At 34.7% G+C, this 60,948-nt stretch overlaps 3 protein-coding genes and 1 long non-coding RNA gene across 4 annotated transcripts; 2 read left to right on the top strand and 2 right to left on the bottom strand.

The window, feature by feature from the left end:
- The first annotated feature begins 1,478 nt into the window (after positions 1-1,478).
- On the top strand, positions 1,479-3,271 carry LOC142633845 (tetrahydroberberine oxidase-like). The gene has a single exon (XM_075808095.1). The coding sequence runs from the start codon at positions 1,489-1,491 to the stop codon at positions 3,163-3,165; it is 1,677 nt and encodes a 558-aa protein (XP_075664210.1). The 5' UTR covers positions 1,479-1,488; the 3' UTR covers positions 3,166-3,271.
- Positions 3,272-18,772: 15,501 nt separating this feature from the next.
- Positions 18,773-19,300, bottom strand: LOC142635547 (uncharacterized). Its single transcript, XM_075809685.1, has one exon. The coding sequence runs from the start codon at positions 19,298-19,300 to the stop codon at positions 18,773-18,775; it is 528 nt and encodes a 175-aa protein (XP_075665800.1).
- Positions 19,301-23,572: 4,272 nt separating this feature from the next.
- Positions 23,573-29,053, bottom strand: LOC142634296 (uncharacterized). Its single transcript, XR_012844105.1, has 4 exons — positions 28,908-29,053; positions 28,597-28,679; positions 25,123-26,497; positions 23,573-23,638 (listed from the first exon to the last, which is right to left on the bottom strand). It is a non-coding gene; the product is annotated as an uncharacterized LOC142634296 (long non-coding RNA).
- A 22,200-nt stretch (positions 29,054-51,253) lies between these two features.
- LOC142635988 (berberine bridge enzyme-like 21) lies at positions 51,254-55,513 on the top strand. The gene is made up of 2 exons (XM_075810038.1): positions 51,254-52,967; positions 55,356-55,513. Exons 1-2 carry the CDS (start codon positions 51,347-51,349, stop codon positions 55,496-55,498), a joined length of 1,764 nt encoding a protein of 587 aa, XP_075666153.1. The 5' UTR covers positions 51,254-51,346; the 3' UTR covers positions 55,499-55,513.
- The last annotated feature ends 5,435 nt before the right edge of the window (positions 55,514-60,948 follow it).

The raw sequence follows: 60,948 nt of genomic DNA, 5'->3' as shown, positions 1-60,948 counted from the left end.
ACTAGCATTTTTTTTTAATAATTATTAGTAAACAAAAGTGTGATATTATAATAGTGAATCCATATTAGAACTACTAAGAATTTTCATCATCAATAATTTATAAAAATTTTGTAAAATAATTTATAACTATAACATTACTTTTGTTTTCCAAACAATCTTAATAAAATAAATAAAGTTATGTGTGTAAATATATGGCAATTTTGCATCGATAAGAGCATATCTAATAGGCTCTCTAAAGCCAATTATGGAGAGCAAACCCACAAAAGAAACCTCTCCAATAGCCTCTTCATCTCCAAATTTTTTTTTAGATTTGCTAGAGTAGCTCTCCAGGCATGGAGAGCACTGTAGCTCCTTTAAACAATATTCTCCCTTAAAATAATACCCGGTTGAATAAAAAAATAATTTTTTCTCTCTCGTTCCTTTTCTTTTTCGTTCTTCACTCTCTCTTCCTTCTCTATCTCAATAGTTAGAAACTAAAACATACCACAATCAAAACAAAAACACAAAACCCAATCGAAAGATTTGAAACACAAAAACAATCATTCTCATAAGTCTAATGAAATCTGAACAATAAAATAAAACTAATCAAACCAGAACAAAAAAGAAAATATGTAGAACGCCAATCTGTGTAGAACGCCGATCTCCACTTCTCTGTCGGTGATCTATGTGTGTATGAGAGAATTTGTTTGTGTGAGAGAGAGAAAGAAAAAGAGAGCTTCTTGAATGCTCTGGAGAAAACGAAGAGAAGAAAAGAAAAAAGAAAAAAGAAAAGTGAAGAGAGCTTTAATGGAGTAGACGAAGAGAAGAAAAGAAAAAAAGTAAAGTGAAGGGAGAAGTGCTAGAGAACAAAAGAAAAAAGAAAAGTGAAGATAGAGATAAAGGAAAGGTGTGGAGGAGAAAAAAAGAGAAAAAAAAAAAAAAGATAATTGAGAAATGTCACTACAATATTTTCACAATACTTTTACAATAAATCTTAAGTGATGGATTGTTACTAACTAATACTGATAAAAAAAAAATTAAGTAATATGTTCAAATTAAAATCAGTAATAACTTACCACGTATAATTTATTAAGAAAATATTATAAAATGTTAAGAGTCTAGCACTTCTCATTAAAATTAAATAAATGAAAGAAGATTGAAAAAGAAATATTAAAAAAAGAATGAATAAATAATATTTAAATAGAATGAAGAAAATAATAGGGAATTGGTTAAAAAATATATTTAAAAAAATATAAATAGATAAAAGATAAAATGAATTCATTTTAATAACCGTGCAGAGGCTGATGGAAATGCTCTGGAGAGAACTATTGGACACCGCTGACCTGGTCCACATGAATAATATAATGTTCCCCAAGTTGTGGTTACAAACTTTCTCAAAGCTCAGAAAGTGCATGTGCATCAGCGCTTTGATTGTCTGGCTTAAAGGCGTACGCTCTCTGCCTCCCTCTATTATTTATTGTATAGTGGCAATAAGAAAAAGTAAACGGGATGAAAACCAATAATTACAACACAGCTAAGCTTATGATCGTTCAGACACACACGAGCCCACAGGTAATGAGGACTCTAAGCTTAGCAATTCTTGTAGTTTTCGCAGTCCTTCTTCAGCTACATGTTTCAATGGCTGCTTCAGATCCAGCCCAAGAGAGCCTCCTCCAATGTCTTTCAGACCATTCTCAATCATCCCTACCAATCTCTTCAATCACCTACTTCCCCAACAACTCTTCGTACACAACTGTCTTGCAGTCCTACATAAGAAACCTCAGATTCATGTCACCCACAACCCCAAAACCAGTTTTCATAGTGACCCCCAGCCATGTATCTCACATCCAAGCATCAATAATCTGTTCTAAAATCCACGGCCTTGAAGTTAGAATCCGCAGTGGTGGTCACGACTATGATGGCCTTTCATATGTATCACACAACCCGTTCATAATCATTGACTTGTTCAAGTTAAGATCCATAAATATCAACATAGAAGATCAGAGCGCTTGGGTTGATTCTGGGGCAACAGTTGGTGAGCTTTATTATAGAATAGCAGAGAAGAGCAAAATCCATGGATTCCCAGCTGGGGTTTGTCCCACAGTAGGTGTTGGAGGCCATTTTAGCGGAGGTGGGTACGGTAACATGATGAGAAAATACGGCCTATCTGTGGATAATATCATTGATGCAGTAGTGGTTGATGTTAATGGAAGAGTTTTAGATAGAGAATCTATGGGGGAAGATCTTTTCTGGGCCATTAGAGGAGGAGGTGGAGCTAGCTTTGGAGTCATCGTTTCTTGGAAAATCAAGTTGGTTGTTGTCCCAGAAATTGTCACGGTTTTTAGAGTTGAAAAAACCATAGAAGATGGTGCCACCGACATTGTTTATCAATGGCAATATGTTGCTGATAACATACATGAAGATCTCTTTATAAGGTTGGTTGTGCTACCAGTGAATAAGAAGAGCTATCAGACCGTAAAAGCTAAATTTGTTGCTCTATTTCTTGGAAATGCAGAAAATCTCATTGCTTTAATGGATCAAAGTTTCCCTGAATTGGGCTTAAGTGGTAATGACTGCATTGAAATGAGCTGGATTGAATCGGTGCTCTATTGGTCTAATTATGCAAATGGAACATCCCTGGATGTTTTACTTGTCAGACAACCAGAATCAGAAAAGTTCTTGAAGAAGAAATCAGATTATGTCCAAGAACCGATTTCAAAGACGGGTCTTGAAGGTATATGGAAGAAAATGATGCAACTACGAAAGCCGGCACTAACATTCAATCCTTATGGTGGAAAAATGAGTGAGATTTCCGAGTCTGAAACTCCATTTCCACATAGATCAGGGAACATATACAAAATCCAATACTCAGTGAATTGGAAAGAGGAAGGTGTGGAGGCTGCGGATCAAAACTTGGATCGGATAAGAATGATTTATGATTATATGAAACCTCATGTCTCAAACTCACCAAGGGGTTCATATCTGAACTATAGAGATATTGATTTGGGTACCAATAGCGTTGGTAATGTTAGCTACTCAGAAGCTAGTTTATGGGCCACCAAGTATTTTAAGGGAAATTTTGACAGGTTAGTACAAGTGAAGACTATTGTGGATCCAGATAACTTCTTTAGATATGAACAGAGCATCCCATCTCTTGTATCCTGGACAAATGTAGTGGCAGAGTAAAGCCCAATTTAAACATGAAGGATCATAGTAGCTTGTTGATCTGTATATAAACAGAAATATGTGCTTGAAAGCCATGTTGAGAAAGATGCAAATTTTTTTGGGTTTTTTTTTTTTTTTTTTTTTTGTATCACGTATTCTCCCCCATTTTAAATTGAACACAGCATATTGGAGTCTTTTGGCTAAATATTGTAAAAAATGAAGTTTTTTGTTGTTATAGCCACTGTTCAAAGTTATTTAGCAAAGTGAGGAAAGAGAATGAATTTCGGCAACAGCGTTGCCGAAATTGCATAAAAAAGTATGAGAGAGAAATAAATTTGCAGGTGATGGCAGGATTTGAATTTCGGTAATCCCATTACCGAAATTTCTGCTGCCCAAACCATTACCCGAGTGAGTGCCCAAATAAAAACAATTGTGGCAATGCCATTGACGAAAATGGAAAAAAAAAAAAAAAAAAAAAAAAAAAAAAAAAAAAAAAAAACAAATTGAGGTGCCATTGCCGAAAATGAGAGAAAAGAAAAAAAAAAAAGAAAAAAAAAAAAAACCAATTGAAGTGCCATGGCCGAAAATGGGAGAAAAGTAAAAAAAAAAAAAAAAAAAAAAAAAAAAAAAAGTCAATTGTGGCAATGGCATTGCCGAAAATGGGGGAAAATATTTAAAAAAAAAAAAATCAATTGTGGCAATGGCATTGCCGAAAATGGGAAAAAAAAGTTTTAAAAAAAAAAATCAATTGTGGCAATGGCATTGCCGAAAATGGGTGAGAAAAAAAAATTGTGGCAACCAAGTCGCCGAAAATGGAGGGAAAAAAAATGCTTCATCCACAACATTTTTCACAACAAATTACAAGTGGTTAGTTGTTATTGGTTTAAATTTAAACTTAATACTAAGATAACTTTTGTGCCCCAATAATAACAATCAGTAACAACCTGCCAGTTAGGATTTGTTGTAAAAATATTGTGAAAATATTGTAGACGTATCATTTCTCAAAAAAATTGTGGTGCCGAAATAGAAGGAAAAAAAAAGTGGCAAATTGTTTTTTTTTTCCCTCTATTTCGGCAATGCAATTGCCACAAAACAATTTGCCACTTTTTTTTTTTTTTTCCTATTTTGACACTACGATTTTTTTTAGAAATGATACATCCACAACATTTTTACAACAAATCCTAACTGGCAGGTTGTTACTGATTGTTATTATTAGGGCACAAAAGTTATCTTAGTATTAAGTTTAAATTTAAACCAATAACAACTAACCACTTGTAATTTGTTGTGAAAAATGTTGTGGACGAAGCATTTTTTTTCCCTCCATTTTCGGCGACTTGGTTGCCACAATTTTTTTTTCTCACCCATTTTCGGCAATGCCATTGCCACAATTGAATTTTTTTTTTTAATATTTTCCCCCATTTTCGGCAATGTCATTGCCACAATTGACTTTTTTTTTTTTTTTTTTTTTTTTTTTTTTTTTTTCCATTTTCGTCAATGGCATTGCCACAATTGTTTTTATTTGGGCACTCACTCGGGTAATGGTTTGGGCAGCAGGAATTTCGGTAATGGGATTACCGAAATTCAAATCCTGCCATCACCTGCAAATTTATTTCTCTCTCATACTTTTTTATGCAATTTCGGCAACGCTGTTGCCGAAATTCATTCTCTTTCCTCATTTTGCTAAATAACTTTGAACAGTGGCTATAACAACAAAAAACTTCATTTTTTGCAATATTTAGCCAAAAGACTCCAGCATATTGTGTTTCTTATAATATTTCTTTTTTAGATTGGGAGGCTGAACCCAATTATCCTCTTTATTTCCGTAGCTAGTAAAGCACCTTTGGAAACAATTGAGTCCACAGTAAGTCAACGTTGGCAAACCATGAATAAATTTAGTGTCTTATAAGTGTCTTTGATATGCTGATGAACATTGCCGGCACAATAGATTTGGAGGCCTAAGGTAATACCTTCAAAATGAGTCTCTTTGTTATCGTTTAAATAATATTTAACTAATTCGTATTTTATATTATAATTTTTTTATTATAAAAAAATCTATTACTTTTACTTTTTAGTATGACTTTTTTTTTTTTTTTTTGTTGAGAAAAATGCTGAAATTAAAACAAATTTAAAATTTTATTACAAAAAACTTACAATATAATGCAATAATGAATGTAATTAGTGACACTTAGAAGATGATAAATAAGTATTTTGAATGAATAATGCTAGAGATATTATAAATTTTAAAATCTAAGAATTACAAAAATGTGTTGCTCCTATGAACAATAACTGATAAATAAGTAATATTCAAAATTATCATTTAAATATCACATATCACATAAATTAGAATTTACCATGAAATTAGAAAAAATTGAGAGATATTACCTTGATGATACTTCAAAATTGAACTCATAACATTAGAAGCAAATTACCTTCAATTCATATATGTTTATGATGCGGAATTGAGGCATAGATCAAGTCATTATCTTGAGACGATACACGAATTTATGAGATTTTTGATGTAGTAGACTAAACATTGTGCATGCCGCCCACGGGATACAACAACCCAATCACCTTCGCTAATTATATTTACAAGTCTACACCGCTTATAGAATTTGAAGCTCTCAGATAGTACTTTCTTTTACCTAGAAAATATAATATATGAAGTTAATATATTTTTTTAAAAGTAGGAAGAAGAAGTAGAGAAGATAAAAGCATCAGCTTTCTTTCTAAACTTTTTGCTCAATTCTTCCTTCAGTGGCCGAACACATCCATTCCTTGTTGCAATCCAAATCAGTCTGTCCTTAGCATGGGTGGAACTCAAGGGTGATCCGAGGATGGCAACAGCTTTATAAGGAACAAATTCACCCAGCACTTGGTGTTCAATCCATTTGCCATTTTCCTCATCAATAAGGGCACACACCCTTGTGTTGTTTGGCAGATTTTTTTTGAGGCGAAACCACACGGCTTAAGTGCAAATCCGGGAGCCATTTGTCACCACGTATCATGACTAACTTTCCATCCCCTATTCTCCATCTCGAACCCAACCTCACGACCCTACATGCTTTTAGAATGCTTTGCCAAGTATAGAATCCCTTCACATTCACGCCATCTTCAAAAATAGAGCAATTGGGGAAGTATTTTGATTTAAAGACCTTAAGAAAAGAGAGTCTTTGTTGTGGAGCAATCACCATACCTGTTTCCCCAACACTGCTAAATTGAAATTTTCAATATCCTTGAATCCTAGACCCCCTTGTCACTTCGGCATACAAAGTTTTTTCCAAGCAACCCAATGTATTTTCCTAACTTCCCCTTTATAACTCCACTAGAACTTTCGGATTAATGATTCAATATCCTTGCATAAACTCTTAGGGAGTTTGAAGCATGCCATGGTGAAAATGGGCATTACTTGAAGAACCGCTTTTATCAAGACTTCCTTTCCACCTTGCGATAGAAGTCATTCTTTCTAACCTTGCATTTTATGCCAAATTCATTCTCAAATGTAACTGAAACTCTGTTTTTTTGCTCTACCCACAAAGGATGGTAATCTGATGTATTTGTCATAATTGGTAGTGACCGCTACCCCAAGGAGAGTTCTTATTTCTTGCTGAATATGGTGGTCAGTGTTGGGGCTGAAAAAAGTTGGGTTTTGCCTTGGTTAATTTTCTATCCTAGCGCCTCTTCATATTTGTGTAGAATTTCGAGGATAGTGTTGCATTCTTGTGTAGTTACCCGACAAAAGAGCAAACTGTCATCTGTAAAGAACAAGTGAGAGACCTTTGGACCTGCACTACAAAGAGAGACTCCTTTGATTGAGCCTACAAGTTATGCTTGTTGTATGAGTGAGTGTAATCCTTCTGCACACAATAAAAATAAATAAGGTGATAGAGGATCCCCTTGTCAAAGGCCTCTATTAAGTGTGAAGTGACCATGTGGTTCGCCATTAACCAAAGCAGAGAAGGAAACTGATCGGATACAAGAACTAATAAGGGATATCCACTTGTTTGCAAAACCCAATTTCTCCATTAATTTTTCTAGGAAAATCCACTCCATTTTATCATATGCTTTGCTCATATCGAGCTTGATGGCCATGAACCCTGTTTTACCTTTCCTCTTATTTTTAAGATAATGAAGGGTTTCAAAGGCTACAATCTATCCGACATGAATGCACTTTGTGACTCCGAAACCAATTTGGGCAGAATTTTTTTGAGGCAATTGGCAAATTGACACAATTTTGTACAAGACGTTACAAAGACTTATGGGTTGGAAATCATTAGGTTTTTCTGGGTTTCTTGTTTTTGGTATAAGTGAGATGAAAGTATGATTTAGGCTTTCTGGCATGGAACCCAAATTGAGAATAGATAAAGAAGCTGCAATGACATCCTGGCCAATAAAATCCTAGCAAGACCTAAAAAAAAAATTGGGGACATACCATCTGGTCCCGGTGTTGTTAATGGCTTCATCTGATTCAAGGCCTGTTCAATCTCATGAGCAGTAAAATCATGAATTAAATCAACATTCATAGAGGGAGTTATCTTTATTTCAATACCTTGGAGGATCTAATCAAAGTTTGAAGGTGTGGTAGAAGTGAAAATATTTTTGAAATAATCCACAAAAGCTTCACTGATTTTCTTGTTTTCATCCACCACCAAACCATATTCCAATATCAATTTGGAAATAAAATTCCTCTTGTTGTGTTGAGTTGCTCGGCTATGAAAATAGCATGTATTCAAGTCCCCACTCTTCAACCAATTTACTTATGACCTTTGGTGCCACAAGCAATCCTCCTTGACCATGAGCTCATGCACCTTTCCCCTAAGAACTTGGACTTGTTCATGATTTGTCCTAGCCACTAACAATGCCTCGGCTTGTGCTAGCTCCTTTTTTTTTAGTCAACAATTGGTGAATATTGCTGAATGAAAATCTACTCCAAGTCTGCAATGTCTAACAGCAAGCATCAACCTTGCCAATTAACATGTCCACCAGATCTTCAAAATTCCTTCCATTCCATGCACTTTTAATGACGCCCTCACAACTTTCATCTCTCAACCATATAGCCTCAAATTGTAATGGCCTGGATTTATTGTAAAATCTATCATTTTCGTCATCCGAACATAAACATAGTGGACAATGATTAAATAACGTACCTTGAACATGATGCACTCGAAATGTGAGAAACATTTGTAGCCATGATGGGGTTCAACCCCTCAATCTAAACAAATCCAAGTCATCTTTCCATCAAATTGGTTGTTACAACACGTAAAAGGTGATCCCATAAACCCTAAATATCGGAATCCACAAAAGTCCAAGGCTTCCCTAAAATCCTTCATTTGCCTCTCCCGTCTAACCGCTCCATCCTTCTTCTCCTTTGCTTTGGTAATTTCATTGAAACCCCCCACCCACAGCCATGATATATCCATTTTCAGACCAAGATGTTTTAGTAGCGCCCAAGAATGTTCCCGGTTGGCCATTACAGGATTTCCATAGAAACCCATTAACCACCAAGCATCATCCATTCCTAGGTTAACTACCACGTCAATATATGTTGGTGAGGAGTCCAAGACTTTGAGATCAATCCCGTTTTTCCAATCGAGTGCCAAACCACCTCTTGTATTAACCCGTGGCTCAATGTATACATTCTCTAGGTGAAGCATCGAACAAAGTTTCTTCAAATAGTGGTCCTTCGATTTTGTCTCCATAAGAAAATTATTGAGGGAGAATTTGTTTACACCAACTTGGTGAGTTATAGCACTGCACGTGATTCCCCCAAACCAAGGCAGTTCCAACTTATGCAATTCATTGGGATTGGTGAGGCTAATCCATAGCGTCCACAACTTCAATAAAATTACCATTGTCACCTTGTAAGGTTTTTTGACATTTGGAAGGAAGCTTTGAGAGCCTTCCATCTGCCGTAGCCTCTCTTTTTTCCCAACAAGATGTTCAAAACAAAGGGTTGAATTTAGAACTTTAGCACGTGTTGTACGAGTCCAATTTGGGAGTACACGGCCTTGGGAGGCTGAGTTTGGAACCTTAGCAGTATTTTGATGGTCATGTGCTTCACTTAGATGATCTTTACTTGGTGGTAATATTGTTGCATGTGGATATTAGACTTAGTTGAGGTAGTAATTGAGTCTTCAATGCTGTCAAACTTTGCCAACTCAGCATTAATTGAGTCTATAGCCGCGTTTTCAAAGATGCAGTCATAGACCCCTCAGGCCTATAGACACGGGTTTTAGGCCACGGTTATAAACGCGGTTATAGGCCAAATCGTCCTATAGCCACGTTTTTATGAGCTATAGCCGCATTTTAAAAACGCGGCTATAGGACTTTTATTTTTTGTAGTGAACCCTTGTTTATTCGTATCCACAACGCACTTGGAGGAATCAATTGCACATAAATGCATATCAAACTCCTTATTGTGCGTATTAGTATCAACTTGAGGTGTTAAATTCGAATTAATCTCATTAACTTTCTCTAACATTAATTCTGGCTACACCTCATTACTGTGAGTAATTCCAGGGCTAACATTACACTTCATGCTATGATTGCCTCGTGATTGGTCACTGTTCCTCTCCTCGCTGCTCCAACCACTTTTTTGCACCATTTCACTGAGCTTCATCAGGGCTTGTCCTGAGTTATCAGCTTCCATGGCAGAGTTGGCAGAGCGAGAGACATTTTTTTTCCTTGCCTCGTAGCATCCCGGCATTGTCAACCCCGTCTTTCTTGTCATGACGAAAGCCTAAGCTCTCAATCCCAGTCTGAATTTTCTTTTCTCAGGCGTTAGAGTTCTCTCACTTTCAATCCACATCTTACAGTCTCTATCATCGTAAGTGAGGCGACTGCACCAATAACACAAATTCCGCAATCTTTCGTACTTGAAACCTACCTAAATTTGCTTTCCATTCTCTAGTGAGATTAGCCGTCCACGACACAACAGGAGTGACAAATCTATCTTCACCTTGAGGTGTAGAAAGTTTCCCCCATCAATTTCCTTAAAATCCTTCGGACGCGATACTTTCCAACCACATTGCTTATCTTCAAAGCTTCTTCCATAGTCATATATCGTGGGGGAATGCCATGAAGTTGGACCCAAAAACTTGTCCTGTGAAACTTGACTTCACTTACCAGGATCTTTTTGTCGTACTGCCACATAACCACCAAATGCTTATCGAAACTCCAAGGTTCGCTTGAGAAGATTCTCTCAACATCATTTTAATTGTTGAAAGTGAATAGAATTGTATGATCACTGAGGTTCTAGATCTTGAAACCATTGCACGACCTCCACAAAGGATTGAAAGTTCTTGCGATTACATCCATGTTTAGAGCTCTCTTAGTCAGAAACTTTTCTATTATGGAGTAATCAATAAACTGATCCTCATTGGTGAAACTGCAACTTGGTCCCACCCTGTCTGTCAGGGAGAGACGACTCCAACTTTGAGTTAGGTCTTCCATAAACTCTAGGAAATTGTCCCTTAAAACATTCTTTCCTATTTCCCAAATCTCTGGGGAAAAAAAATTCACTAGCCAGGAAGTAACCTAGTTGCTCCAAGGAACACACTCAACACCTTCTGTGAGAAGGGACAATTAAATTCTACTAAGCAAAGGATGTTGATTGCCAAGTTCAGTTGCTATAAAGAAACATATTTTCATCCAAAAAGCATTTATCGAAATTATTTTTGTGTCTTCTAAAGGTTATGTCTTTGAGTCTTCTTAAAAGTGAAGGAAAAAATGTAAAACTATATTCTTTTTATATCTACTAAAAAATTATTTTAAAAAATCAAAAAAATTTCCCCCAAATTTGGGGGCCTTTCAATAGTAGGGGCTCTAGGCTATGGCCAAAGTGGCCTAGGCCTAGGGCCAGCTATGGCCCTAGTACTCCAAAAGATTTTCAAGTTATGAAATCTCAATGCATAGTACTCTTCATGTTAACTTTCAAGAAGATCCATAAAGTGTTGTTGAAGGCTCCTTGTTCAAGATTAGAATGCACCTCTCATTTTTTTCTTTTTTCTTTTTTTTCTTTTTTTGATACAAGATAGAATTCTACTCTAGCCTAATCTAAGTGTATATGTATGTGAAGCTCCCTCTTGGAGACTTGAACCCCGGCTCTTGCCCCCCACACTCCATAAGCACTTATACTTGTGGAGTGACCATCGCACCAAGTAGAGGTGCATTCTAATCTTCTATTTCTAACATTCTATAATAGAAGATTAGAATGCACCTCTACTTTTGGACACTTGGGTCAAAAGTGGACCTTCATCCAATTTCCAATGCTGGGTAGGAAAAGGATTACCTACTTGGCTTATTTAGTCCAAATTAATATCACTTTATCGGTCACCAAGTTCAGGATTCCAAGTTGGGACGGTTTGGCTCCTGGGTTAATAGTGAGAAATTAGTGCTCTGTTTTATGGTCCTTTCTACTGGAAAAAAAAAAAAAAGAAAAAAAAGAAAAGACTTAAGGTATGCATGTTATGCTTGAAATCATGGGGATATTTTATATCTTTTATCTATTATAGTTAATATTTTGGTTAACACAATCTATTTGACAATTTTTGTAGGGACAAATTTGTATGTTTTGAGAATAGAATAACTGAAGTGTAGTTAAATAAAGTAACATTAACATAAACATAAACATAAATACAAACAAGAGAATAATTTTGGACTCATAAACTTTTTTTTTTTTAATGAATTCAATCATTAGAAAATATGGAATTTATTCTATCAATATTTGAATTTTTAGGATTTTTCACAAATCAATTTATGGATATATATATATATAAATAAAAAATAAAAACTTAAGTTCCAAAGCCTATAGATTCTGAGTAAGATTTAGCACTTACTTTATCACAATAGGATGCTAAAGATAGTATTTTTGTCAAAGTTTCTTTAATTTGTTGTATTGAAATAGTATTTAGAATCAAAAAGGTGATTTTCAAATACAAAAAAAATGCATTAACCTATATTTGAATGCCATTATTTGTTTCCCAATTCTTAATGCTTGAAATTTGGGGTGTTCTATTTAATATGCAACAAATATGGATGTTTGGGTCTAGCATAATCTCATCTATAGCTCTATTAATTTTAACTCTACAATTGATATAAACTTCATTTTAGAAACTTAGTAAATTTAAATGGAAAAAAAAAATAGTACTTAATTGGCTTGCATTCTTACCAATGAGTGCATTGGATACCACGAAAAATCAACATGTAGATTGAAAATACGACAAGAAAGTAAAGGTAGGAAATCATCCAACGGAAGGTTGCTTTAGGGAGGTACCATCTGATTTATCTAGATATGTACATATATGCTTACTTCAAGGAACTTGCTCCCTTACCTGAAGTTATCCCTAAATCTACATCGTATGGACAAATATGTATGGAAGGATGCTATATTTGATTCAAGTTCCTACATATGTTCAATATTTGATGTTTTTTCCACCCTCGAAGGAAAGCTCAGGATTTTAGGTCATTCAGTGAGAAAAGATATTAACCCCAAAGATTTTTGTCAAATCAACTCTTAAGTCTTTTTTTTTTTTTAGTGAATATGCCTTGCTTTAGGCTAGCTATCTTGTGCCTCAAGATCTCCCTTTACTGTGATAGTAATCTTATGGGCTGGAATTATATACGCTAGCTTTGGCTTCTAGACAATTTAGATTAATCCAAGCCATTCCAAGTCCTTCAGTGTGGATTCAATGACCAATGGCATGAGTGACCCACAATAATATCTAGTAACATGGTGGAGATCACAAGGGCTGATGGTAGAAAGTTTAATCCATTCCAATTAAACTCTTATAGGGTCCTTTGTGATGCCACAAATAATTTCGCATCCTGACACTTAATTTCATATCTGTATTCAATGATGTGGAAGAATTGAACAATACTCGAAATGCATGTTTACAAAATACATTCCTTTATTTGAAAAAAAAAAAGGATTACATTTAATGAAAAATATTTACTACCCTTTTTAGCAATGCATGCAAATATAACAAGTGATGAACTTATACTCATAGAATTTAAACTTTTACAAGTAACATCACACAACAAAAAATTATCAACTTTCATTTAATATTTGCAAAATTTTATTTAATTTAAGGAGAAAATTATGCTTTACCACCCTAATCTATGACTATTGTTACACTTTGCCCCCTGATATTAAGTTTATGATTAATTTGGATGGAAAAGTATGACATCATGTGAAAAACTCAATTGCACCTCTTCTTAATCTCTTAAAAACAAATGAGAAATTACATTTTATCACCTTAAACTATACTCTCAATTACACTTCGTGCCCTAAACTTTGGATTTCCATCCAAGTTTACAGCAAACTTAATGTTGAGATGCAAAGTATAATAAGGGTCATATTTTAGGATGCATAACGTGCATTTAAAAAGTTTAGGGTGCAACGTGTAACCTGGGGTATAGTTTAGGGTGGTAAAGTGTAATTTTTCCTAATTTAAAAAAGAAATTCCCTACAAATTTCCTTAAGAGTATTTCATTCTACCCAACAATCATGTCGATCTATCTTGATTTGCCTTTTCCATTGGTGCTCATCCTGCCTACATATTAAGGTCCTCTTTTGTTGGCCTTTTACTAATGAGTTGATCCTCCATTTTCCTTAGAACATTATACTGCACCCAGCCTACTAACATTAGGAAATTTTCCATTATAAATGGAGTGAACTAATTTCCATAAACACTTGGTACAAAATTTCTCCAAATAGGATGCTTGGGTCAATCACAAGCATGATAAGTATTTGGAAAAATTAGAAAAGTTTGGGATTCCGGAAACGATTTTGACTTCAAAGTTAGAAATTCATATTCATCCAATACTTCTTTCTGTGATATTGTTGTTTTGGTCTTCAGGAATCCCCTCTTGGTGAAGATGTATTTGCCCTCCTTGGACTTTCTCTTAATGGTAAAATATGTCATCCCAAGATAATTAAAGACAAAATTAAGAAGTTCAAGCATACATTTGTCAATTTCATCGAGTTTCTGTTTCATTACCATAGAAACAAAGGCACAATAGAGTTTGAGGAGGAATGTGCCTTCTAGCACTATTGGATTTGCAAGTTCTTAGCATCTTCAATATCCAAGAGAATTCTGAAACAATATGTTCCAAAGCTCTAAGCTCTAGCCTAACAACAGAAGGTTGCTTTAACCCTTTTCTTTTTGGATAAACTATATTGTGCATTATTCTCACATAATTAAAATTTTTTAAATGTAACATCACTGATCAAAAAATAAAAGTATCAGCTTGCATTTATTAATTTCAAAATTTTAATTAATTTAACAAAATTTTCTAAACATAAACATACTTTTGTAACATATATGTATATATATGTATGTATATATATTATGTTCATTCCATGTGCATATTTTATTTACAAAGGAAAAATAAGAAGATTGAAAAAATTAAATTAAACATCTAAATAGCATTGAATAGTTAAAAAGAATATGGCTTTCGTTCTAAATACATTCTATCAAAATGTAAAATTATATTGATAATTCACTAATCTAGAACCTCATATTTAAGTTTAAGAGTAGGTTTCAAGGTGGGAATGAGTTAGGCACCCATCCTGCTCAAAATATAAAAATTTGGAGGGCCAAAATAACAGTCTCTCACATTGGCAACTCCAATGTGGATATAGAGAACTAAGTTTCAAATTAGACTATGGTGGCCAATCGTATCTTTGTGTGTTTATAGCTTTCAATAACATCTCATCTTTTACAATTAAACTTTTATGTAGAAATTGAAATCTTTATTATGCAAACCTTGAAATACTTGGTAATATCATTAACTAGTTTGTCATATCGAATTTGTGCATACACCGACTCCTTTCCTTTTGGACCAATGCAACAAGTCTTAAATAACAAATCACTAGTATTGCCATTCTATTTGTGAGAATTTCTAACAAAATAACAGTCACCCATCAATACAAAGACCCATAGAGCCTAACCTAAGATAGGTCACATTGGAAAATGCATTGCAGGTAATATCATTAACTAGTTTGTCATATCGAATTTGTGCATACACCGACTCCTTTCCTTTTGGACCAATGCAGCAAGTCTTAAATAACAAATCACCAGTATTGCCATTCTATTTGTGAGTATTTCTAACAAAATAACAGTCACCCATCAATACAAAGATCCATAGAGCCTAACCTAAGATTGGTCACATTGGAAAATGCATTGCATCCTGTGTGTATTTGACTATTATATGAACCATAGTGAGCCCAAATTTCAAGAATGGATAGAGTAAACTTCATATTTTCTATTTTTTATACTTGTGAAAAATAATATTTATGAAGTACACAATTATTTTCTTGTTTGTGTCTATGTTTATGGTTATGTTACATTATTTTAATGTTAAGGGGGTTTTTTTTTTAATTATTAAATAGAGAACACTAATCATGGGAAAAGATTAATTTAGTGAGGTACGTTTAATACTAGTTATATGCAGTAAAATTGTTAACTAATATTCAATAATGTTAATTATATAAAACAAGTCTACATTTTTTTTAAATGCCAAATTATGAAGAATCAATGCTTAAAAACAGTGATACAGTCCGAAACAACATAATAAAGATGATTAGTTTTAGGAGCACCTAAGGAAATATGGATGCTACCACTAGGTTTTTAGCCCACAATAGGTTGGGGTCGTTGCTGAGATTTTGATTGTAGCACTCAATCAATAGTTGCATAGATTATATATTAGAAATATGATTTTGTTTAGTTAGTGTATACCCACTTGTGCAACACTTACTTTATATCTTGGAAAAGAGTATTAAACCTAATTAGCAAAATATGTTATATTAGAACTAGATTTATTTTCATTTATAATTAAAAAAAAAAGGAACTCTAAAAATGTCAAAGATTTATCACATTTAGAATTTGTTTTAAAGTCAAGAGCCTTGTAGTTCAACTGGTTGACATTTCTTGGTAAACTAGTACCGAACAATAAAAAAGAATTATTATTATAAATAACATAACATTAACATAAACATAAACATATCATAAATACAAACAAGAGAAAAAAAATATTTTATTCATAAACATTTTTTTGTTTCTTTTTTACAAACACAAACTTTAAAAAATATGAAATTTATTCTTTCAATATTTGAAGTTATTATACTTTTTACACATAAATTATTAGAATTCACACACACACACACACACACACACACACACTACTTATAACAGGATTCTACTCATTGGCTTGGACCTTTTATGTGCTCTAAAATATCATCACACAGACTAATTTTTTTTTTTTTTGAGATAATTAACATACACTTTATTTAAATTATTTTCATAAATAAATAAATAAAAAGTTAAAAGACTAATTTAGCATTCTTAAAAATTGTTGAAAATTTTTCCAAGAATAAAAAACACTCCAGCGAAAACCCATTCCCAATGAAAAAACTTAAGGGACCACTTCCTGAGAGGAATTACTCAAGCAAGATGCATGAGAATTTGAAGTATTTTCAAAGACCTTAAAAAATCCTTCTAGAATCTCCCCTGAGAGCCAAAGTGGACACAAGAATTCTTTCTTATGTGTGATGTCAAGAATTCTTCCTTATGAGTTTTATTTTATTTTAATATTATATAATTAGGATTTAGGGCTTAATTGATAAACTCCTTATTTAAATGTGGCCTAATAACAATAGTATAGGCCGGCTCACAAGCTGAGCTAGCTTGGGTGCTTATCACATTCCTAAACTCATACTTTAACTCCAAACTCATCATCTGGTGTATAGACCTTTGTAATGGGTCAAAATTGGTTCCTAGACCTAATCAGATTGGGACTTTTAAGCATTTTCCATTGATTCATTTGATTAAGACGTACTCTCTATGTAACAAACACGTGGCTAAGACAATAAGCCCAAATTAGGGCTACTAATGAGGGGGAATTACGTGATTGTGTTCTTGTCACAATACATAAACTTTCACCCAAAGCTCAGATAACTCTTGGCGACTGTAGGTTTCATCTCACTGTCCTATCTCTTAGGTGGTGATATTGTCACTTTGCTCCCTTCTTTTTGTAACAAAGGACTTGTAGGTTTTGTTTGGCCCTTCATTTGTTGTTGTCAAGTAGGCGAAATTCCAATTATATCTTTTGTTGTGTTGGTCTTTCAATGCTTCACTCCCTAAGAAGCCGTCTATTGTCATTTCAAGATGACTCTCCCATCTTGTGATCATTAGGAAACTACTTCCTATCCCTTCAACTGCTAAGTTCTAACAAAAGAAATTTTGACATTCTTCTCACTCATGTTTGTGCCCTTCCCGAGCCTCTGCATCATTAATTGGTCCCCAAAAACAACACCAATTTCAAGTCTAAACATGAATTAGTATGCAATATCACTTTCAAGAACCTTGGTCGAGGGCGATTACAAGTAGTTCAGGAAGGCATTTAAGCTAATTGCTATCCCAAACAACAAAAACCAATTCTATTTCTTAGCTTTTTGACCAATTAAAAAAGGGTTGAAATTAATTCCTTAAATAAAGTCTTTGCAATTGCAATTTATTTTTATAAAACGTAAGTGCGAGGTCTTTTAGGGAAAGACATACCCTTCTTCTTAAGGTTATAAGAGTATTTATAGGCTTTTAGGAGTGTTTGATGGCCGCTTCCCTACCTAGTGGGAAAATGTTATGATCCTAGTATCTCATATGGATTAGGTATTAAGCTTAACTATGTGTTTATAAGCTCTTATGCACATTCCCCTTGCAAGCCAGTTTTTAAGGATGAGTTTTACCCATGGGTTTGTAACATTTGATATCAGAGCCAATTATCACCCCGATTAATCGAGCATAACTCATTGAGTATGGGATCAAATGAGTTGTGGCTTTGTGGTCAAATCTCGAAAGAGGCGACCTAGAGACTAGATTAAAATTACTGATAGGTGAGTGGAGCCACTAAAAGAGAAAGGGCTACTATCGGGTCAGTGTCACTAAAGTTGCGTGGACATCAACTGCGAAGCGTAGTGGTATGTTATGATCCTAGTGTCCCAAATAGATTAACTATAAGTTTAATCATGTGTTTATAAGCTTTTGGCCACCCTCCTGTTGCAAGCCGGGTTTCAAGGGTGAGTTCTACCCATGAGTTTGTAACATTAAACCTGACACCAAATCATCCCTTCAAGCAACTGAAAGGACATGTTGACCCCACCATAAATTTAATAGGGGAAGGGAACGCATTTCCTGAAAACCCATTTAAAACGAGGATATGACTAAATTTGTGTGCTTGCTGAAGTGGGGAAGATTGGTCATGCAATTCTAAGATCTTCCAATATTGGTTTTGGTTGGTCACTTCAGTCGACCAAACACCAAGTATATTAGATAAACCTTTGCTAGAATTTCTTGATTAGTTTATTCTTTTGCAAAGATTACACAAGTAGTTCTTTTTTTTTTCTTTTTTCTTTTTTTTTATGAAAAGACTGAATGATTTTCATTAATTTGAAATTGAGATACAATAGTCAAAAACATGAAGCAAGGAAACATTATTGACAATCAAGGTAGAGAAGGTGTTTCACCATTGGTGCGGAGGGGGGTGGGGGCGGAGACACCTTTCCACACTTGGACAGATTCATTACATCTTGCATAGTGAGCGAGCTCATGCGTAATCTTGTTGTACTTCCTTTTCAGATGTCTGATTTTCTAGCTGCTGAAGGTGCACAGAAGAGAAGAGTTCCTTGGACAAGATAGTCGAATTCCCCACTATTTTCATTTGCAATAATGCTGTTGACTATTGTAAGGGCATCTGATTCAAAAATGACCTGTTTAAGGTCCATTTCCTGAGCTAGCAGGATTCTAGCCTCCAAAGCTAAGAACTCTGTTTCATGGGCAAAGTAGTGCCCAAGAAGGAGTTTACATAATGCAGCAGTGACTTTTCCATTAGAGTCTCTTATCATCACACCAACACTAGACTTTCTTCCATCTGCAGAGGTTGCTCCATCAATATTTACCTTGAAAACACTAGGAGGTGGTCTTACCCAGCCTATCTCACTGTTTGTTTGCATATAAGGAGAGAGCTTGAAGACTTCTTTATAAGCATTGAGTAGCCTTGAAGCAATACCCCAGATTTGGCTCAGGGATTGACATAATGACTCATTCACCATTTGGTTCCGATTATACCATATGGACCAAGCTACCACAAAGGAAATTTCCATGTCTCTAGACGTTCCTTTAATCAATAAACTCATAGCTATGTTAGAGACATCTAGTGATCCTTCAATTACTTCATTAGGGCATTCCTTCCAAAACTTCCACACATCCTTTGCTAAGTCACACTTGATAATGGAGTGGGTAATAGTTTCAATTTCTTGACCTCAAAGGGGGCAGCATCCACTAGTGTGAACTCTTTTTCTTAGATTGATCATAGTTGGTAAAGCATTGATGCAGGCCCTCCAAGCAAAAATTCTAATTTTTGGAGGAATTTTAAGGTGCCACATTTTCTTCTATAATGGAGTTCTAGCATCCCTAGTTCAGCATTCTCCATCCTCAGCTAATTCCACCATCTTAAGGGCAATATAATAAGTGCTTTTCATTGTATATTCACCCCTACTGTTTCCAACCCAGATCAGTTTATCTTCAGGCAAGTTGTAGCTTAAAGGAATATTGAGAATTATATCTGCTTCAAAAGGAAGAAACAAAGATCTGATAACATTAGCTTTCCATCTTCTTGTCTCTTCATCGATTAACGCTAGGACCATTGGAAAATCATCAAATGAGTGAGGAGGGGAGATAGTCTTATATGTTGTGGGGGTCAGGAGCCATTTATCATCCCAACTATCGATCATTCTACCATGGCCAACTCTCCACCTAGTGCCTTTTTTGACTACCTCCAGACCTTACTTCTCTAGGCATAGGATGGGTTACAGTCAAGCTTTGATGCAAGAAAATCCCTATAAGGGTAGTACTTAGCCTTGTAAATACGAGCCACTAGAGAGTTTGGGTTAGACAGGAGCCTCCATCCTTGTTTAGCTAGCATGGCAAGATTAAAAACCTGTAAATTGCAAAATCCCATTTCGCCCCTTAACTTGGACTTGCACAAATTTTTCCAACTTACCCATGCTATTTTGGATTCTTGCTAGCATTGTCCCCACGAAAATTTTCTCACTCCTTCAATCTCATCACATAGCCCTTTAGGAAGCTAGAAGCAGCTCATGGTATAAGTTGGTATTGCTTGGGCTATTGCTTTTATTATAATCTCCTGCCCACTAATAGATATCATTTTTTCCTTCCAACCAGCTAGTTTTTTCCCCACCCTTTCTTTTACTTCAGCAAAAACTTTAGTCTTTGATTTGTCGATAAGAGAGGGGAGGCCCAAATATTTTCTATGCCTTGAGTCCAAGGATACCCAGCATCTCGTTTCTTCTTTCAACAAGGGTATTGTGACTAAAGAAGACAAAGGACTTGTCAGTGTTGATCTTTTGGCTAGAAGCATCTTCATACAACTCCAGGATTTCAACATGCTTTTGACATTCCTGGCTAGTGGCTCTACAAAACAATAGGCTATCATCTGCGAAGAAAAGGTGAGTGATCGTAGGACATCCCCTACAAATGGAAACTTCATTGAGCTTTTGATTTTAGGTAGTGTCATTAATGAGGGAGGAAACGCCATCTGCACACAATTGAAATAAATAGGATGACAGAGCGTCGCCTTGGCGAAGACCTCTAGTGGGATATGCAATCATGAACAACACCATTAATTTTCACAGAGTAAGAGACAGTGGTTATACAATGCATGATTAGACTTATCCATTTTTCATGAAAGTCCATCCGTTCCATAAACCTTTCAAACCACCATAAAGATTTCTTTCCTATCCTTTATATGATCCAAATAGTGCATAAATTCAAAAGCAACTAAAACATTATCAGTTATTAGTTGCTCTGAGATAAAGGTACTTTGATTTTTGGAAATAATTTAGGGAAGGATGGCCTTGAGTCGATTGGCTAAAAATTTTGAGATGAGTTTATATATGACATTGCTCAACCATATAGGCCAAAACACAGCCATTTTAGAGGGGTTGTTGATTTTTGGAACAAGGGGTTATTTTGGTTTTATTAATATTAGCAATGAACATATTTGAGTTTAATACATTCAGAAACATGCATGTGACATCATTACGAATAACATCCCAGTATTTTTGAAAGAAAATAGCAGACATATCGTCAAGGCCTGGAGCTCTAGTTGGGTGCATTTGCTGAAGGGCAGTCACAACCTCATCCTTTGTGAATTCTTTGATTACATTCTGATTCATCTCATCTGTTATCCTTGTGGGAATTGTATTAGTAACTTCTGGGATGCGGCTGGGTTGTGAGGTGGTGTATAGCTTCTCAAAGTAGGATATGGCCACCGCTGCTATAGTTTCATTGGTTTGACACCAATTCCTTCATCATTCCAAATTTCAGTAATTGTATTTTTTTTTTTTCTTCTCTAGGATGCTTTTGAATGAAAGAATATAGTGTTGCGATCCCCTCGCTCCAGCCATTGGACCCTCAATCGTTGGTGCCACAAGATTTCTTCACTGTCTAGAAGGTCATTGATTTCCCTTCTCAACTTGTTGATTTCCTTACCATGGTTCCCATCTCTATCCTACATGACCAGAGTGTTCAGAGTTTTCCTCTCTTTTTTTTTTGGATTTGTTTCGGGACATGTCCAAAAACAGAGGACTTTCATCTCGACAAATCAGTTGCACAATTTTTTGGTCTAAGAGCGATGCCCTCTGGAGTGTTCAAACTCCCACATCCTTTCCAAGCCGATTTGATAATTTCTTTACATTCTTCTTTCTTACACAAGTAGTTCTTGACAACCAAACAAATTGTAAGTGGGCCTACAAGCTTGTTCCCCTTAGTTACCGAGCTCCTTACTACAAAGTTGGGCTCCAAAAAATGGAAATGTAGTCTAACCCTCCTCTATGCTTGTATGTGTCATATTTCTAAATTTATAACCATTTCCTATTTTAAGGGCCGAGAGCAAAAAGGGTTTTTTTTTTTCTCTTTATTTTTGCTTCTAATTTTTTTGAATTATGGTTTGATTACAAAAATGGAGATGAACCCAATGCACAATGCTCTTGTAATTACTCAAAGGTAGAGCATATGAAGCAGAATTGTAAAAGGTCATAATAAGTTAATAACATGATAGTCGACAATAGTCAACTTTTCCATTGACATAATACATAATTCTCACATAATATCGGGGAAAAAAATCTTCCATGCTTCAACAATCTTAAGCATTGCGACCCTGCTCAACTGCAAACAAGAAATCACATGTACTCAGGGACGGAGCTATTTGATGACCTTGGGGGGCAATGGCCCCCCCTGGAATTTATAAAACAAAAAAGAAGTATATAATATTTTATGAGTTTTTTGAATTTGGGCTTAAGTAAATTGTTCTTGCCCCCCCCCCCCCCCCTTCTACCCACTGAAAATATAACCTTGACCTCTTTAACCAAAAAAAATTAACCCAAACAACATTCAAGAAAAAGTAGCCCAAACAACATAAAAAGTAAAGCCCAAATAAACAAGAAAAAAGCCCTTAATAATTTTATTAGATCTAAATTAATCAGATCTTCAAATCAACAGTTCAATTTCAGCTCTATTAATTTTAAAGAAAAAATTTCCTAAAAAAGATAATACAAATACCAGTCGAACAAAGAGAGAGTGTGTGTGATTTTGCCCTCTTTGATCCACTCATGACATTGCCGTCGTTTCTACTTCATTAGTGAGACTGTGTGTCCAATCTCCTATCTGCTAAGTTGCTCTGACTCTAGTTTTTACCCTTTTTTTGGTTGTGTTACTCTGCTTCTTTTTGTGTCGTTTAATTTCTTATTGTCTAATATCTTTCTCTGAACGGCATTATTACTACTTCACTTTATTCGACTTTGAAATGAATTTTTTTTTTAATAGTTATAAAGTGGTGTATAATGCGTTTTGGGAGTTGCTCTGTTGCAATTGAACAATTAATTCAGTTGAGATGTTTTGTTTTTTTGTTTAGTGGAATGGTTACTGTTATGTCTAGCAATTAGTAGATAGTAAGATTAAAAATTCCACACCCAAGCGAGTCATGAGTCATGACACACTACACATTGTTCAATGGTTGATGCACACAGACACAATTACTAAAGTTCCTAATGAGATTTTTTATGTACAAGGAAGTGGTGTTTGATGCTTTGCTCAAGCTATTCCAAATTATAAATTTATGGTTGAAAATCGTCATGCTTGGTTTGAAATAATTATTTTAGTTATGATGATTTTTTAGATTTAAAATAATGCTATATTCCTTTTTGATATTTAATTGTTTCGTAATTTATTAAAAAAATAATTATTCGCATCTTCCATTTGTTATACTAAATGGATGCTAGTTTGAATTTTCAAGAAAAAAAAAATGTTTTTATATTTTGGCCCCCCTCAATAAAACTCCTGGCTCCGTCCTTGATCATGTACTTATTTAGTTCCACACTTGGTGTGTCTCTTGCTTCTTGACTATACATTCCATCTAACGCCTGGAATGTGAGAAAAGCACATGAGCCATCACTACGTGAATGTAAATAATTATTACCAAGAAGAAATTACTATGAAACATATAGTATTTTGTTATCATTTTTGTAAATATTTTCCCTACTCATTTATAATACCTAGATGATATCTCGCGGGATGCACGGATACTTTATAATTTTATTTTCAAATAATTTCTAACTAATATTTATGACCTGTGGTAAAATATTTACATAATTAGGTTCACTTATCTTATATACTAAATAAGAGGAGAATAAAAAGGAAACAGAAATTACTAAGAATAACATAATTAATGATATGTATGTGTAAGGTAGGTGAATTCACGATTATTTAATTATTTCTGTTAAGTTACATGCACAATTATTAATTTCACATCCTTTGAAAGAGAGCGAGCATATAATTGGATTGGTTTGTGAGTATTAAACTAAATCCTATCTTCCTTTTTTCTTTTCTAGAAGAAACCTAACTCCTATCTAGAAATAAATGGTTTGAGAAATGGATGCCAAAACTAAATATTTCATCAGCATGGAGCAAAAAAAAAAAAATCCCTTAAATTTCCAAATCATTATGAAGTACATTCCTCAAAGTAATTCTTGAATCTTATCAGCTAGCTACAAAAAAGATACTAATTGTCAAGGAGCTACATGGTATTGATGTTTTAACAAATATACCCGATAGTGCTCCTAAGAGTAGTAAAGTCTTGTATGTAAACCACCAAATTATGCCCAACGCATAATTTCCCAATCATTGTATCACTATGGAATAGAGTTTAGAAGGAAGATATTTTTGCTTAACCATAATCATCTTTATAAAGAGAATGAAAGGGGGATATCTCATCATTGTTCAACTATTAATAGAAGTGTTATGATTCATTTATAATGAGTTTTCATCATCCTTGAAGCTTCTAATATACATAATCTATGGCCAAACGCACTAAGAAATATATTCTTTGGCACCAAGACCAAGTCTTCTACTTGGAATTCTCATTATGTATTTCTCTAGAACTTATTGAATACCTACCAAGAACTAATACCCTAAAAATGTCCCACACATTATGGACATTTTTGCCACCATGAATTTTCAACCCAAGTGTTGCAAATATATCATCAGTTATTGAAGCATTGCCTTTGTAGTAATCAAATATTGAAGCATTGCCCTTGTAATAATCAAACACTATAGTTAAGGCCTAAAAGAAAATTTTAAAAAGGAGACTGAATTTCCATTCATAAATCAACTTTATTGCAATCATGATTCATGTTGGACTAATAAATTCATAAAAATTTTCATATAGTCAAGTAATGGTAGTGACAAATTTTGGTAGTAATTTCTTCAAACGTATTCAAAGAATGTTAAATGCTATAATGCTAAGTTGTAACTTCTAAATGGAACTAATTCATAGTCTAGAACTATAATACTAATAATGCTAAAGTTTTTAGGCTGTTTGACAAAACTTAAGAGGATAAAAACTAACCTTGATAACCTTCAGCGGATAGGCATGCCAACCTTCCATCTTCAGAAGCATTTGTTGCACAAGTGACTGAAGTGAGATAAGTGCAAAAATGTGGTTGTTGGAAATTTCTTGAGGTCTTTGGGGACAATTATCCAACCAAGGTAATATTAAATAAAAAATAAAAAAGTTCAAAGATTGATAATTTTCTGTTCTACTTATAAAAGAGCTTGCCAGATGAAAATTTTGAGAAGGAAAGAGAAGAGGTAGTAAAAATAGATAAAAGGCATAAAACAAAAGGAATTTTTTTCTTTTTTCTTATGTCAAAGGGCTCCAGAAATTTGGCCAAGAGATGAAATTTCTTTACTTAAAGGAGGCCACTATTGGGTTACACTAGCAAAATAATGACCAATTGTTAATACACTGCTTAACCTCACTTACTGTAGCCATACATAATAGAAGCTTGACACTTGGGTTTTGTGTGTGTGTGGCAGTTATGGTGTGTAGTTATATATGATTGTGTAGTATTAGTTCTTACTCTATTGCCATTCATAGTGATTATAGAGCTCTGCAATTCTGGGAATTGGTCGTTCTTGGTCTGGAGATTACGGACTATGTATATTAGGTCCATAAAGGTATTCTATCCAGGAAAGCCACTTCAGAAGCGCAAAAGTAACCCATTCATTTGATTTGTGGGATTTGGCTGAACCACCAGTTATAAATTTATCCCGATTAATTGCCATATGCAATTAGAGAAGTATAGGGGTAATGTTTGGTTGTTGACAAATTAACAGAATTGTGTTTCTTTGTTTCAAAAAAAGTTCTCACTGATTTTTTTATAAAGAATCTAACTACATAATAAATTTCTAAAATGAAAAACTCAAACGATATTTTTTAAGAATTTAAAAAACCCAAACGCAGGTTCTCTTATTACCTTGACAGTTCGACTGTTTGGCTTGAGGGTGATCTTCTAGGTTAGCCCTATATTCCTGGAATCATTCCAAACTTTAAAAGACCACATACAAACACAAAATTCAAATTCATTTGATTTTGAAAATTCGCAGCAAAAATCTCTAAGATGCTAATTTCTATGGAAACAAAAAGAGAATTCAACAAAACATTGTGTGCTAAAAAAGAATCCCATGTGGAGTCCTTGAGTTTCTCAAAGAAGCTAATAATCTATTTTTATCTAAGAAAGGAGAATGAGAAAGAGAAAGAGCATAACAATTTAGTTTTAGAGAAACAGAGAGAAAGAGAGAGATTTAGTGACTTGATGAAATCGATGCGAAGCATGGAGAACATCTCCGGAGTGGATTTGAGGACCTTTGAAGTCATTCACGCAATCCTCTGAGATTGAGATTCAACCACATATTTCAGGGAAGATTGGTTTTTTGGTTGTCTGACCAAATGTATGGGAAAGAGAGGAGATTGAAATGGAAATAAGAAGGGTCAAAACTCGGAATAGCAAGAGGTAAAACAAAATGAGTTTGTGTAATTAAGGATACATTTGGGTTTTGTAAGACTAAGAGACATACTTGAAAGCTTAAACATTATTTTATAGTCAATTGAAGAGAGAGGACAACCGCACACCATTGGTGCGATGGTCACTCCACAAGTATAAGTGTTTATGGAGTATGGGGGGTAAGGGTCAGGATTCAAATCTCCAGAAGGGAGACTCACACACACATACACTTAGATTATGCTAGAGTAAAATTCTATCTTGTATAAAAAATAATAATAAAAAAAGCTGAATAGCTTAAACAAAAGAGCTAACCACAAAAGGCACCACTTGGCAGGACCTCATGCTCTACTACATGAGGTCTCTGCTTTTATATATATATATACATATATATATATATTTGAAAGTTTAAAAAGCGTGTAAAACACTTATGAACGTTTAGACCCCCAATTATCAAATTACCAATTCAAGCTTAATATCAAACAAAGTATGTGCGGAAGATGAACATAAGTTTATAACATAATTGATAACAATCTAAGCCAAATAAAATCACATCCACAGTAGAAATTAAATGGCAAAGATTAAAAGAAGAGAGATGCAAATACAAGGACAACACAACGATGTGTTATCGAAAAGGAAACCGAAGCCCTCGGCGTAAAACATCTCTACTGCCCTCCAAACGATCAATAATCCACTAAAGAATGTAGTTGGGATACATGGACAGCAAAAGACCCTCCAAGCCTAATCTACCCAGTGTACCTAAGCCCTCCAAACTCCTACTCCAACGAGGTTGCGCCGAACCTATTTCTTCTTTAGCTTACCGAATTCCGCTAAAGCCCATAGCATCAACCAATATGAAATTCGTCCCTTCTTAACAGCTTCAGCACCAAAAAGCCTTCTCACAGATATGGATATGGTGAGAAAATGTTTTGGTGATGGACCTCTCAAGGATGTAACAATGGAGAGGAAAAGAGTAAAGGAATTTGAAGAGTCTCTATGTGAAGATTGTGGATGAGGCATTCTTGTTTTTCTCAAAGTTTCTCTCTCAAAATTCTCTCTAAAAGCTCTCTACATTTCGTGGGTATAAGGGGTATTTATACTAGAGTGAGAATGGAATGCAAAGAGTCAGGTTTTTCCAAATAGGGCTGGCTGGCAACTTGGCCTCGCGACTTGACTGAGTCACGAGTTCAAGCCGCGAGCAAACAGAATGGCCACACTGGACTTTTTGTCCTGTAGTGCTTCAACTGACGTGACTGTTCAACTTCTCTGCATGCTTCACTCATGTGCATCATCTTGCGGCTTGCAAGCCGCGAGCCACCCGCAAGATCCAACCGCGAGTCCCTGCTTTGCTGTACAATCTTAAGCATTTCTTCACACTCTCTCACACTACTCTTACATGAATCCCACCTAAATACAAGGTTTCTAAGTGCTGAATTACAAGCAAATTAGCACGGAATAAAGCCAACAAAATGGTTGATAAATTTCAACCTTACAATATTGATTGATGATGATTGATTTGTTTAGTTTCTCATTGCTAAATTCCAATGCTATTACTACCAACCAAGAGCACATAAAATCTTCATAGTTCCTATCTGAAAGCATAAAGGACCAATGGCTCGCCTATTAGAATTTGCTAAAATAATCCAGATGAATTTGTGCAGTTCATAAGTAAAGAAGTAGCAAAGGTCTTTCTATTTTGAGAGGAAACCTTGCAATTGGGTTCACATTTTCACAATAGCTCTGGCTGGGGATGCACAAGAAGATCTCCAAGCACCACCGAAGTAAATGTAAGCAAAAACTGATGACATTTTCTTGCTTAATCTCATAGCTCTAATCAACACAAAGACCAATCAGAGCATAAACTTCAAAATTTTTAAAAAGTACCTTGTTTAAGCCATAGTAAAATAGCTTAGTATCAGTTGAAGGTTTCTAACAAATATTTTTACAAACATCTCCTATGCATTTTTAAAATCGACATTTAAACAAAATAAAACATTGAATTACTACCAAACACAAATCACAACAGTACAATTTCTCACCCCTGTACATGACGCTGCTGATCACTGCTCAGATTGATTTTCAATGAAGATTCTCGAATTCCAATTTGTAAATGATTTGTTTCCTGCGTGTTTGTTTTAGGAATAGGTAATGGGTAATGGGAGAAGCTTAGAAAACCAAAAAAATTATTATATTCATTTGTTTCTAATCTTTCCTACGTGGATTCTAAAATCTTAAACCAAAAACTAAAATGTTAAATTCCAATAAAGATTCTTAGAAAATGAAAACTTTTGGCAATAGAACAAGGAAAGGGAAAAAAAATCATAAATCTGATAAAAAAAAAATTGCTTACCAGATCTAATCACAACTTTTCGGGTTTGATCTTTTGAAATTGAGATGGTGGCTGAAACACCGGTGGGGAGGAGGCGATCTCGGAGTATCTCCAGGTTGCTGAAACCATCGCGAGGGAGAGAGAGTTAATATTTTTACATAAATGTTCCAAAGAAAAATAAATAAATCGAATATTGAATTAAGTTTTCTTCTTACATTTAATATGCTTGTAAAATTTTCGAAAAATCAAATATCAATAACTATGTCATTAATCAAATATTTAAAATTATGCATACAAAATAAATTTGTGATCGAATAATAAATTACGTCCGATTAACATAAATTTTGACATGCTTATTCAAAATATTAAAAAAAAAATCAGTCTAACGATTAGATTTTTTAAATTAAGGAGTTATTTTGATTTTTTTTTTTAGTGTCAATTATAGTAATTAGCTACAACAAACTACAACCAAACTTTGTAAGAAAGCATAGAAGGGAAAAAGAAAGATAGAGAGAATGCGGAAAGAATCACAAATATAGATATATATATATATATATATATATATATATATATATATATATATATATATATATATTTGTTGGTTATAAGACCATCCACAGTAGTGGAGCTAAAAATTTAGTTTTTTAGCTCCACAAAAGTTACTTTATTTATTTTACCTACTCACTTTACAAAACATGCTGCAACAGTAGATCTATTTTAGCTTTCAACACAATAAAATAATATAAATATCACAATAAAATAATATATCTACTACAACAAAATAATATATCCAATACAATAAAATAATATATCCACTACAATAAACAGCAGTCACAACCACCCGCAACTGCTACCACTGCCACTACCGCCGCCGCCACCGACTCTTCCACCGCCACCGCAATCGCTACCACCGCCACTACCGCTGCCACCGCCACCGCCGCGACTTTAATCTTTATTTTTTATTCCTCTATTCATTCTCAACAATTATATTTTTCAACAAAATGTGTTACATCCACAATATTTTTTGCAATACTTTCATAAGAATCATAACAAAATCTTATATGGAAAGTTGTTACTATTTCTAATTTGAACCCGCCACTGAAATTATATTTTTACTCACCAATATTAGCTAATTACTTAAACTTTATTGTAAAAATATTGTGGCAGTATTTTTAAATTGTCATTTCTTATTCTCTGCCTTTCTTTCATCCATACGTTTTCTTTTTTCATTTTTTTTTTCTATTGCATTTTGTCCACCACACACGTATACCCATAGGTTTCCATCCTCTTCTTTTTTCTTCTTTACTTTCCCCTTTCTCTAGAACCTCCTTCACTCTCTCTTTTTGCAGCTCTCTCATTTTCTACTCTCTTTTTTTTCTGCTTTTTCTACTTGATTCCATAAATTCTCTAGCTCTCTCTGTGATACGTCTCACATAATCTTGCTTGCCTTATGGTGTCATTATCTTCAAACACACACAAACACGCATGGAGAGAAAGGAGAAATTGCCTTTGCTCCACCACACTGCCACCGCTGCTCCTCTTCCTCACTGCGGAGTGCATGCAACCAAGGGTCATATCGGCTTCTATTTTTTTTCCTTGTTCTTGATTAGTTGTTGTTTCTAATTTTAGATTTGTCAGATCAACTTCATATTTTTTTTCTTGATCTTTTATTGTTGTTCTAATTTTTTTTTTTCTGTTCTTGATCTGCGGTTGTTGTTGTTTTGATTTTAGATTTGTTGTTTAAATTATATCAGTTTTATGAGAGCAAGAATTGTTTTGTGAGAGAGTGAGAGAAAAAAGAAAAGAAGCAATGGAGAGAATGGAAAAAAAAAAAGTTGTATTATTTAAATTGCTGGCTGGAATAATTTTTTTTTTTTTTTTTTTTAGCTCTCAGCTACAGTGCACATGTATCTATACATGTGCACTGTAGCTGAGAGCTAAAAAAAAAAAATAGTTGTACCTCCACTACTGCAAGGTGATTTTTTGTATTTTGGTAGAGCTAAAATAGCTATATAGCTATTTAGCTCCATTGCTGCAAATGCTCTAACAATGTACTTTTTTGTTGATCAAGAAGAAAAGTGGAGGGAAAAACAACTTTATTCTGCTATCAATGGAAAAGTAAGCCAAAGTCTTGGGAAAAATGTTTTTTTTTTTTTTAACGAATGAGCAAAAATTTGAAATATTTTTTTTCTTATAAAATTAAATATTTTAAGAGTGGTGCTATATATTGACACAACACTTTCACAACAAAATCTAGATTGCAAGTTGTCAAAGGTAGGACAAAAGTGATGTTAGTTGTGAGTCCTGATAAAAACTAGTTACTGACTTACCATTTAACATTTATTGTTAAATTATTATGAAAATATTGTGAAACTGGCATTAAAATGATCATATTCAAACTTATATTTGCTGAGCTTAAACAAAATTTAGGATCCGGGATTCAAAATTTTATTTTAGGGTCTAAAAAATTTATTAAAAATTTTATATATATATATATATATATAAAATAAAAAATTATGGCCAGGTCAGGGTGTTGGGGTAAAGCTGCCCCTGTATATGAAGCAAAGTTGTAAAAGGTGATATATAGTTAAACTTCTATTTCGTTGGTTCACGAAGTTGGATAGACATTGTCAACACCAAAGAATATGAAGACCTTCAGAATTGAAGAATAGATTTTTCTTTCAATGGATGCTTAATAAATTAGTCCATGGCAATGACACCACTGTCTGGACCTGGTACTCTGGTTTTCATGAATAATACCAATAAATCAAGGACCCAAATATTTAATCATGGTTTTCAAGAATAAGCCCCAAGGTGTCATTCATCCCACTAGGGGTCTATGCCAAGGGGATCCCCTTTCCCCATATCTATTTGTATTTTGTGCATAAGGCTCTCTGCACTAATTAGACAAGCAGTGGAATGTTGTGCCATTAAAGGGATAGCAGCTTGTGCAAGAGGACCAGCTATTTCTCACTTATTCTTTGCAGATAACAGTCTAATCTTTTGCCGAGCCATAAATGAAGAGTGCTCTAACTAGATTACCATATTGGATACATATGAACAGGAGTTGGGCCAGCAGTTGAATCGCGATAAGACATCCCTCTTCTTTAGTCGTAACACTCCACAACATATTCAAGATGACATTAAGAATAGGTTTGGGGCAGAGAACATCAAGCATCATAAGAAATATTTTGGCCTCCCATCTTTGGTAGGAAAAAATAAATGCAACACCTTCCATCAAAATTGAAAGGTTGGATAATAAACTTTCTAGGTGGAAAGAAAAATTACTATCTAATGTGGGTAAGGAGATCTTGATAAAGACTGTGACACAAGCAGTGCCAACTTACATGATGAGTGTATTTAAACTTCCTAATACTCTCAGTGATGAAATGATTAGTATGGTACGTAAATTTTGGTGGGTCAAACAAATGCGAGAATCAAAATGGCATAGCTAAGTTGGGATAAGATGTGTCTACCAAAAGATGAGGGTGGATTAGGATTTCGAGACTTGAAGGCATTCAATCTTGCTCTATTGGCTAAATAGGGATGACGACTTCAAACCAACACCACCTCACTAGTTCATAGAGTATTCAAGGCATGATATTTCCTTGAGGGTTGTTAGGACATATGTGAATCATGTTAGGAACATATTCAGATATGGCTAATCCTATGACAAAACGCACTTTACTCTTAATTGGGTAGATCTAGGATGTGTTTAATACTTCAAGGAACGAGAGTTCAAGTCCAAGTGTTAAAGCCATGCAAATCTATTCAAGAAACAAATGAAGAAGTGCTAGATTTCAAAGCTCGGCAAATAGCATCTATCGAGGTTTAAAAAGCTGATTGCGGTGATGCTAAGATCAAGGCGGCTAACTTCAACAACAGGGCATTGAATGCATTATTCAGTGTAGTCACAAATGAAGAGTTTAAGAAAATATCTTCTACTAAAATTGCCAAGGAAGCATAGACCATTCTCCAAACAACCTAAGAGGGAACCAAGGCTGTTAAATACTGGAATTTTCAGAGGCTCACTACAAGCTTCGAAGAGATCAAGATGAAGGAGGATGAGTCATTTGATGAGTTCTATGCCAAGCTAAAGGACATAATGAACTCAGCCTTTTATCTTTGGGAAACCATTCCTAAACCTAAGATTGTTAGAAAGGTGCTTAGATCTTTGCCCGAGAGATTTCATGCCAAGATCACTGCAATTTAAGGAATTAAAGGATATCGACAAAATTCCTATGATAGAGCTGGTTGGATATCTACAGACCTATGAGTTGGGTTTGACAAGAATCTGTAAATCAAGTAAGATTTAGAGCATGGCACTGAAGGCCAAGAGCAGTGACACAGATGAGTCTTTAGACGATGAAGATTCTAAAACGAAGTCCTACATCACAAGGCAATTCAAGAAGTTCATGAAAAATGCCAATGGGAAGGGCTTCGACAAGGACCGTAGGCAATCTAGTTCTTCTCAGTTTAAGAGCCAAGACAAAGGGAAGAAGGATGCTAGGAATGACGGTCAATACACTGTTCCCTCAGGACCCAAGTGTTTCGGGTGTCAAGGCTTTAGACATATGAAACAAGAGTGCCCTACATATCTCAAGACCATTAGGAAAAGCAAGGCATTTGCAGCTACCTTGAGCGACACAGAACTTGAGGATGATTAAAAAAATGAGGATAATGGAATCCTAAATGCCTTCACTGCCACTGTCAATCCTACTGAGGGGATTGTTGAGGATATGGATGAAGAAGAGGACTTGGTGGTATTTAAATTTGAAAAGATGGATGAATAGGATGACATCCACACAGCCTATGCAAAATTATACAAGGTCTTCTAAAAGCATGAGAAATTTTATAGGTTGGCCACCGAGAAGCTCAATGATGTGGAGCTTGAATGAGAAGAAATTTCCACAAAGTTTGATGAAACCAATCAGACCATTGGAGCACTGAGATTTGATAATAATTTCTTGGCTGAGAAGACCAAGAAGCTTGAGGTAGAGCTGTTCCAAGTCAAAGCTCAGTTGGAGGGGACTTCAAGTACAAAACTTGATGAGATGCTTAGCGCCATAAATCTGCTTCTGATCGAACCGGTTTATGGTATGATTTCTCTTCTCCTAATACTGCTTCCTCTAGTACCATTGTTTTTGTTTCTCCTGCTAACATTGTTGAATCTGAGAACACTGATGTCAAAACTGTTTTATCTAGTGAGAACATAGACAATGGTAAATCTATCTTAGGAGCACTGCCTAAACTTATTAAGAAAGAGACTAAAAACCCTAGGACTAAGAAGGGCAATACTCAAAAGTCTAAACAGAAGAAGCAATATCCCTGCCATCATTGTGAAGCAATCGGACATACACGACCAAATTGTTATAAGTGGTTAGCCACTAAACAGTGCAATAGTATGATCTCATTTGGAAACTAGGATTAGTTTCTATCCCCTCTTGCTCCTCTTGGAGATCTAATCAAGGCCCTCATCTTCCTTTCGAACTTGAACAGTTGCAATTCTTCCCTCTCATCGCCGATTCAAAGGTTAGCTAAAAGGAAAGGTTCTTCCAAGGTGTGGAAGGAAAAAGGCTCGAAGTGATTCTGTCACTTTTCTCTCTCTCTCTCTCTCTCTCTCTCTCTCTTTTTTATTGCATTACTTGTGTGTTTTGCTTTCTTTTTTTAAGTCAGCCTAGTTTTTATACTATGCTTTTGTTTAACATGTTTTGTTTGTTTGTTTTCAGTTTTGCTTTATTTTGTTTTTTTCATAAAAATTAAAAAAAAAATTGAAAAATCAGAAAAATACAAAAACAGTGTGTGTTTGTATACATCGGTACTTGTGTAGCTTAGATGGCCATTGAAACAAAATTTTCTAAACTTTGTATCGTTTGTAGCTTAGATGAGCATCTCTATGCAAAACTAAGCAAGTGGGCTTTATGGCTCGTGCTTGTGATGAGTAAGATGAAGTAATCTCTTATACTTAACACTTGTATCACTCTTTTTAACGAGTAGGACTAGAAAATCCTAAGAGAAAGGTATAAATAACCATCTCACCACTATTGCCCGCCAATCATAAAATGACATCTGCATGTTTCAGCATAGCAAAAGTGCAATGTCAAAAGCTAAACATAATTGAGTATCTCTTTTCTCTTTCTTATATGCCCATGCATGATATGCTTAAAAGAAAATATGGAAAGAAAATTAAAAGCAAAAAGAATCAAAATGTTTTATATATAATTGCAAGCGTGTCTTCTACGAGATGTGGGAGTTACAGGATGTACCTCGAAGGTGATAGTCTCCATCAAGCAGTTATAATTGTGTGTGAGTTAAAGTGATTTTCTCATGTGTCAAATCGTCATAACATGTAGACACTTGTGCAATCTTGCGATATTTTTTCACACACAACACGCAACATTCTTTGCTACTTTTGATACATATGTAGGTACAATGTGATTCAGCCATCACAAGGAATACATGTGTTAATGTATGCTCACTAAACTGTCTTGACTTGTTTTTAAAATATAAAATTTGTTAGACTTGTTTAGTATGTGCGTGTGTTTTGGAACTATATGCTTGATTTTTTTTTTCTTGTTGAGAGATGTTTTTGAGAGTTTAAAATGTTGTTTGAATCCTTGGTAGAGTAGCTTGATTGATTGTATTCATGTTTGTGTTTTTTTCTCCTATGAAAAATTGTTTTTAGTAATCTCGACAGCTTCTCAATACCTCTCGACAGCTAGGCTATCTATCGAGATCTTGATCTTCCTTCCTCGACAGTTGCTATCTCAATTTCAATCCATCGAAGTTTTTGAGATTTTGTCTTAATAGCTTCTCAACAACTTCTTGATCCAGCAAGAAATTGTCTGTCTCTTCGATAGCTTCTCGATCCATCGAGGTTCTTTTGCTGTGGACACCTCTCGATAGCTCCTCGATAGCTCTATCCATTGAGTTTTAAATCTCGACACCTCTCGATACCTCTCGATCCATCGAAAAATTGTGGACTTCTATATAAAGGTTTAGCACAAATTCTCATTCATTTTTCTCGATCTCTCTCGCCTCTTTCTAACTTCTCACCTTCCCAAACACCCTCTTCTCACTCTAAACCTCATTTCCACTCAATCTTCGGCCTCAAGATCACTTTCTTCCTCTGGTATGATTCTCTTTCTCTCATTTAATCATGCATTTCATCTTTTTGACCTAACTTTTGGGGTTTTTGAAAGATTTTGGGATTTTTCAAAATTGATGAGGTTTTTGCAAAAAATTTTGTATGGGTTTTGTTTAAATGATCTTAAAATGATCATGCATTGCATCACATTTGCATTTTAACAATGTTTCATGCAATTTAGATGTGTTTTTATTTGTTGCAATGATGTGTGCTGGTAGGTTTGGATTGGGCTGAGCCCATGATACTTTTATTGTTGCATGTCATATGTTCATGCATTTTTCATGCATACATACCTTCCTTTTTCTATATTTTGATATAAATTGTGTTGGTGTCTCTCTCTCTCTCTCTCTCTCTCTCTCTCTCTCTCGGTTAATTTGCATCATGGCACCTAAATGTAAGTCCACTCCGTCCTGGAATCCTCTTCATTCCGAGGCATCTACTTCTTATTCTACTCCTTCTCACATTCTGGTCCATGATAAGAAAGCCCGTAAGGACTTCTCGGAGAACTTTTCTTGACGAGACATTCATTCGGAACGCCAAGTCATCCTATCAGACTTTTCTGATACTAACCTTTCCACTGTCATCCACAATAGGGGTTGGGAGTCATTGTATGAGGTCCCGATCACTTGTCCCTTCGTGATCATACAGTTGTTTTACTCCAATATGCACGGATTTGATTATTATGTACCTCTTTTTGTCACTTGCATTCGAGGTACACGCATTGTAGTTACTCCGAATCTTGTATCCGATGTGCTACATGTACCAAGGGTAGCACATTTTGACTACCCCAGCTGTGATCGTCTTAAGATTATATCTAAAGATGAACTCATGTCTCTATTTTATGAGACTTCTTCTTCCTGGGATGATCATTAGAACACCCGTTACTCAGCCTTTGCTAAAGTTCTGAGGTTCCTTAACATGGTGATGACATTCGTTCTCTATCTATTGTCTCACTATAACTCTATCACAGAGCCTCGTGCTCGATTTTTGTTATCCCTCTTAGAGGACCTTACTATAAACTTCCCCTCTCACTTCATTCTCTCCCTTATTAATGTATATAGGGATATGGCAACCCGTGATACGCTTATCTTTCCTTTTGCTATCACGAGGATCCTTCGCCACTTTTCTATCTCATTTCCTGTATCAGATCTTTTCTTTGTCATGTGTGCCATTAATGAGGCGACCGTTAGACAAAGTGAAGCCCAGCTTTGATCGAAGAGGCCACGAACCGAGACGGCGACACCTCTAGCTTCTTCAGCTCCATCCACATTTGCTCCTTCTTCTTCTACGGATGGTGTGATGCTCAAGGCGATCATGGTTCTACTTCAGTGCATGGATGCTCGCCTTGACACTCTCAACGATGAGTTGTATCAAGTGAACACCCATGTCAGTCATATTGCACGACGATAGGCTCACCTTGGTGGCTTTGTAGCTTCTCCCACTCCTTCTCTAGAGGCTTTTGAGGACGAGGACGATGGTGGTGACTTTGATGGTGATGCTGATGAGGATGATGGTGCTAACTCTTCTAGTGACGAGGAGATGACTGCTTCTCAGTGACTTACCATTTGTCATTCATGACAAAAGGGGAAGTAGTTTTGGGTATGAGAGTAGTCATGTACTTAGAGGAAGAGTTAGTATAGGAGATACTTGTTAGGGGGAGTGCTTTTGTATTTGAGGGATGTAGTGAGGACTTATGTATTTTTTTCCTTTTCTTTCTTTTTAGATACATTGTTCTTACATTGTGATAGCAAACTTTGTATTCATTTTGATATATATATATATATATATATATATATATATATATATATATATATATATATATATATATATTGAGGTTGTTATTACATTCTTTCACCTATCTCTTCATGTGTTGTTTCTTTTCTCTCTTTATGCACATGCTTCTTATTACTTGTATGCAATCTTTTAATTTTGTTTCACACTAAGATGTCGTGATGAGTTTTGTTTCAAATGTTTCAGATATACAGGTTGTCAAAGTCTCTCTTGCCATGAACTCTCTTCCTGCAAAATTTTTCAAGAGTTTGCTTTAGGATAGATTTTATTGTATTCAACAAGTGAGTATGAGTTGAGTGATTTATGACTTCTCTCACATGTTCATTTGTTTGTTGTGGTTTTGTCATGGATTGTCAAAGGGGGAGATTGTTAGGACATATATGAATCATGTTAGGAACATATATCATTTAGAATTAGCTAATCCTATGACAAAGCGCACTTTACTTGTAATTGGGTAGATCTAGAATGTGTTTAATACTTCAAAGAACAAGAGTTTAAGTTGAAGTGTTAAAGCCATGCAAATCTGTCCAAGAAAAAAATGAAGAAGTGCTAGATTTTAAAACTCGACAGCTAGCTTAACAGATAGCATCTATCGAGGATTAAAAGGTTGCTTTAGCCCGATGCTCAATAGCTACTCGATAGATACCTTAACGATTGAGATTTATGAAAATCAGTTTTTTAGATCTGATTTCACTCCAATTGTGTGTATATGTTTAGTCTTTCTTTTCTCAAAACCCTAAACATATATAAAGATTATTTTAAGGACCGTCAAAGGTTGCGTGAGTGTAGAGTAAAGTTTTGTTCATACAAATTGTGACTGGAGACAGAATTTGCCCTAGTTCATTTTTCTCTTGAAGAAGCTACTGCGTTTGTACGCCATTGGGATTTATGACCAAGGAGCTTCGTGATCTTCATCATGTTGATGAACTGAAGAACTTTGCAGCCAACATCTTTCTCAAGTTGGTAAGTAAGTCGCGTACTAGGATCTACACATTAATTGGTTAGTCACGTACTGGGAGCCGTGCATTGAAAATGAGAGATTGTCACTACAGAACAAGTTCAATTGTGTATTGGGGTAAGGGTTCAACTGTAGGTTGGTATAAGGTACTAGGATTCCTTTACTTGTAACTGCTTGTTGTGATAATAATGGATTCTCGAGAGTGATGACCTTAAATTCACCCAGTAGGGTTTTGCCTTGGTAGTTTTCCCCATTCGTAAACAAATCACCCTGTCAACTTTATTTTCCGCTGCATATTAACTTAGTTGGTGATTTGTTTATGCTATCATGCGCCTTGCATGTAATTGAATCTAATTAATTTACTTGGATTAATTGATTGATTTAATTTACCAAAAGGGTCAATACATTCTTATCCTATCAAGGGTGACTTTATTTTAGCTGAACTTGGTAACCATCTCTCTTATGCATGGCGGAGTATTATGGCAGCTCAACCCATTATACAAAGGGGGCACCGTTGGCAGGTTGGCAATGGCCATTCCCTTTAGATTTGGAGGGATAAATGGCTCACTCAACCATCCACTTTCACCCTCACATCCAAGCCACTCACTGTCCCATATTATGCAAAGGTCTCAATGCTTATTGATCCTCATACTCGAGCATGGAGGACTGACATGGCCTCACAGTTCTTCTCACCAATAAATGCAGCAACTATTCTAAGCATTCCTTTAAGTTATCAGCTCCCTTGTGATCAGAAGGTTTGGGCTTTTACACCCAAGGGGAACTTCCTAGATCGGAGGGCATATAGGTTGGCCTTGGACATGGTAAATAGCACTATCAATGGGGAAGCTCTAGACAACCATCAATGCAGTCTATTTTGGAAGACACTTTGGCACCTAAATGTCCCCAACAAGATTAAGTCCTTCGCTTGGCATGCCTGCAAAAACATCTTACCCACAAAAGATAACTTATGTCGAAGGAAGGTGATTGATATTCCTACGTGTGAGGCTTATGGCTCTAGTGTAAAGAGTATGAGACATGCCTTTTGGGAATATGAGAAAGCAAAAGAAGTTTGGGTATTGTCAGGTGTTCCTTTTGATCCACCAAAGCTCCTTGCTCTGGATTTTGTGGACTTTCTTTGGCATATGAAGTTTAGGTAGAATATGGGGGATGAATTGCTAGAGTTAGTGATTATGGTGGCATGGTATTTATGGTTTAACCACAATGAAGTGAGGCAAGGTAAGGCTCGACATTCGGGGGTCTGCTATTTTGAGCAAAGCCCGGTACTTACTAAATGAAATCTAGAAGGCTAACCTTAAGTTGTTCCAGACCACATTGAAGGATGAGAATCAATGGGCACTTCCAAATGATCTATGGTACAAGGTCAATGTGGATGCAGCCATCTTTTTTAGCACAAATTCAATCGGAATAGGAGCTCTCATCCAAGATGATGAGGGACATGTCGAAGTTGCTATTAGCAAGTCCATCCCCATTCCTTTGGGATTGTTGAGGTTGAAGCAAAGGCTTTGGAGGAAAGTGTATTTTTTGCATGGGATGTGGGTGTTAGAGATGTGATCTTTGAATGTGACTCCTGAATTGTTGCTGATGCAATAAATGATCTTTGTGAGCCACCTACTGCTATTGGTAATTTATAGATGACATCCGGCAAAAGCTGCAGGAGTTCCGTAGGACCAAAGTTTCTCTTATTTGTCGACAAGGTAATAGCCTTGCTCATATTTTAGCTCGGTATGCTTCTCATATTGTTGGTTTTATAACTTGGATAGAGGAAGTTCTTTATATGATTAAGTCTACTGTGACTAAAGATATATGTATTGTTTTTATCTTCTTCCTAATAAAAGTTATGGACTTCTTATCAAAAATAAAAATAAAAATAGAACCTCAACGAATGGTTGTCATTGTCCACAAGCCAAAACTGTGAGATTATGGAACTACACCAAACAGTTTCAGACCTTTTCAAATTTTTCAACTGGTTGGGGGTTAGGGTGATCCAAGACCATTAAATCAAACGCAAAATCCAATCTTCATTTTTTTTTTCGAATGATGTTACATACACATTTTCAGAAAATAAAATAAAATAAAAATGATACATACACAAAAAATCCGACAATATTTTTTACATTAGTTAAATTAGTAAGCCTTTATTAGTTTTCATTTGGCACACTACTTACATAATTTCTTTTAGCCACCATTAACAATGTACCACGTCAACATATACCAAAAATTTTGTGTTTCTAGAATTTTTTTTATTTTTTTAATATGTACACAATTATAATGTATGAATCAAATCACCCAAATAGTGTTCCATCTAAAATAATTGGAAAAGTAGAACACTATTAAAGTGCTGACTTGCCAAACGAATGTCAAATATGCACCGATTTTTCTAGTCAAAACATAGGGCGGTTTAATGGGTGAAGACTGCAAGAGCAAAGAAGCTTGGCATTCTCCATAGTCAAATAGCGCACACACATACCAGACCAAACCATTCTTGTCAATAAAGCTTACAGAGCAAATATAAAAGTTCTCAAAACTCAAAAACACAAACATTTTTCACAGTTTGTTACCAATGAGAAAATCGCGACGGTATTGCGCCCGGCAAATGAGACTTATGTCTCACCACATGTCTAAGACATAAGTCTCACAAGTCAGGCGCATACAAAACTTACGTGAAAAAATGACACTCTTTTGGCAAATCTTTCTACGCAGGCTCTCATGATCCCTGTCTTTCTTGTTTTCCTTCTTCCTCTTCATGTCTCTGCGGCTCTGCCTCAAATTGTCTATGAAACCTTTGTCCAATGCCAATCAAACCAAACAAACCAACCAGACCAAGTATCCAAAATAATCTATTCTCAAACCAACACTTCCTACTAAACCGCTCGAGAATCGAGACTACATTAGAAACTCCCGGTTCAACACCTCAACCACTCCAAAACCCACAATCATTGTGACCCCAACACAAGAATCCCATGTCCAAGCCACTGTGATTTGCACCAAAATCATTAGGATTCAACTCAAAATCCAAAGTGGCGGTCAGGACTTTGAGGGTGTCTCTTACATCTCAGATGTCCCATTTATAATCCTAGACATGTTCAATCTTCAATCCATCACTATCAATCTTCAGGGACAAACCGCTTCAGTTGAATCTGGAGCCACACTTCGAGAACTTTACCATAGAATTTGGGAGGAGTAAAGTACTTGGCTTCCCTGCTGGTGTTTGTCTCACTGATGGTGTTGGTGGCCACTTAAGAGGTGGAGGGTACGGTAACATGTTGCTTAAACACGGGTTGTCGGTGGACTGGATCATGTTCTTGATGCAAAGCTAGTTGATGTGAATGGAAAGATTATTGATAAGGGTTCAATGGGGGAAGATTTGTTTCGGGCTATTATAGGAGGAGGAGGAGGAGCAAGTTTTGGGGTTATACTTTCTTACAAAATTGATTTGATTCCGGTACTGGAAACTGTTACAGTTTTTCGTCCTGAGAGGAGTTTGGATGAAGTGGAGAATGTTACTGACATTGTTTATAAGTGGAAACGAGTTGCTCTTACGACAAATGACGGATGATATACAGACTCTGAGTTCTGAAGTGAATAAGGGGAAGAAGACTATAAGCCTATCTACTTTTCAAAGATCGAAAGGTTTTCGTGATTTGGTACAATTTAGTTAAAAAACTTATATTAAGAATACTTTCAAAAAACTAAACAAAATACCACTATACATTTAAAAATTTGGTATTTCGTTAGATGAAATAATTTTTGAATTTTGAAAACAATATGGTATTCCATGCCAAATATTCATGCATTTTCCCGTATGAAATATCAAACATGATGCACTTTTCATATATAATCAATTATAGTAAAGTCACAACGTGTCACTTTTTAGGAAAACATAATTCCACAAATAATTTTTTAAATTGTGTTTAATTTAAAAACAACGTTTCACATGTCATGTGATTATTTTTCTAAAAATCCCACCAAGTTGGGAAACATTGTGATGATGTACTTTGTAATAGTTATTGATAGGTTTGATTCTTGTGTTTTTAGATTCTAAGATTCTTGGTGAGTAACCTAGTGACTGGACTAGTTGATTATGTGGTGCCAGCTTAAGATAGAATTGGTTGGCATTCTGAGATAAGTGGCTTCTTAGTAGGGTTTTTAGTAAAATAATCACGTAACATGAAACGTTGCTTTTGGGTTAAACACATTTTGAAAAATTATTTGTGAAACTATGCTTTCTTAAAAAGTGTCATGTTGTGATCCTTCTATAAATGATTATATATGAAAAGTGCATCATATTTGATATTGCATATAAGAAAATGCATGAATGTTTGGCATGGAAAAATGTGGACGGAAGGACGCTACATTTGATTTGAAGTTCCTACATATGTTTAATGTTTTGATGTTTGTTTTTTTCCAGTGACTACATCTCAAATTGAGATAACTATCTTGTACCTCGAGATCTCTCATTTCTACGATTATGGGGTGGAAGCATATACACTAGATTCGGCTTCTGGACAATTTGAATTAATCCAAACATTTAAAATAAAAAAAAATTTTAATCCAAACAATCCCAAGTCCTCTAGTGTGGACTATCAATAATATCTAGTGATTTGGTGGAGATCGTAAGGGCCGGTGGCAAAAAGCTTAATGCATTCCAACTACATACACCCTTATAGGGTCATTTTTTATAATGTCTTTCTTTTTTGGAAATGATGAGGAACTTGTGACATTGTAAGATTTACCTTTGATTTTTGGCTTTGCATTCATATTTTCTCATTTTTGTAATTAAAAACCACTGTTGCAATTCTGAATATACTTTCAGCATAACAAATTAAAGAAAATTTGACAAAAAACTTATTTTGAGCATCTAACGTCGTACTCAAGTGTGCTTTTAATGCTACATTCTTGTACATCTACGAAGAACTTGAATTAGTTGATAACCAGACATGGCTACGGAAGATAATCATGTATACAACAACAGTAAATAACATTTTTTGTGCATATATGAGAAAATGGCGAATGACCATTGTGGAAGAAGATTATTTATATAATTATTGGGTCCTTTTTTTTTTGGCTTAACAGTTACCATATCTATAATCTAATCATTGGATGGTATAGTAAGAAGACCTTTATTTAGTACAGCATTGAAGACAGTGTCATTATTTGTTTTAGAACTCTTACAGCCTAAAATTTGGGGTGCTCTATTTAATTTGAATGGAATTTTTTATTTTTACCCCCTTGGTTATATGACCTCTCTCTCTCTCATAGTGTACTAGTTTTAGTATAAAATAAAAAGATCTCTCTTAGTTTTATTGAACTTTAATTTTTAATCTTTATTCGATGTCGGAAACTTGAATTTTCCTATTAGCTCAATTTTATGTAATGAAATCATTACCAAATACACTAACATGTTTGATTCAACAAGTACCAATATTAACGGTATTAACGTATTTTATTCTACTTTAGTTCCTATTTTCACGATATTTTATTCAATTTTAAGCATAACTTTCACCCATGAACACTCAAATTGGAAGGAATTTCTAGATTTTCAATAATGGATCAAAATTAATTCAATCAAATTGTCATGCTTTAATCAAATCTCACCCCAATTTAGTCAATCCTATATAAAAAAAATTATTAAAAAGGGGGTTTAGCTATTAAAACCATGTAAGCACTTACTTTAAGACTCGTATTTCTAACAAAATCCAAGACGGACAAAATTTGGTATCCACACAATGCACACTAAACTATGTCCCCTTATTTAATAAAATTTAAAAATAAAAAAAAACAACTCAATTTAATGAAAAATATTAACTACCCTTTTTAGGAAATGACACAAATATTACAACAAGTGATGAATTTTTTTTTTTTTTTTTGAGAAGAGACGTGATGAAATTATAATCACAAAATTTAAACTTTTACAAATATCATCAAACAATAAAAGTATCAATTTACTAAATTTAACAAATATTTTACTAAACATAAACATATATTTTTATACATAAAAGTTTAGCAAACTCAAGTGATGTTTTTATTAAAAAAGAAATACATATATATATATATATATATGTTCATTCCATATGCATTTTTTTTTTTTTTTGGTACTAAGATAAGGAAGTCAATGCTATTACTAGGCATGTTTTTCCCCAAGCCAGCATAAACATATCAACATAAATTTAGAACACGTAGGACAAATATCCACTTCAAAAACAAATGCCACACTCCCGTCAATGCCATCTGATGTATCAAGTCAATCTAAAAAAATTGATAAAAACAGAATAATTACTTCTTTCAGATTTTCTCTAACTAAACATTTCCCACTACTCTATTGCAATAACATATGCCCTAAATTGCTTGTCAACTTATTTAGATACTCATTCTGCAATCCATTGTTTATTTAAATAACATTTAAGCAATGTAACAAAAACATGAACATGAACATAAACCTAAACACAAACATGCTATACATACACTCAAGACAAAAACAAAAAAAACAAAAAAAACAAAAAAAATTATTCATAAACTTTTCTTTGCTATTACAAATAAAAAAATTTAAAAATGTGAAATTCATTATTTCAATATTTGGTGGAACTGTAACCAAGCAACCTACGAGGATTCTGGTTTCCCTCCAATTCAAGCACGGGAATTGGCAAGCAGCGTCTTGGCTGAGTTCAAATCTGCCTGTTCACTTCCGTTTGTACCTCAGGCCCCCCCTCTGTCCAAATGCAAAGCTCCTCCATATGGTTTCTTCAAAATTAATATTGATGCCGCTGCATCTGATGATGGAAGGAATTCTTGTATTGCTGTGTTTATCTGTGGTTGCTAGGGCGAAATTCTAGTTGCTTTAAAGAAAGTCATCCCAGCAATATTTCCTACTGAAATATCAGAAGCTGTTGCCACGCAAGAAGGTGTTTTCCTTGATGCAGAAATGGGAGTCTCTCACGCAATTTGTAAAGTTGATGCCTTGTCCATTATTCAAGCAATTAATGATGGGGTCTTTGGTGGTGAGTTTGGGCACATCATCCAGAATATTAGGGACATTTCTTCTTCCTTCAACTGGTGTTCTTTTCATCATCTGAAAAAGGGAAGGCAACAAAGTTGCTCACAACCTTGCAAGAGTAGCTAGGAATTCTAGTGTTTCTCAGATTTGGAAAAGGTTAATCCCAAGTCCTGTTGAGCACCTGATTCTCGTTGATCTCTGTTTGTAATGTTGGATTTGCTTCTCTATTGTATTTCAATTTCAGTTGAATGAAATTTCATGTTTCTCATCAAAAAAAAATATATATTTGAATTAACATGACTTATTAAAAATACATAAGATATATACACACACAGATGTTATTCCGCACTGGGTGCTTGCCAACATGTTTATGCATGATGTGGAAGATTAAAAGTAATGGGTTGAAATAAATCATAAAGAAGTCACACATGAGTTGTACTAAAAGGTGAACGATGAGGAAAGGAGTAGAATTTATATATCATGGAAGACAATTTCATTTGTTTACAAAAGTTTCTAAGAATTCTTTGACCTAAATGGTGGTAGGAAAGATTGTGTATAAATATAAGCCCCCCAAACTAAGCAATTAAAGACACTAGGAATGATGATCTAAATAAATGAACAGAAATTCATCTTCCATTCCAACAACAATGGAGCATATTTAAGACACTTTCATTAAATTTGATGAGTTTATATTTTGCACCAATTTCCAAAAGGGTATTTATTAATTTTCATTAAATTGAATTTTTATTTTTATCCACTTGAGCAACGGTTACTTTGTAAATACTAAAAAGATTATTCTTAATTGGCTAAATTAACCTTGGCATATATTATATTACAACTAGTGTTCTTTCCGTATACAATTCAAAAAACTCAAAATGTTTTACGTCTATCAGGTTTAGAATTATTTTTCTAAGGCCAAGAGCCTTGTAAGCTCAACTAATTGGTACCTCCTAATGTCTCCATGATGTGTAGGGTTCAAATGCCCCCTCCCCATTGTAATTATTTAATTATAAAAAAAATTATTTTTCCAAAGAAAATAATATATATAAATAAAAAATATATATAAACATAAACATAACCATAAATACAAACAAGAGAATAATCTTTTAATCATAAACATTTTTCTATACAAATACAAATATTAAAAAATATGAAATTAATTTTATTAATTTTTAAATTTATTAGGCTTTTTACAAATTCATATATATGTGTGTGTGTGCGCGCACGCACGTGTATGTGTGTCCAAAAGACTCTTAAATTGCAAAGAGGAAAAAACAAGTACTTAATTGGCTTACATTCTTACCAATAAGTGCGATATCACAAAAATAAACATATAGTTGAAGATACAACAAGAAAGTAAGGTAGGAAATCATCCAATGGTAGATTGCTTTAGCACCTTTTGTTTGTATAATTTGTATTGTGCATTATACAATTTCTCTTCTTAACCCAAACTTAGTTTGGGAAGAGCTATATGGTTTATCTAGATATGGATATATGCTTACTTCAAGGAACTAATATCACTTACCTTGATATATGAATTTAAATGACATAAAGTAAGGGTGCAAGGAAAGATAAATAACATAAAGTAAAGAAAATAAAAGACATAAATTTAAATGACATGAAATAAAGAACACAAATTAAAGGTGCAAGGAAAATAATGTGCATGAAAAGTAATGATTTGTATAGATGGAGAATGTATTTACAACATAAAAGAGCAAGGGGAGTGAAGCTATGGTAGAAGCTACATTACCCTTCCTCTATGAAGGTCTTTTGTGGCATACCTGTGGGACCTCGCCACCTCACCTTATTTAATTGTTATCCACTCTTTTTCCTATTTTTTTATTTTTCGATTTTTCCTCTTTCTAGCCCTGTTTTTGAGCTGCTGTTTAGAGCTTTTTGGGAGCTTAGTTTTCTTAAAACTTGGTGTTTCAAAAAAGGTCTAGATATCTAGTTTTCATAAGCTCTAGCCACATGCAATTTGGAGCTACAATTCTCGAGATATCGCACTATGCTCCTATGAACCTTTCAAGTTAAGAAACACATTTGGGCTTTGGGATAAGCCCCTTATAAGTGAGATACTTCTTTTCTTTTCATCCCAAAATCTTAGGGTATGCCATAATGTTTAGGTCATCCTACCAATTTGAATCTTTATTTGTCCTTTAGAATTAGGTTATTAAAAGATATAAGGCTGAACAAACAAGAGATATAAAAAATGTACCATCTTTTTATAGGATCTAGGGTCTCTTTATGTGTGGGTAAGCTCCTTAAAACTAAAAAAATAGATCAGTAGGTCACTCATAACTAGATGGGTCATGCTCCAACCTAGGCCTAAATGAACCCCATATGGATTGGTGGGCAAACATTTAACGTACTCAAAGCCCATCATAGGCAATGGCATAGATTGTAAGTCGATGGGGTGAACTTTGGAATGTCTTGGCCCGAATGGAGCCTTCACTTTCCCTATCACCTCCAACCATGGCAAAAAGGATAAAGAACCAAGTTAAAGTGTGTACAAAACCATATTAGAAAGGCCTATGTTAGATTTAGGAGATGGACACATTGAAGTCAAACTTCACTATCCCCAGTGAAGTCACCACTGCCAGCGCAAGCACCCTCAATGGGTTTCGCATCCATTAGGAAATACCCTTCAGTCGAAGGGACTAGGTGGATGGTGAAAATGGAGTCACCACCTAGATTAGATTTAGGAACCATATGCATAGCGCCCTTATTTGAAGGACTGATCTTACTAGAGCATGCGTTCAGAGTTTAGGTATGGAGATGACAACAGAGCATGTGTTCGGAGTTTAGGTGTAAGGACGGGAAGGTGTCAAGCACCCAACCCTGCCCGACCCATGGGTCAACCTCTACTCAATGTGTTCCAAATCCTAATTTCATCAAAAGGTCCTCTAATAAATTATTTTATGCGTGTACACACACACAATCTACCCTAAAATGCATCTAACATTCAACATAGTATATCACATCATGCTATAACAAGGTAGTAGCATAAGATCATATTACGCAAGCACAAGCATACTAACATACACCTAAACATGGCATCCACACACTTCCTAGCATTCATCTAATCATACATACAATATTCATTATCCATCTCAACACATTCATGGCATATTTCCATCATACATATAACATCATACTTTATATGAAACAAGGCAATAAACACATCAAAGGGCAATGAGTATCAACAAGGCAGCAAGTCACAATCATGGTATTAAACAAGTATGCTTAACCATCATTCAAGCATTTGCATCACGGAATTCAAGGTTCTAAATATATAACTGGTAAGTGGACTTACATGCTTGTTTCCCTTAGTTACCAAGCTCCTTACTCCAAAGTTGGAAAAAGTAATTTCTATCATATAATACCATATTATTAGTATCAAATGACAAAATAGCTACCCATTAACATATATCTTTCATTTGTTTGTAGGTAGTCATTTTTTGTAGACATATCTCATACTTATTGATTTTTAATTCTACTGACATGTTATCATTTAATAATTGATACCAAACACCTTCTCTAAAGTTGGGCCCAAAAAGGGAAAATTGTATTCTAACATTTCTCCATGCGGCTGTGTATCATATTTCAAAAATATTAACCATTTCCTACTTTAATGGCCGAGAGCAAAAAGGGTTTTTTTTTTTTCCCATTTATTTTTGCTTCTAGTTTTTTGAATTATTTGTTTTTTACAAAAATGGAGATGAACCCAATGGGCAATGCTCTTATAATTACTCAAAAGATAAAGCATATGAAGCAGAATTGAAAGAGGTGATATATGTTGGGTGCATGTGACACCCTTGGATTCCAGCCCACATGCCTTGTCAAAACTCAATTAATGAGCTTGCTTCCTCAAGCTTTCAAAGTCAGCTTTTGGTTTGATGCAAAGCTGAGCAAGCGTGTCCCACACGCTGAGGAGAAAAGAAGGAAAAGAAAAGAAAGGCCATTCGACCATGGAGTGTGATTAAGAGAGAAGCACACTGTGTAAGGGCTGAAGCAGTGTGTGTGAGTTCCATTGAGTGAGCAAAAACATAAAGAGATATTCAGCCATTTAAAGAGCAGTCCGTGTGAAGAAATAGAGAGAAACACAGTGAGAGTGTGAGAAAGTGAAAAAAAAAAAAGGGGAACATTTTTCTTTGCTCAAGTTACACACAAAGAAGATAAATTAGTAGAGTTCTCATAGAGTTTTTGAGTGTTACAACCATAGAGAGTTGAAGTATTCAGAGGAAGATTTTGCTACTGATTTTATGGTGAGATTGTATTTACTCCTTGAGATTTATTTGTTGTATATCCAATTTATTATGGACTCGAGTTTAGCATAAACTTAATAGTTGTAATCTCTATTTGATAGTGAATATTTTTCGGAGCTGTCTCGTGATTTTTTCAACTACCCTGGAGGGTTTTCCACGTAAAATTTGGTATTCTTGTATGGTTGTGTTTATGTGGTGTTTGTTGAATTTTTTGTTTCCATAATATTGCTATTACTTAGTAGTTATATATTTTAATTCACAGATAGACCTTGAGGGACTAGGATTTTTTCCCCAATAATATATAGTTAAACTTCTATTTCGTTGGCTCACGAAGTTGGAAAGACATTGTCAACAACAAAGAATATGAAGAACTTTAAAATTGAAGAATAGATTTTTCCTTCAGTGGATGCTTAATAAATTAGTCCATGGCAATGAAGCCACTATCTGGTCTTCGTGAATAATACCTAAAAACCGAGGACCCAAATATTTAATCATGGTTAGGCCACCGAAATAAAAGTCACATGTTTTCGAACCACTTGCACAAATAATAGAACTTCGACCGACATATGGACATGGTTGTCGTTATCCACAAGCCGATACCGTGAGATTAAGGAAACTACGCCAAACAGTTTCCGACAATTTCCAATTTTTCAATTGGTTGAAGTTTAGGGTGGTCCAAACACCATCAAATCAAACCCAAAATCTTAATGTTATCCTCATTTTTTGCCTAGCAACATTATATATATAAATAAATAATTTAACAATACTTCTTCATACCAATTAAATTGACAAGCACTGTTTTTTTCTCAAAAAAATTGACAAGTATTTATAGCTTCTTTTTTTAAGTAACAATCTTCCTCAATAACATATATCAAAACTATTTGTTAAATATTCTTTTTTTTTTTTTTTTGGTCAATATATGTACACAATTATTTTTTGTCGAGGGGGGTGTACACAATTATTATGTATGAATCAATCACCCAAATATTGTTCCCTTTTTTTAAAAAAAAAATTTATGAATGAAGAATAGTGTTCCATCTAAAAGAATTGCAAAAGCAAAACAGTATCAAAGACTAAAAAAGTGCTGACTTGCCAAACGAATGTTAAATTTCCACCGATTTTTCCAGTCAAAATTTTGGGCGGTTAATGGGCAAGAGCGAAGAAGCTCGGCGTTTTACATAGTCAAATAGAGCACACAGACATACCAGACCCAAACAATTCTTGTCAATAAAGCCTACATCTCAAACTCAAAAACACAAAAACAGTTTTCACAGTTTGTTACCAATGAGAAAATCACACTCTTTGGTAAGTCTTTCTATGCAGGCACTCATGATTCCTCTCTTTCTTGTTCTCCTTATTCCTCTTCATGTCTCTGCCTCAGATTCTGTCTATGAAACCTTTGTCCAATGCCTATCAAACCAAACCAACCAACCAGACCAAGTTTCAAATATAGTCTACTCTCAAACAAACCCTTCCTTCACAACCGTACTTCGAGCCTACATTAGAAACTCCCGGTTCAACACTTCAACCACTCCAAAACCCACAATCATTGTGACCCCAACACAAGAATCCCATGTCCAAGCCACAGTGATTTGCACCAAAAACATTGGGCTTCAACTCAAAATCCGAAGTGGCGGCCATGACTATGAGGGTATTTCTTACATCTCAGATGTCCCATTTATAATCCTAGACATGTTCAATCTTCGATCCATCACCATCAATCTTCAGGAACAAACCGCTTGGGTTGAATCTGGAGCCACACTTGGAGAACTTTACTATAGAATTTGGGAGAAGAGTAAAGTTCTCGGCTTCCCTGCTGGTCTTTGTCCCACTGTTGGTGTCGGTGGCCACTTAAGTGGTGGAGGGTACGGCAGTATGTTGCGTAAACATGGGTTGTCGGTGGATCATGTTCTTGATGCAAAGCTAGTTGATGTGAATGGAAAGATTCTTGATAAGGAGTCAATGGGGGAAGATTTGTTTTGGGCTATTAGAGGAGGAGGAGGAGCAAGTTTTGGAGTTATACTTTCTTACAAAATTAAGTTGATTCCGGTACCGGAAACTGTTTCGGTTTTTCGTATTGAAAGGAGTTTAGATGAAGAGGAGAATGTTACTGACATTGTCTATAAGTGGCAACAGGTTGCTCCTACTACAGATGACAACCTTTGGATGAGGATGTTGATACAGCCTGTGAGTTCTAAAGTGAATAAGGGGGAGAAGACTATTAGAATCTCAATTTTGACAATGTTTCTTGGAAATGCTGGGGAACTTGTGGCATTGTTGGATAAGGATTTTCCTGAATTGGGTATGAAGAAGGAAGGTGTGATGGAAATGAGTTGGGTTGACTCTGTTGTTTGGTGGGCTAATTACGACAATGGGACATCCCCGGCTGTGTTGCTTGATAGAAATCCTGACTCGGCGAATTTCTTGAAGAGGAAATCGGATTATGTGCAGACCCCAATTTCGAAAGATGGGTTGGAATGGTTATGGAAGAAGATGATCGAGCTTGGGAAAACCGGGTTGGTTTTCAATCCGTATGGCGGAAAAATGAATGAGATCCCTGCTTCTGCTACTGCTTTTCCACACCGTGCAGGAAATTTGTTTAAAATCCAGTACTCTATGAATTGGGATGAAGAGGGAATTGAGTTAGAAAAGAACTACACAGCTCAGATAAGGAGGCTTTATAGTTACATGACTCCATTTGTGTCCAAGAACCCAAGAAGTGCATTTCTCAACTATAGGGACCTTGACATTGGTACGAACAACAATGATAAGAACAGCTATGAAGAAGGAGAAGTTTATGGGGTCAAGTACTTCAATGACAACTTCCATAGGTTGGTGAAGGTGAAGACTGCAGTTGATCCACATAATTTCTTCAGGAATGAACAGAGCATTCCTACTAATCCAAGTAAGGCATAGGGTTAGGAAACTTTATTGTCACACAGATTACTGTATTATTGGCCTTTTCAGCATAATTCAGATGAATTGTGTTACATTGTTCCCTCTAGTAGTTAGGATAGTTTAGTGAAAATTTGAAGTATGTATTTGTAATAAATTGTCAAGCTGAAATTTGCTGTTTTCTTTGTGGTTTTTACCCTCCTTATTATGAGGTATGATTTGTATCAATCCCTTTTACTTGAACGTGGTCATTTGGAGCACATACAACACTTGCGTGATAGACGGTGGTCTGTCTTTAAGGATGACTTTTATTAGCATTCAAATCAAGTTGCTGGCTATCTCTTAGTCACTATCAATAGCATGGTTGATTTGGATGAAATAGTTCTGTTTACAACACAAAAGAACTAAAGATTCTTTCTGAATTTTGCTTAATATTGTTACAAATTGAAATGGAAGCTGGTGAGGAATGTCTTTTCCATCATGTCGATTGTCAGAACAGTTTATAGCTTGGCCGTCAGTTTAGAATGCTTGAAGTCGCAATATGCATTTCTTTCACTTTTTGCCACTTGGTACATAGTAAAGAGATTAAAAATAAAGGTAAAAATTAGGAGGCAATCATTGAATTGTAATTGCATGGAAAAATCAATGGTGGATTTATTCTTTGGGACACGGTTAAGTAAGGTATGACGACCAGTGCCCCTTACCTACTTAATTTAATAGATCTTGACTTAGTGACAATCAGGACCCACTTTAGTTTCTCCCTCATCAAGTCCTTGCTTTCTTTTCTCAAAAAAAATAAAAAAAAAAAGTCCTTACTTTCTGTTTTATTTTTCAGTTGAAGTAATATCATGAGTCCAATTCTGGCTCTCTCCCTACCTCTAGAGATTTAAATGGCAGAAACTGGAATTAAGAAGTTACATAACTGATGTTATTAATCTTTTTGACTATTTTGTCTCAGCATGCTCATCTAGCTCAATATCCTTTTTATACATTCATACAATACCATAAAGCAGGGTTCAAATGCCTGTCTTCAATTTTATGAGTATTCATTTCCATACAGAAACTGCATCTAATAAACTCCAACCAGCAATATTCCGGTTTATGCTTCTATGTCCCAGCCAAAATATGTCATATTGTGAATGATATGTCAAAATTTTGGATATTTCCCTGCTATTGTTTGGGTATTGAGTCCATGTTTAACTCCTATCTTTTGTGGGCAGAAGGTTGTTGTCATTTTCATTACAACTCATGGGCAGATGTTTATCAATCTAATGACAATGGAACTCATTGGCAGATGTTTTTTTGATCTTCATTATTGCGTTTAATCGCTTTATGTATTCATTGCATTCTGCATGTTTGATTTTAATCCTGAAGAAGGGGGGGGGGGGGGGGAGGTGTGGGTTGGGGGGGATCTTCTATTCAGGAGAGGGGATTTAACTCAATTTCTAAACAAGATGTTTTTTATATTCTATGGGTGGGGGGTTGCTAACGTAGTTTATATATACATTTTAAGTAGAGGAGAGGAGTTTTGAACATTGGACGTCTCCTTTAGAAACACCAAGAAATGATATTTAACTCATAGGTCATAGGCCAAGTGCTAACATAGCTTACTGCTGTTGATCTTTGGTATTCTATATCAGACTCGGGCTTTTCCAGTTTTCCTTCAACCCTTCACTTACACAAAATCTGTGACTGACCCCTGGAACTCCAGTTCCAGTCGGTATTGAACTTAAATTTTTCGAAGCATATGCCTTCCTTAAGGTACGCAAGAGCTTCACTGAAATGTCCTTGAATTGGATTTCCATGCTATAGAGCCTTTCAAAAAATTAAAATTAAAATCCATTGAAAATACAAGTGGAGATGCAAGCGTGGACTTTTTAACAAGAAGAAATATAGTGCCATGACTCTGCTATCTGGTGATTATCATCCATACATCCTGCAGTTGATCTCTCCTCCATTTCTTAGTAATGATATCCTTAACTAAGAGAAAGGTGTTCATTTTGTCGTTTTTATTTCCAATTGGGCACATTTAACCCATCCAAAGTCATGTGGGGTTTGAGCAGAAATCCACACCATGTAGTAATAGTACCCAATTATCTCCCATTATCACTAACTTCTCCTTTCCACTCTCTAGCCAGAGCTTCTTTACTTGACTTTCTTAGCTTTTCTACCTCCCCTTTTTGGATGGATGGGTAGTGCTTATGCTTTTGAGGAAAAGTGTTGAAGCTATTGGGGTTCTGATCTCTCATTAGCCTGTTAGAGAATGGCTCTCATTTTCCTAGAAATAGATGCCATAGACAAGTCAACTCGTGCCTGGAATCCTATACAAGCTATACTTTCTTTAATAGTGTTTCATTTTTTTTTTTTTTTTTTTTTTGTGTTAAGGTTAATCTTTCAGTTCTCTTGCCGACTGCAGGAGTCCACTCAGGCGTGACCAGATTGTTGACATCTATCCTGTCACTGGAGAAACTAATGGGAGGCCTGATGTACCTGCTCCTTGCGTGGGATCTTCAACTTCAGAGGATGAACTTTTGGTCGTAAATACTACAAGCCCTCCTTAGATGTACTGAATTATATGTAATGTTTACTTCGTATAACAAGCTGTTCTTTTATTTGTTTGTTTTTATTTTTAAAGCCAAAAAAAAAAAAATGTATGTTATTGTTTTGAAAGCGAAAAAGAAATTTATATAACTTTCTTTATATAGAAAAGGAATAGGAATCGAGGGAGTACACACGCAAGTGACACCTAAAATCTTTATTCGAAAATTACAAAAATCCCAAATGTGATGAGGGCCATGAGGCTGTTGAATGCCATCAAAAGTTCTTGTATTGATTTCCATCCATAAACACCATTTGAATTGTAAAAGAAGGAATGACTAGTTATCCCTTCATTTCAAGCAAACTAGATAGAATCCTTTTCATTTTTAAGACTTTAAATCTTATATCTAATAGTGAAGATTGTGTGACGAGCATTCACAACAAAGCATGTAACATAACTTAAATGCTATTTTTATAGTTCCAAACACTAAAACCTTGCTCCATCAATGGTGCTATATATATATTTTTTTTTTTTAAATGGACAAAGTTTAGCTACAACCTTACTCAATAAAATAAAAATTAATGCATATTTTAAAAATCTAATCGTCGAATTGTATGTTCTTTACTCTCTTAATATACATGTCAAATTTAGTATCAATCAAATATTATTTACTATTTGATCTATAAGCTAATATTTTATGCATAATTTTAAACTACAAAAACTTGGAATTTAAACAATTTATTGATGACATAGCTATTGATTTTTTTTTTTTTTAATTTTGCAAGCATGGGGGATATAAGATGCAGATGTAATCCAATAGTGGATTTGTCAAAATTCGCTTCTAATAAAGAGATATTAAGTAAGGTTGTAGCCTAAAGTTACAACCAAATTTGAAGCTAAATTTTGTCCAAAAAAATTTGGCAATTGGCTACAGTGATCTACTACTACTAGCAGCTCACAATAACTAATAGTTATAAATTTTTTATTAAGTTTTTTTTTTGTTGTATATATTTCAACAATTTACTTTGTGATTAAGTAAAAAGGAACAACATACAGATTTAATTATAAGTAATAACACAAAAATGATGTGATAGGCCAAACCAATAAATAGATACGGCTTATATAAAAAGAAATTTGCAATATAATTAAAAACTCACAAATTAAATGCGTGAAGGATGAATAATTTAAATCAAGTCTTGTGTTTGACACAATTTGTCCCTCACACAATCTATGGTACTTTGAGACTCACGAACGTCTAACTCTCAAGATAAAATGACCTATAGCACAAAGAAGAAGCACTCTAGGTTCATGTTCTGCATACTACTCTATGTCTTTTTCTCTCTCTTTGACTTAAATGAATGCACAAAATTGTTCTCTTTGGGAGAGTTTTTTTTAAAAGTTCTTTTCCATGAATGAGGGACTATGAAATTATATGTAACTTAAAACTGAGACATTATTTCAAAGATAACTACTATATACAGACTTACTGACTCAAAAATAAAATAATAAAATATTATGATTGATTGGATAAGTGGGCCTAATACACACATGCCTAAAGCCCAACCCAATATCCAGCCCAAAACTCATATTCTCTATCATTCCCAATGTGGGACTAAAAGATTTTCACCATTTTAATATCATGTTCAAGTGGTCACATTAGGAATCAATTTCTTATTTACTCCATACTAACAATCCCCCACATGAATGGAAATTAATAAAGTACAATGCAAATGATGATGCAGACACAAAGAGAGTAGAAGAAAAGTTACTATATCAAGAGAGGTGGCTTTTGGCTTTAAACCTTCCTTTGTGAAAGACTATCGGATATACTAGCTAATCAGTGAACGCGATGTTTTTGAACTGTCAGCCGTTTATGTATACCACGACAATAGAATTCACACAGCTCCTTTTCGAACATATTTCGTTCTTATAGTTGTGTTCATTTCGACCCTAAACATATCTTGGTAAATTCATGAAGTGCTTTTGAATATTCAGCCTTGAAACTCTCATGAAAGCGACCCACCTCATACTCATATAGTTGACTGTTATTAAGAGTATCCTGCTATACCCCACTTGGAATTTTAAGATATAAGAATCATTGAAAGCAAAACTTACCCTAAACATTGCTTACAGGCATCACTATTTCATTATAGAAATGGGCGGGACATGTAATCTCCATAGTGATAAAAACTAGTCTCCGCAATTTTGTTATCCCTTTGAAAACCTAGATCTTGGGATCTCCAATCAACTAAGTGGGGTTACCGTCGTGGAAACTTTAGGTCATAGGCTTTAACCTCATTCCTCTCGATGAGCAATTTACTTACTCTCTACTCAAATCTTTAGTTAACGGATCTGTTATATAATCTGGAACTACTTCCATTTTAGAGCAACAGCCTCATAGTTTTATGTCTCTGACGAATATGCCAATACCCACCATAACTCCCTGCCCTACCAATATATACAAATAAGAGGCACAAGTATCCAACAATGCATGTCTGTTTAGATTTATTGACTTCCCAAAAAATACATATGCTCTTTGCATAAGGTGTTCTCACTAGACTATTGTCAAATTTCTCATGTGATTGAGACAAGACAAGTCCATTAGATGTATTAGAAATTTTCATTTCTTGTATCACATCTGCAACACTTACATGAGCATATCCCATAACAACATAGCCTCTTGTAATATATTTCACATCACACACTAGTCGCATTAAATCTAAACTCATTTGACACCATCTCATTGTCAAAATTTCTCATGTCATTGGATTGAAACTTGCTTCAATCTATACAAAGATTTAACAAGTTTAAGCACTTTGTTTCCTTGTACAAGAACCATAAACCCCTTTGGTTTATTGTGTATCAAAAAAACTCACATCTTCCTTTATCTGTAGCCTTCTAAAACAAGTCTTGCATTGTAATAGTCAATAATTCCATCAACTCTCAAATTCTTAAGTGGTAGATCTACCAACTACTATGCATAGATTTTTAAGTTGGATTTATTGCACTATTGACAATTTCTTTTCCAAGAAGGAACCTTAGGATATCGCTTCTTTGAAACTTTAAGTTCATCTTCTAACATATGAGTTAGAAAATTTGGACAAAACGAATACGGCGTTTGTCTTATTACTACACTTAGGCTCAACCTCTCTTCCATCAACTTTTGATCATTAGAGATACTAAACGTAGACTCAAACTTTCTTTAATGAAAATTTAGCACTTGAAATATATTTCAATTAATAGCAGGTATAATTCCGGGATAAAAGAGTTTTGTTTCCAAACTGATTTGTCCATCAGTAATGGAGATCACATTGGTAGGAATATAGGCCGATACATCTCCAGACACAATCAATGGTTCTTTATTATTTAAGAATAGGAACCATAACCTTCATCAAACATCCCCATATTTAAAGAATTTATAGAAATATGATCACTCTTTCCATAATTCACAAGGTGTCTTAGTAGTTTTCTTTTAAGGCATTTCAATGAAAAAGAAAAAAAAAATAGTGGAAACAATAGCTTCCCCCCACGAGTTCTATGGTAATCAAGAACTTATTGCATTCATTAAGTTATTTCTCAACTTCATTCTTATAATGAATGAATATCTCTAATGCCTCACCCTTGTTTAATAAGCACTCATAACAGACTCTTGTGCATTCCAAATTTTTGACAATTCAAGTATGTCAACTAAGACATGTAACATATATATCATCCAAAGATATATTACAAAACATATATTGGGTTTAAACACATTAATATCCAATCAAGTTCACACATGCCCAAAATATATATACATGTATGTAATCAAATAAGTCTATACGTGCTTAAATACAACTGTCATGTATCCTCCATATCAATGCATAAAATTATCCCTTAAACCCTATAAATAGATGACACCTCAGGCCTAGGGGTGAATGGTATAGTCTCTAACTAAGAGTAAAACCCCATAATTATAGCTCCATTAGTGTGCAATTTTTCTCTCTTTTTCAAGTTTGACACTATCAAATATTGGGCTCATATCCACACATTTGAATTTATTAATAAGTGCTCTCATAAAGCTATTATAATTATCAATTAGTGGATCACTTGATAAAAAAACCAATAAACAAGATGGTAGCCACACCCTAAGAGCATTTAAAAGGATTCAAAAAAAAAATTGTGTCCAATAAAATTCACAATTTCCTTTACACATAAAAGGCCAAGGACACATGATTGACATTCATAGCATATTCAGTTACTATGAACTATATACTAGTCAAGCATCATGTATATCACTAGGGATATTCACACAATGAATTATAAGATTTATACAAATCCAAATAATTCTCAAATCAATTATTAAACATGAAATTCCAAGCTTAAAGTCATGTTTGATGATGTGTTACTAGCACTATATATCTTCAAATAATATACATATATCAATTGGCCAAAGATCAAACAGATTGAAACTACAAGGTCCATGGAAAAATTGAAGTTATCCATGCCAAAGTTCAACTTGAACTTAATTCATTGGCCAAGTTTAAGAAAGAAAAATAATTATTAACTTTCAAATATGTTACTGTGTAAAAAAGAAAGTCACTCAACTCAACTATTTTTCAAAATCAAATTGCAGAAACAGTCAGGCACAATACATACTAACCAGCAAATAAATCTACACAATGTCCAGTCCAACAAAGATTCAAATAAGACAAAAAAGCCCTAATACAATAAAATAATCAAGAAGAAAGAAAGATCAACTAACAAAACAATATATAAAACAATCTGTAGTCACGCACGAGAATCAACGTTATCAAAAAATCAAAGTTCACAATTTAACTTTATAATAATAAACAAGTAGATAGATATACATGATAAACGATAAACACAAACCCAATTTTGCCTAGTTTTGTGCAAGGTATAAACAATTGCCAATTTAGTGTTTTTCAACCAACAAAAAATCATTTCACTGTAAATCATAAAAATAAATTAAAATATATAAAATATGCATTAAGATTGTTGAATATATTTCAACAATTTACTTTGTGATTAAGCAAAAAGGAACAACATACAGATCTAATTATAAGTAATAACACAAAAATGATGTGATAGGCCAAACCAATAAATAGATACTGCTTATATAAAAAGAAATCTGCAATATAATTAAAAACTCACAGACCAAATGCGTGAATGATGAATGATTCATATCAAGTCTTGTGTTTGACACAATCTCCTTAAAGCAGATTTCGTCCCTTACACAATCTGTGGTGCTTTAAGACCCACGGACGTTTGCCTCCTAGGATTAAATGATCTACAACACGAAGAAAAAGCACTCTAGGTTCATGCTCTGCAAACTACTCTGTCTCTTTCTCTCTCTTTGACTCAAATGAATGCACAAAATTATTCTCTCTGGGAGAGTTTTTCTTAAAAGTTCTTTTTCATGAATGAGGGACTATGAAATCATACGTAACTTAAA

This window comes from Castanea sativa, chromosome 5 (assembly GCF_040712315.1).
Source record: "Castanea sativa cultivar Marrone di Chiusa Pesio chromosome 5, ASM4071231v1".
Taxonomy (NCBI): Eukaryota; Viridiplantae; Streptophyta; class Magnoliopsida; order Fagales; family Fagaceae; genus Castanea; species Castanea sativa.
Note: the sequence above shows the minus strand (reverse complement) of the source record. Positions and strands in the feature narration are given on the sequence as shown.

What these genes read in the sequence shown, in the direction of transcription:
- LOC142633845 (XM_075808095.1), top strand. Translation starts at nt 1,489, where the DNA reads ATGAAAACCAATAATTACAACACAGCTAAGCTTATGATCGTTCAGACA.
- LOC142635547 (XM_075809685.1), bottom strand. Translation starts at nt 19,300, where the DNA reads ATGGAAATTTCCTTTGTGGTAGCTTGGTCCATATGGTATAATCGGAAC.
- LOC142635988 (XM_075810038.1), top strand. Translation starts at nt 51,347, where the DNA reads ATGAGAAAATCACACTCTTTGGTAAGTCTTTCTATGCAGGCACTCATG. An exon ending in GAGCATTCCTACTAATCCAA is followed by an intron (nt 52,968 to 55,355) that starts GTAAGGCATAGG and finishes TTAATCTTTCAG; the next exon opens with TTCTCTTGCCGACTGCAGGA.